The following is a 72,089-nucleotide window of genomic DNA, read 5'->3' as shown; positions in this document are numbered from 1 at the left end:
AGAGAGAGGACGGGATGCTGGAAGCTGGGCGACGGAACGGACCCCGAGCGGGGGTCCCCGGCCCAAGGTTTTCGGTGAGGAGAGGAGACGGAGACAGAGGAGTGTGGAGCGTCTGGTCGACCACCATGGGTGGTCCCAGGAGGCGGGTCGAGGAGTTCGGAGGGGATTGAATGCCAGAAGACTTCAGTAATTGAGCTCCAACGGTTGTGCACGAAGTGGTTTGGACTTTGATAAGTTTGGCGCCTTTATTGTTTTTCCTTCATATATACTGTATCGTTAGTAATCGCTTAGTTATAGTAATCGTTATAAATTGTACTCATTTAATCGCATAAGGTGTACTGTCTGTTTTTTGGGCGAGGCGGGGACATCACACAGCATCCACACCAGCTGATTACCCAGTTTGGCGGGGCCGAAGGCTGCTCCCCCTAGACTAGAACGAGTTTGAGCGATGCCTGAGGTGACCCAGGGGTTACAGTTATATGGTTATATGGGTGGATAGGGGGAAGCAGGGAGAGGATAGGCAGGAAAAGTGAAGGAATGTAAGGGGAACGCACTGTGTAGTAGAAGAAGGCAGAATCATAAGAGAGGTGATAGGCAGCTGGAGGAGGTAGCAGAGTGAAACTGGGATGGGGGAAGGGAGAGGGAGGGAATTACCAGAAGCTAGAGAATTCGATGTTCATGCCAAGGGGCTGGAGACTACCCAGACGGTATATGAGGTGTTGCTCCTCCAACCTGAGTTTGGCCTCATCATGGCAGTAGAGGAGACCATGTATGGACATATCCGAATGGGAATGTGAAGCAGAGTTGAAGTGGGTGGCAACCGGGAGATTCTGTCTGTTGTGGTGGACGGAGCGGAGGTGCTCGACAAAGCAGTCCCCTAATCTGCGTCGGGTCTCGCCGATGTAGAGAAGGCTGCACCGGGAGCATTGGATGCAATAGACGACCCCAACAGACTCACAAGTGAAGTGTTGCCTCACCTGGATGGACTGTTTGGAGCCCTGAATGGTGGTAAGAGAGGAGGTGTAGGGACAGGTGTAGCACTTGCACTTACAGGGATAAGTACCAGGTGGGAGATCTGTGGGGAGGGACGTGTGGACCAGGCAGTCGCGGAGGGAACGATCCCTGCGTAAAGCGGAGAGGGGTAGAGAAGGAAATATGTGCTTAGTGGTGGGGTCCTGTTGAAGGTGGCGGAAGTTGCGGAGGATAATATGCTGGATCCGGAGGCTGGTGGGTGGTAGGTGAGGACAAGGGGAACACAGTCCCTGTTGTAGTGACGGGAGGATGGGGTAAGGGCCGAAGTGCGGGAAATGGAGGAGATGCGGGTGAGGGCATCATTGATGATGGCAGAAGGGAAACCATGATTCTTAAAGAAAGAGGACATTTGAGATGTTCTGGAATGGAAAGCCTCATCCTGGAGATGAAGGAACTGGGAATAGGGAATAGCATTTTTACATTTGGCAGGGTGGGAAGAGGTATAGTCGAGATAGTTATGGGAGCCAGTGGGTGTATAGAAGATGTTAGTGGTTAGTCTGTCTCCAGAGATGGAGACCGAGAGATTGAGAAAGGGGAGAGAAGTGTCCGAGATGGATCAAGTGAATTTGAGGGCTTGGTGAAAGTTAGAGGCAAAGTTGATGAAATTGGCGAGCTCAGCATGGGTGCAGGAAGCAGCACCAATGTAGTCAGCAATATAGGAAAGGAAAAGTTGGCGAGCAGTACTGGTATAGATTTGGAGCATAGACTGTTCTGCATAACCCACGAAGAGGCAGGCATAGCTGGGGCCCATGCGAGTGCCCATGGCTACACCCTTGGTCTGAAGAAAGTGGGAAGAGCCAAAGGAGAAGTTATTAAGTGTGAGTACCAGTTCCGCCAACCGGAGGAGTGTGGTGGTGTTGGGGAACTGGTGAGGTCTATTATCAAGAAAGTAGCAGAGGGCCTTGAGGCCTTCTTGATGGGGAATTGAAGTTCATACCAAGGGGCTGGAGACTACCCAGAGGGCAGAGGAAGGTAGATCTTTCCTCTGATTGGTTTTGCACCTAGCACCTACCAGCTTTCTCCTTCCCACCCTCCCCCACCGTCTTTATAGGGCCCCTGCCCCTGCTTCTTCAGTCCTGACGAAGGGTCTCGGCCTGAAACGTTGACTGCTCGTTTCCACGGATGCTGCCCGACCTGCTGAGTTCCTCCAGTGTGTTGTACATGTTGCTTTCACCACAGCATCTGCAGTGTACTTTGTGTTCAAGGAGGTGAAATCCCTGATTTTTCCAGTTTAATTTGTGGAACACGATCGGGTCAAACTGCCATGCTGCGGATTCTGATTAACAAAATCTTTCAACCAGCAAAATGTAAATATTTGGGATTTGCATCTCTGGCGCTCAGTTTCCTAGTTTTTTTTTTGTTTTTAATGCTTTGCTTGGCCTGTGTTATCTTTAGCCTACATATATTAAAGGTAGAATAAGTGAGTGTACAAATTTTAAGGAGGGGAGCCACTCTAGATTAGATTGAAAGTCTTGACTGGATGGGGAACACTTTGGAAGTTTTTTGTTTGGTAATGCCTGCGATCATCCTCAGTTGGGGAAGTAGATCCAGGTTTCGGGGGTTAATTGTTTTCTTTTTGTTTGTGTAGAGGAGGGGAGAGTGTTTTGGAGGATCAACATGGCACTTTATTCTTTTGTGGTTTACGAATTGGTCAGACTTTCTTTCCATTGTGCGTTATTGTGTGCAGCTTGTGCCCTCACACTGTTTTGGATTGTGGGCCCTGTGTGTCTCCTGATCTGGTTAACATGAGTGCTGCTGATGGAGGCCACCCTGTGAGGTTTATTTCTTGGAATGTGAAGGGGCTCAATGGTCCTGTTAAAAGAGCTAAAGTTTTCTCTCATCTGAAACAATTAAAAGCAGATATACTATTTCTGCAAGAGACACATTTAAGAGTGGAAGACCCTAATAGACTCTGTAAAGCATGGATTAGTCAGGTTTTTCATTCCAGATTTAATAGTAGGTCCAGGGTGGTGGCAATATTAATCACCAAAAGAAAGCAGTTTACACCATCTGATGTAATCAGTGACCCTAATGGTTGCTTTATTATAGTCTCTGGATCTCTCCTTCAGATACCTGTCATTTTGGTAAATGTTTATGCCCCTAATTGGGATGATGTCCACTTCACAAATAAGGTTTTGTCATTAATACCTAACCTGAGTACACACCAGCTAATCTTTTCAGGAGATTTGAACTGTGCTATTGGCCCACTGCTTGATGGGTCTAGCTCTAGAGGAACATCTTCTGGTATGGCAAAGGCCTTCTGGATGTTTATGAAACAAAATGGTTATATAGATCCTTGGAGATTTTTGGATCCATCAGTTAGGCAATTCTTTCTTTTCTCATGTTCACTGTTTCTTTATACACAGCTCCTTGATATCAATGATCAGACAAATTGAGTACACTGCTATAGTTATATCTGATCACTCGCCCGTGAAACTGGACCTATTTTTCATTTAAACATTAGAGAATTAAGTCTCTGTGGAGACTTAACCCCCTCTTTCTTTCCAATGCAAAATTTTGTAGTTATATATCCGCTAACATTGACACATTCTTCAAGACTAACAAAACTGAGTCGGTATCATACTCTTTACCTTGGCAAACTTTAAAAGCTTACTTGAGGGGTCAAATAATATTGTATACTTCACATGCCAATAAAGAGCGTAGGAAGGAAATGCAAGTGTTATCACAATCTATTTTGGACCTGGATAGGCAATATTCTGAGGCACCCACTGCAGAATAATATCAAAGCTGGGCTGATTTGCAAGCGATGTTTAATCTTCTATCTACAAACCTATTAGAACAATTAATTCTTAAGACACGTGGCCTCTATTATGAATATGGTGACAAGGTGAATATGGTGGCTTATGGCTCATCAGTTGAAGCGTCAAGCTGCATCATGACTTATTCCCCAGATAAGAGACACACACCAAAATTTGACAAGCAATCCAAAAGAGAGTAATAACATCTTTGCAACTTCTTATTCCTTTCTGTATACCTCAGAGTTTCCCTCAGATATAACAAATATGGAATGTCTTTATATAATTTGGAATTACCAAAGGAGGTGCAGAATTTCGATCGGGCTCTTGGGCAGGAAGAGATTAATAATGCCATTATGGCTATGCAGAGTGGTAAGTCCCCAGGTCCTGATGGTTATCCGATAGACTTTTATAGGGAATTTAAGGATAAGCTCATACTGCTCCTTCTAGAGTGTTTCAGGAATCTTTGGAGAATGGTTCCTTACCTCCTACTCTTTCACAGGCATCTATTTCACTTCTTCCTAAAAAGGACAAGGACCCGACTCAATGTGGATCATATCGCCCCAATTTACTTTTGAATGTGGATGTGAAAATTTTGGCCAAAGTGCTTGCATGCTGTTTAGAATGCCCCCTTCCCAAGATAATCTCAGGTGATCAAACAGGTTTTATTAAAAATCACCATTCTTTTTTACTATCCATCGACTGGCTGATGTGGTTTATTCACCCAGTGATTCTCCAAGTCCGGAGATTATTATCTCCTTGGATGTGGAGAAGGCATTTGATAGAGTGGAGTGGGTATATTTGTTTAGTCTTTTGAAGAAATTTGGATTTGGCAGAGCATTTGGAGCCTGGGTTAAGCTATTATATCAATCGCCTTTACCGTGTATACTGTTACGTAAACCCCGTAACCAGGTAACTTACCAGCAAAGATAGATGGATCAGCTGAGTCGGATGCTACTATTTTCAAACGTTTTATTCAACAAGGGCACAAACGTATGGTTAATACAAAACATTCAGATCATACACGTCATCAAAACTCAATCTAAAACACCGGTGTAACCATAATCAATCAGAAATAAGCTCTACAGTTGTCTAGGGGTTAATACGGAGTCCAACGGAAATATAAAGAGTCACTCAGAAGTTTGCCGGCTTTTCCTCGTTGTAGAGAGAGAGAGAGAGAGAGAGACGACTTAGAAAAGATACACACTTGCCCGTCGTCTTGGCAGAGCAAATCCTTGGAATCAGGGGAGCAGACTTCCCCGTTGTTATTTAAAAGCAGTCTTTCATTGGTTTTAGCCACAGATTCAAATTCGGAATCTAACGCACGTGGCTTCCTTCAAAATGGTGTCCCGCTCCCACGGGAATCGATCTCGTGTCTGCTGGGTGCGTCTGCTGGGTGCGTCTGAGGGTCCTCCCCTCAGACCCGCCTTTATACTTCTTCACGGGATCGCAGGTGTCAATCAAGTTGCAGGTATTGCGATCTCTCTCTCAACCAGCCCACTTTGCCTGAGGGCTTTTCACGTGGTCTCCATGAGACAATAGTCAAAGTCACCTTTATTCTGCTTCTTGGGAGAACGTGGTCTTCCGCACATCTCTCTCTCTTGGGTCAGTTGACCCCCCTTAATTAGAGTTCTTGCGATTTTCACAAAGGAGGGGGCCAACGGCATAACACAAACAAATTATTTTCGATCTGACTATTTCCCCCTAACACTTGGCACTCGCCAAGGCTGCCCATTGTCCCCTCTTCTTTTCGCAATTGCAGTTGAGCCACTATCTATCTCAACTACATTATTCCAAGCCGTTAGGAGAGGGGACATGGAACACCGTGTATCCCTGTATGCTGACGACCTCTAACTTTATGTTAGCGACCCTGTAGGTAGCAGTCCTGCTATTATGTCATTATTAGTTCAATTTGGAGCCTTCTCTGGCTATAAACCGAACCTTCAAAAAAGTAAATGCTTTCCCATGAATAATTTGGACCTACAGATCCGACAGGAATCGTTGCCTTTTCCTTTATCTCAAGATGGTTTTGTATACCTAGGAATACAAATTGCACACTCTTTTACATCTCTGTTTGAAGCTAACTACAGGCCTCAGGTTAGCCAAATGAAGGCTGATTTTGAGAGATGGCTCAGTTTACCCCTCACTATAACTGGGAGAATTCAATCAGTGAAAGTGACTATACTTCCCAGATTTCTTTATTTGTTCCAGTGCTTGTTATTTTTCAAATCAGTCGACCAACCCATAACCTCCTTTATTTGGGAAAATAAGGTCCCAAGGGTTAATAAGCTCACTCTCCAAAGAGGTCGCGATGTAGGTGGAAAGGGCCTTCCTAGCTTTATTCATTATTACTGGGCATTGAACTTTCAAAAGGTATTATTTTGGATTTACCAGCCAGATATAAACTGTGCCTGCTTGAGACACGGTCTTGCCACTCCTCGTCTCTCCCAGCTTTAGTGTATTCTTCCTTGCCATTGAAATCCTCTCAGTTCACATCTAACCCGGTCGTGCTCTCCACCCTCAAAATTTTTAATCAATTTCGCTGCCACTATAAGTTCACAACAGCTTCAGTTTTGGGTCCCATTCACAGAAACCATCTATTTCTTCACTCTCAATTCAGTTTTTAGACAATGGGGTTTGAACGGTCTTCTGCACATTAAGGATTTGTACACTCATAATATATTTGATAGTTTTGATAACCTGTACAATAAATATGCCCTTCTGCATAATCATTTTTTACATACCTGCAGATTCACCACTTGGTCAGGGAAAAATTTCCCTCTTTTCCTGATCTACCACCTGCTATGTTGTGGGAAAAACTCACTCTTAGCTTTAATAATAAAGGGCTGATCTCTGTTCTATACTCTCAGCTGATGTCTTTGGCAGTTCAAGATCGAAACAAAACTAAGACTAGGTGGGAGGATGATCTTGGTATGGATCTGGCTGAGGAATACTGGGCAAAAGCATTGAATAGGGTTCATTCCTCGTCATCATGTGCTAGACTGGAGCTCATACAATTTAAAGTTTTACACAGGGTACATTTAAGTAAAGCCAGGCTTGCTGACATATATCCCGGGACAGACGCTGGCTGTGACAAGTGTTCCTTCTCTCCGGCTGGTTTAGTGCATGCATTTTGGTCTTGCCCTTGCTTTGATTGCTATTGGGCACTGGTTTTTAAAATTATCAGTGAGATTTTGGGGGTGACACTGAGACCTTGCCCACTTTTAGCTGTATTTGGTGTGGCAGATGATGTTTAGGGTTTAAATGCAAACCAGTCAGATATCCTTACATTTACAGCACTTTTGGCCCATTGGAGAATCTTGCTGGTCTGGAAATCTGCCACTCCCCCATCTGCTGCTGCTTGGTTAGAGGACGTAATGTTTTTTTTCTGAAATTAGAAAAGATTAAATTCACTCTGATGAGGTCGGTGAAAAAGTTCTATTCGAAATGGGGACCTTTCTTGTCATATTTTGGGAGTCTTAAGGAGTTACCTACTAGTTGAGGGTATTTGATTGTACTTGAGAAGTTGCCTCTCTTTTAACACGCCTATGGTTTACCTCACAGGGTGGCTGATGAATTGTAATATGAGTGTATTTTGGATCATCTGACAGGTTGTGGATGTGTGTGGGCCTTCATCTTGAAGTAATGTGGGATATGGCTGTGAAATTTCCGTACTTGTATTTGTGGTGTTGTATTGTAAATACATTAGCTGCCATGGTATGTTTGGGGAGGGTGGGTGAGGGGAGGTTTGTTTAGTGGTAAGATGTAAAAGCAAAATGGAGGAAAATGTAATCCATTATGTATTATGTACAATAAAATGTATTCTGTTTCCTTTAATAAAAATATATTTTAAGAAAAGAAACTGCACACTAGCAATGAGACACCTCGTGGTGCCACTTGTGGACTATATACATATCTGCATATCAGGCAATTGTCTTCCAAGCTACATTGACCACACTTCCTCTGGTGGCCAGTCTTCCACAATTTCTAGTCTAGGACTATCTCAGCCTCTCACAGTCCACCATGAGCACTTCCTGAAGATGCACAGGTGGAACTCTCAAGACAGATCTATTATTTCAGCCTTCATTTGCCCACATAATAATTTCTTCACTTTCTTGTTATTCTTTCTATCGCCCTGTTTCTTCTAATTTCCATCTACAACAGTTTTGATGCTTTCTGCCATTTTGACAGTTAATGCAATGGCCACATTGCTCCGACCACTCAGGTTTGATTCTGAATCGGTGGAATTGGCATATACTACCTGTGACCACACATTCCCTTCAGATTCACCATGTTAGCAAAGTTGATATGTTCATTGGCCTCTGTGGATTGTTGTTGGTATATGAAGATAAAAGGAATATCATGACGATGGTGAGAGGTCAAGCTTTGTGAATAATATTCCCTCTAGAGTAGGGGAAATAAATGCAGAATGAAAATGAGCAGATTAATATAAGGGCCAGCATAGACCCGATGGGAATGTGTCAATCCCTTGCATTCCACCATCCCAGCAGCACTCAACAGACAATACTCTATAATATTCACCAAGTTTCATTGTATTCCAACACCATTGATTTCTCTCTGCCCTCAGCACCTTTCAGTATTCCAGACAGACTACTACCAATTCAAATTCCTCCCACAACCCCCCTATTATTTGTTTAATTCAGTATGGCCTTGATTACTTTGGTCGCCAATGATAATAGATATATCTGTTCATTCCTCCACTTCAACCAGGCCTAGTTTTTGCAAATTGCAACACCTTTCTTTACCCATTTTTTGATACAGGTTTATGTGACTACAAGTACAATTGCAGTTTCTCTGACGGTGAAGTGCTCAGGTCAGGGTGACGTACAAAGCTGAATTTTAGGCACGGCAGAAGTAATGGAAACTCTCAAATGCCAATCATGGGTGGGATATCAGGTTCATCCCAAAGCTACAGGCAGTAGAGCAGCTCACAACCACTGCCACAGGTAACTCAGAAAAAGAAGTTGCACATTAGGTTTACAAACATTAAAGCACAAGGAAGTACCATGACAATGGTTCTTGTGATAAGAATCTTAATCAAAATATCCCCATAAAATTAACTGGGGTAATTTATTACATTCCATTTGCTGTTTAAAAAATCCTCATGGAACATATTCCAAGGTAGCCTGGTACCAGGAACTCTTTCTGCTCATTCAGTTTATGTCAGCTTACAGAGAATACCTTTCCCAAACTATTTGAGCCCCTAACCCACCCATTACATGCTCCCTACAATCCCATCACTTTCCTGCACGTATGACTATGTACAGTGGCCAAGAAAACTGAAATAGAGCATTTGGGAGAAACCTGTCCTATCACAGACATAAGGGGCATGAAACGTTTAAAGAGGTAACAACAGCTGACAGAATAGACCCCAGATTACTGAAGTTCTGAGGTGATAACTTTAACTCTCAATTATCTGACTTGATAGCATTAAACATTTGCATAATTTCCACCTCCCAATTTGAGCTACTGATAAGTCCAATTTGCTCATGTAAAGCACATTTACTGGCATGTGTATGTCAGACAGATACACTAGGTTTAAAATGTCACTGTTATTTTTAATCTGTGTTGTGCATTATCCAAAGAAAAATGAATGCAGTACTTGTATGACATTCATTTCATTAACAGCTGATGACTCATCAAAAAGAGGATTTCATAAAATATTTAGGCATAATTGCATGTTAAAAAAACCCACACCAGCAAAAAAAAGCTAAATTTTTAGCATTTCCTAAAGCCACATATTTCTGGGTTGTCATGCAAACCAATTAATGACTTTTTCAATTATCAGTTTTCCCATCAATAATGCTTCACCTTGCGTTGCTGTTCAATGGAATGAATGGCATCGCCCTTGCACAATCTTCAGACCGCCGTGCAGGGTTCTGATTTTAATCTTTGTAGCTATTACATGCAAAGCTGGAGCAGAAAGATTATGGCCTGATATCTGACTTGGTATGATGAAACTACATTGCAAAAGAGATTTTAAAAAATGTAGGCCTCAATCGATTACATTTGTACTTGCTTTAACCATGTAAATTTGTCTAAAGGCAACAATACACATTGAGACTTTAGTAAATGAATTAAAGAACAAAGTACATCACAACACTAATCAATCCAGTGTTCAAATCTGTAAATAAGTAGAATACTTCAAGTGAGCTGGTGTAAACAAGCCTTCTGAAGATGGCTTCTTCCAGATCATTTTTCTGTCCTTTGATGGCACTGTAGCATACTGCAGCCCACACTATTCTGGAGGAACTCAGTAGTTCAGGCAGTATCTATGAAGAGGGATGAACTGTTGATGTTTTGGTCAGAGGCACTTCATCGGGATCTGACAGTGTCGTGGTTTTTCGTGCCTTACAAATGACCAGGAGATGCAGAAGATTCTTCAAGAAGGGTTAAACTTTAATTTGCAAATCAAAGCTGAGACAGTCATTGAGCTAGTCGCTGATTGTCTCCCGATCCTCGGACACAGCAGTTTTTAAAGCAATCTCCTGGTTTAGTTGTATTAACATATCCAATCGGTCTATAGGTGCATATCACAAGTACATCCGCCACTATTGTTTCTACCTATTGACTTATTCATGTTCTAGTCTACATCTCTTAGCTACCTCTCATTAACACACCATTGTCTCCTACATTCTTAAGATTTCAAATAGCAAGTTCAAACTACATAATCTACATCAAGGCTGACTACATAGCTTTGGTTACACAGCAAACAAGTTCAAAGCAAAACATCTCTTAGCTACCTCTCATTACCACACCATTGTTGTCTACATTCAATTGGATACATGCATAGCACATAGCAAACTTCAAAGCTGACTACCTCTCTTAGCTACCTCTCATTAGCATATATTAACACACCATTGTCTTCTACATTCCTAGCATTTCACATAGTTTTGGTTACACAGCAAATGGTACAAGTTTTATACTCCATAAGCAAATAATACAAGTTTTATACTCCATAATATTTTATACTCCAATAACAGTCAAGTAAATGTCAACTGATTATCCCTCTCCATAGATGGTGCCTGACCTGCTGAGTTCCTGCAATATTTTGTGTCTGTTACTCTGAATTTCCAACATCTACAGGATCTCGTGTGTTTTGGATGACACCATTTCTGATCACAGCGCCTTTGACGATGATGGTGTAAAACAGGTGCCACGACGTCCTCACTGGAGACTGGCTAATTCCTCTGAAAATTGAAGTCCAGGGAGGAATGCATGGGAGCACTCAATGCTCACTCCATAATATCAATGTCATAATGTCTACTGTTTACTTCAATTTTATTGACCATTTTCCCCACACAAACTAAAGAATCATTAATGCAGCAGCATTGAATTAATTGCCAAGATTTAAAGTAATTGACTTTACTTCATTAATTTCAATGCTTTACTCTGTATTCTTTTGATGTTTCAAAAATATGTTGTGATGTTTTGGTGATTATAACCAAACAAAGACGACATCAATTCACACTCTGCACTGACGTTGATTCTGTGTCCACCTGCTGTACAAGGAGGAATCAGTGGAATGTTTGACGAAACTTTTGATGCCGTTTCAAATTAAGAGAATTGACCTGGATCCTGAAATTTCCTTCTCACTGCTTAACAGCTGCCTGATTTGCTCAATATCTCCCTCAGTTGGTTTTCATTTCAGTATTCAAGCAACTATGGCATTCTCTCTTATTTTTCACCACGTGGGTGACGGAATCCATGAAAGCAATAGTTCAGATAGAAGCAAGACAATTTATCAGTCTGTTTACCATGGAGTTTCTATGGGAGGAATGCCACAGAACAGTCATGATAAGTAAGCATTTAATAGGGCAAGATCTTTTCAGTCTTCTGTTTCCCAACTGATAAAAAAAATCCAGCTTGCTATTGATGATGGGATACAATTAAATTCACTAATACTGGACTTGCAGTGGAAAAGACTGAATGCAATTTGCACAATCACAAATGGTGTATTTTCAATAAATTCACAGGAGTTTCATTTTTGAAATTGTTTCAGATATTGGATATTACAGCACTTGTATAATCCAGAGCGGTTTCCTGCAAGTGATCATAAAGGATGGGTTGAAGAGAATACTATCTGAGCTGAATTTACAGTTACAATTGAGATGTAAAGTTTTGTAAGTTTATTTCAATAACGTAATTTATTGTTATTTTTAAAAAAAATTTATTGAGTTTTCAAATGATTACAGAAAGAAGAAAAAAATTATCTACCCTCCCCCCTAACATCCCTATAGAAGAAAAGAAAAAGAAAAAAGAAAGAAGGAAAGAATGCCTGGATATCGGAAGATCCCCACATGCTCCACAGAGTTTATAATAACTTTAGTATATATATATTTATTTCTTCCCCCAAATAACCAATTATTTTATCTTCGGAGCACCTATATATTTAATCCTGTCTTTTGTAAATAAGGACGCCAAATTTTCAAAAATGTTTCATATTTATCTCTTAAATTATAAGTGATTTTTTCAAGTGGAATACAGCTGGAAATTTCATTCTTCCAACGATCTATACTTAAGTATGAATCCGATTTCCAAGTAACTGCAATAGCCTTTTTGGCTACTGCCAATGCAATTTTTATGAATTCTTTCTGATATTTATTCAATTTGGGTTTTGGTTTTATCCCTTCAATATCACCTAATAAAAATAATATTGGGTTATGTTGAAGTTGTGTTCCAATATTTTGTTCCAGTAAAACTCTTAAATTTGTCCAAAAAGGTTGAATTTTAGAACAAGATCAAGTAGAATGTAAAAAAGTACCAATTTCTTGGTTACATCGGAAACACTGATCAGATAAATTTGGGTTTAATTTATTTATTTTTGTGGTGTAATATATAATTGATGTAAAAATTATACTGCACTAATCTTAACCGGACATTTATTGTATTTGTCATACTATCAAGACATAGTCTTGACCAATTTGTTTCTTCAATTTTAATATTCAAGTCAATTTTCCATTTTTGTCTTGACTTATGGATTCCTTGTATAATTGCCTGTTTTTGAATCAAACTATACATACAAGAAATAAATTTTTTAGTTTTTCCTTTTTGAATTAAAGTTTCTATTTCATTAGATTTCGACAATAACATGGTTTGACCCAATTTTTCTCTTAAATAAGCCCTTAATTAAAAGTAACAAAAAAGTGTTGTTTGATATTTTATATTTATTCTTTAATTGATCAAATGACATTAATATACCTCCTTCAAAACAATCTCCTATATATCTAATCCCTTTTTGAAACCAATTATATAAAAGTTGATTATCCATTGTAAAAGGAATAAGTCTATTTTGAATTAAAGATCTCTTTGCTAATAAAGATTTCTTTATCTCATCATTAACATTTATCTTATTCCATAAATCAATCAAATGTTTTAATATAGGAGATTCTTTCTTTTCCCGTATCCATTTAGATTCCCATTTATATATAAAATCTTCTGGTGTATTTTCTCCTATTTTATCTACGTAATTCTATTCTAATCCATGCCGGTTTATCTTTATCAAAAAAAATGCAATAAATCTAAGTTGATTTGCTTTATAATAATTCTTAAAATTTGGAAGTTGTAACCCTCCTAGATCAAATTTCCATGTCAATTTTTCCAGCAATATTCTTGACATCTTACCTTTCCAAAGAAACTTCCTCACATATTTATTTAACTCTTGAAAAAAACTTCTGGGGTAGATGTATTGGTAGTGATTGGAATAAGTATTGTAATCTAGGGAATATATTCATTTTTACGGTATTTACCTACTAATGTTATTGGTACTATCATCCATTTATCAAGATCTTCTTGAATTTTTTTCAATAATGGTAAATAGTTTAATTTATACAAGTTCTTTATATCATTATCAACTTATACCTAAATATTTTATACCATTTATCGGCCATCTAAATTGAGTTATTAATTGACATTGACTATAATCTCCTTTAGTAAGATGTAAAATTTCACTTTTATTCCAATTTATTTTGTAGCCTGATATTTTCCCATATTCTTCTAATCTAGAGGATAATTTACACAACGAGTACAATGGGTTTGTTAAATAAAGCAGAACATCATCAGCAAATAAATTAATCTTGTATTCCTCCTGGTTAACTCTGAAACCCTTAATATCTGGGTCCATTCTAATTAATTCAGCTAATGGTTCTATCGCCAACACAAATAAAGCAGGTGATAATGGACAACCTTGCCTAGTTAACCTTGTTAACTGAAATGGTGTTGAAATTTGACCATTTGTCACTACTTTAGCTTTGGGATTAGTATTTAAGGTTTTAATCCATTTTATAAAGGATACTCCTAATCCATATTTTTCCAATACCTTAAATAAAAAATCCCATTCCAATCTATCAAATGCTTTTTCTGCATCTAAAGCAACTGCCACACTCATTTCTTCCCTCTTTTGAGCCAAATGAATTACCGGGTATACTAAATAACCAAGTTACATTATCTGCCGATTGTCTTTTTTTAAATAATTCCTGTTTGATCCATATGTATTAATTTTGGTAAGTATTTAGATAATCTGTTAGATAAGATTTTTGCTATTATTTTATAGTCAGTGTTTAACAAAGAAATAGGTCTATATGATGTTGGCTTTAAAAGATCTCCATCTTTTTTTGGCAATACTATTAAAATAGCTGTCGTAAAAGATTCTGGAAGTTTATGCATTCTTTCTGCTTGGTGTATTTACTCCATAAAAGGAGGAATTAATAAATCTTTAAATTTTTTATAAAATTCAGGTGGAAAACCATCTCCTCCTGGGGATTTATTACTTTGAAATGATCCTAGAGCTTCTTCGACCTCTTTTAATGTAAAAGGCATATCTAATCCCTTCTGTTCTTCCAAAATTGAATTCGGAAGAGTTAATTGTGATAAAAAAAAACCTTTCTATCTTGACATTATCATTTTGTGATTCTGATTTATACAGTCCAGAATAAAAATTCTTAAAAGTTTCATTAATTTCTAAAGGTTTATAAGTAATTTTATTTACTCTTGTTCGAATTGCATTTATCGTTTTAGAAGTCTGGGTGTTTTTAACTGCCAAGCAACCTTATGTAATCTTTCACCTAGTTCATAATAGCTCTGTTTAGTTCTCATAATTGCTTTTTCTGTTCGATATGTCTGAAGTGTATTATATTGTAACTTCTTGATAACAAGTTGTCTTCGTTTTTCTTCTGTCATATATCTTTGAGATTCTTTTTCTAATTTTGTAATCTCTTTTTCAATTGATCTATTTCTATCATATATTCCTTCTTAATTTTAGAAGTATAACTTATTATCTGACCTCTCAAATATGCCTTCATTGCTTCCCACAATATAAATTCATCAACTGAATGTAAATTTGTATAAAAAAAAACTGAATCTGCTTTTTCATAAAATCACAAAAATCTTGATGTTTTAGTAATATTGAATTGTCTTCATCTATAAATTGATTCCTCTTTATCTATCATTATCATTATCAAAGGAGAATGATCTGACAATATTCTTGCTTTATATTCCATATTTTTCACTCTGTCTTGAATATTTGTTGTTAATAGGAAAAAATCTATCCTTGAATAAGTTTAATATCTATTTGAATAAAATGAATAATCTCTTACTTTTGGGTTAATTCTCCATATATCAATCAAATTTAAATCTTTCATCAATGATAAAGTTAATTTTGCTACTTTTGATTTTGTGACAACCTTTGTTGATCTATTTGAAACTGGATCTAGACAAAAGTTAAAATCACCACCTATTAATATTTTGTCATGTGCGTTAGCCAAATTCAAAAAGACCTCTTGTATAAATTTTACATCATTTTCATTTGGTGCATAAATATTCATAAGAGTCCATAGTTCTGAAAAAATTTGACAATGTATAATTACATATCTCCCCGCTGAATCAATTAATACGTTTTGTATTTTAATTGGTAAATTTTTATTAACCAAAATTGCAACTCCTCTCGCCTTTGAGTTAAATGAAGCTGCAATAACATTTCCAACCCAATCTCTTTCTAATTTCTGATGTTCTTTCTCTATTAAGTGTGTTTCTTGTAAAAAAGCTACATCTATTTTCATTTTTTTTTTAATGTGTGTTAAGATTCTTTTTCTTTTCACTGGTCCATTAAGCCCATTAACATTAAAACATTAAAAATTTAGTAAATTAGTCATTATTTTAAATTGGGTTACTCCAATCTATAATAATCCCTAATCTGTCAACTTTCGTGGTACCTTGGGAAATCTTTTTAAAATTCTCCATGTTGCTATGTGTGACCCACCGATCATCCAGGCAAAAAAAGATAGAAGAAAAATAGGTTATAAAAAAAACAAAATACCCCCCTACTAATGTGGATAAAAAAGAACACAACATTACCCCCCTCTGTTGTACAGGTCATGGCAATCACCATGATTACACACGTGAATCCCGTAGCAATCAATCCAAAGCTCCACCAGCTCCCCCGTGACATATAAAAGTATATATATGAGAAGAAAAAAAAGAAAATATACTACTTGCAATTAATATTTCACAAATTTTGCCTTTCTCCCCCTGTATCATCCTTAAAAGTCCATCAATTCCATTCACTGTCTCTGTCTTCATCTTTAATCCATTACGCTTGGAAATCTCCATGTGTAGTTAGCGAATACTTGGGAGTTTTTGTGCAAACTCCTCCTCTTCTCAATAATCGGTAAAAAAATCTTTTTTCCATCCTCCAAAAAAATTTATCAGCGTTGCTGGGTGATGCATTATGAATTTATAACCCTTTTTCCCATAAAGCTTTTTTCACTGGGTTAAATTCCTTCTTTCTCTTCAAAAGATTATAACTTGTATCAGGATAGAAAAGAACTGCTTTCCCTTCTATCATCAATGGCCCTTTTCTCTTTCTGGCACATTGGGCAGCCGCCTTCAGGATCTTTTCTTTATCTTGGTATCTTAAGCATTTTATCAAAATTGATCGTGGATTTTGATCAGCTTGAGGTCTTGATCTTAAGGCTCTATGAGCCCTTTCGATCTCAATTGGAGTTTCTCCTTCCATTTCCAAGTTTTCAGGGATCCATTTTTGAAATAACTTTATTGGATCTTCTCCTTCTATATTTTCTTTATGTCCAACAATCTTAATATTGTTTCGTCTGCTAAATTTTTCAAGCTTATCCACATTTTCCAACAATTATTTTCTTTCTGATGTCCATGCAGAGATATTATCTTCCATTTTATTCATTCTTTCAACCATGTCTTCCGTTGTAACTTCCAAGTCTATAATTCTCTTTTCCATTTTTTCCTGTCTTTATCATTTTATCAAACAATCTCCATATTTGTTATTTTTTTATTTCTTTTAATGCATTTAATTTTTCTAATTTATGCATTATATGCATCAAAGTTTTTTCTATAGTTCCAGAAGAATTTTTACCTCCATCTTCGTCTGATTTTTCCAGAGAATCTGAATCTGCCTCAGATTCACTTTCACTTCCAGTTTCGATCATAACTGGGATTTGTAGTTCAGGTTGCTCACATTTGCGCAGTTCTTGTTGGTCTTTTTCTTTAGAAATGGTCGATGTTGCCGCAGTTTCCTGTTCTGTATCACTGGAAGTAAAATCTACCTGAGTCCGCAATTCTCTGGCAGCAATGGGCCTTGATTCTGTTCCAATTTGTGTTGTCTTCACGGTAGTAGTTTTCTTCGTCTTCTGTTTATGAGACATAGTTTGAAACAATCCGGAGTAGTTTATAAGTAACTTTTAGAAAGTATTTACTAACTTTTCTTCACTTAAACATTAATTACCTGATTTTTTTTTAAACGGGAGAGCTGTGTTCCCGTGTCTCGATCCTACGTCATCACGTGACGTCCCCCCTTTATTCTGTTATCTTGCAATATTTTGCATTATTCCTTACTTTTTCCATGGTAATTTACTAACAAGTTTTAATAAAGTACTGAGAATAATTCCGACTTGCTGTGCTGTATGGGTAAGTGTTCATCTGAAACTCACAGAACCTGCAGAAGGGACAGTTTATCAACAACTGTTTGACAATTTTAAATGAAAGCTAAGTGAAGACAGCTTCATTGATCTCAGATCTTGCCGTGAGCTTTAGAGCAAATTCTCTGACAATGTTTGTTTTAATTATTTGTAGGATTTCTTGATGGTAAGTGAAACTGAACCAGTTGATAAGCTCTGAACACAGGCTGTGAAAATCTTCCCAATAGTTGACATCAGAGGTTGGTAAGGTGGTTGGGGTGGCACTTGATATTTCAACCTAGGAATTATAACATCTCAATTGATACAGACATTTATGCACCGCACCCAAGTATCAGCTATCATTTTGCCTGTGCTGTTACATTTTAAACAAGTAATTGGCTGAGTAATGCAAGGGGCTTCTGATTATTGCCCAGCAGCCCAACCAGCTGTGCCTTCTGGAAGCCAATGTTTATCAGGTACATCCTTTATGTACAACTCTGAAGGCAGATATAGCTTAATTTTAACGTTATTTCATAGAGTCACACTCTGTTAATCTTGCACTGGTTTTCCAAATGGTACTGATTGGAAACTCCCTCCCAACCCCCTTCAGTAATAAATAAGATATTTCCAGGAACACATACAGGAGAAGTGAACATTGTTGAGTTGATTTACAGCACGATTTGGTGCTTGATGTGATGTCATCAAATTATTAAGCATGGTGTGCTATAAACTCACTGGGTCGATACTTTTACAGTTCAGTTAATCAGTTTCAAAGGCAACTTTCACCACTCTGTCTGCATTCTCTGTAAGATCCTTCAGTGCAGCACTCAGCATCTTGTACGTCATGAGAAATGATGAGCCTGCTCCAAAAATGGAGCCAATGACAGGGACAAAGTCGAGAGCGAATTCCAGGGCTGAAACAGTAACAACAGCAGCCCCCCAACCTAACCTCACAATTACATCTGGGGTTATTTCCCCCAGCAATGGAGCTTTCACTGTCACCTTCAGCTCTTCCACAGGTTTTCCTGCTCTGTTGGCCAGTCTTTGAAGAGAAGCATCATCCAGACCCAGGCATTTCCGGAAGTAGACAATGGCTCCAATCAATATTCCGATATCACAAGCGAGAGAGAAGCCGGGAACTGGGACCGCTCCCAATCCCCCAGAGAGTGCTGCAAATATCCAGATATGTTTTTTCAGAATTGCACATTTCCTCTGAACTATCTCCACACTTAGATTTGGAAGGGCCAGGACAAAGATCCTTTTCTTTACATTATTTAGATCACCTTCGAGTCCTTCATTTAACCGAATGAAATCAAAATGATCCGGCTCTAAACTGGATATCAGGAACACAGTGGGATTCGGAAACCCTGCTTCTGTCAACTTCCTGACGGTGTCACTCTGAATCTTTTCCAGCTCTTCGTCTTCATTAATAACCCCCCTCTCTTTCCTCATGGAATAAAGATCGATGTCAATCCTAGAGCGGACAAAATAGAACTTTTTCCCCAGCCGATTAATCTCTTTGGCAAGTTTAACATCATTTTCTTTGAATCGCAAAGCAGAGATTATGATAAAGAAATCATATCTTTTGAAATTCATTTTTCTGAGATATTTAGCTGCTGGAAATGGTGTGGTTCCGATCCCTGGCAGGTCCCAATAGCGAACATTGGGCAGTGTGGGATGTGAGTACCCAGTTGGCTCCATTGTTGTTTCTGTGGTCCCAGATTTAGCTGCTCCCGGATCAGTGCTCAGAAGTCCTCTCATGGCATTGATGAAGGTGGATTTTCCTGTACCTGTTTCTCCCGTCACTGCGATATTAAGCTCTGTTTTGTCCAGATCAGTTATTTTCTTCTCTATCAGTGGTTTAACTTTTTCCACCCCACCTGTTTCAAAATCAGATTTCAGTTTGCTCAGTTCTTCCTGTGTGAAGAATGAGGAGGTCTCAGTCTCTGCCACCTGTTCACTGAAAGAAAGTATGTTCCATTAAAGTTCTCATCTGAAACAACTTCTATTTGTATTGCATTTCACATCATTAACAGAATGTCTGCATGTCAATCCTTCCTGGTAATTATTGAAACACATTTTGCTCTTACAATTTGCTACTGAATAACTATCTATACGGAGTTTGTTATTGTAATTTGCATAAGGATAAGTATCGGTTAATATGCTTCGACTTTGCTTAATCACCACAGATTTAACTAATGGAGCATGTAGATCTCGACCTGTTTGTCCACAGAGCAGCATCTCCCAAGCTAAAACATCATTTGAGAGTGGCAAAGAGAACCAGACTCTTTCAGTAGGGACCAAGAAGAATGCATACTCATCGTGATGACCCAAGAACCATCAGTTCAAAGAGAATCAGCAGCAAAACCACCTCTCCCTCTACACCAAAAGAAAGGCAACATGATCATCAACGCACCCTCCAAACCCCCTATCTCACACCAAATGCAACAAGAACATTGGTTCTGCTCCCCACTCCATATTGACAAGTACAGTACTCTGCAAAGGTCTCAAGAGTGTGTGTGTGTGTGTGTATATATATATATATATATATATATATATATACATAAAACAAAAAACAAACTACAAAAACTCTAAATAAAATAGAGATGCAGGATCAGGTGATTGTCACAAGGATTGAGAATCACAAAGGCTGTGACATCCCATCTGAATTGTAGGAAAATTATTCATAGAAAAGCGAAAGATTCAGCTTTTGTGATTTATGTTGGTACCAGTAATATTAGAAGAACAAGAGAAGAGTTCCCACTAAGGAAATTTAAGAAGCTAGGGTTTAAATTAAAATGCAGAAACTAACATAACAATCTCTGGATTTCTTCCTGAGCAATGTGGAATTTGCACAGGGTTAATGAGATCAGAAAGCTAAATGAGTTGTCAAAGTTTGGTGTAGGAGAATTGGTTTTGAATTTGTGGAATATTAGCACCAGTGTTGGGAGAAATGGAGCTGTTCCAATGAGACAGGCTCCACCTGAAGAGTGCTGGGACCAGAATCCTGGCAAATCACATAACAAGGGCTTTAAAATAAATTGTAGGGAGTGGATTGAACAGGTCGGAAAAGTCAGGATAACATTAAAGAGAAGGAGAATCCAGGAGAGGTTACAGAAGTCTTCAAATTAATGAAGGTTTAAAAAGGGTCAAGAAATTATCTTTGGAAATATGGAGACAAAATTGAAAAGAGTGATGAATACTGAACTGAATCTGTTTTATCTCAATGCATAATGTAGATATAATAACGTAGGTGATCTCACAGCACAGTTACAGATTGCCAGGTTTGATGATGTGGGCATCACTGGGTCATGGTTGATGGACGATCACAGCTGGGAGATAACGTCCAAGGATGTACATTGTATTAAAAGGACAGGCAGCTGGGCAGAGATGTTGGGATGGCTTTGTTCATTTTAAAAAAATAGTCACTAAAAAGAAAAGGCATATGACTAGAAGATGCAATCTAAGAAGGTTTAAAAAAGACCCTGATGGGAGCTTTATATCGGCCTCTAAATAGTAGTAAGGATGTGGGTTACAAATTTCAAAGGGAAATAGAAAAGGGAAGTTATGTTGGCCATGGAAGATTACAATATGCAGATTTATTGGAAAATGAGTTTGGTACTCAATTCTAGGGGAAAGAGTTTATACAATGCCTATATGATGGCTTTTTTCAACAGCTTCTGGTTGAGATCATGAGGGAATATACTGGACTGCGTGTTGTATATTCAGATTTTATTAAGGTGTCCAACGTAAAGGAACCTTTAGGAGACAGTCATCACACTAGTATAGAACACACCCTGCAGTTTGAGAGGTAGAAGATAAAATTGGATGTATCAGTGCAATAAAGGGAATTACAGAAGCAAGACAGGAAAGTGGGCTGAAGTTCACTGGAAGGTAACACTAACAAGGATAACAGAAGAGTAATGGTTGGATGTTTTGAGAATAATTACTCCATTAGACATAGGAGCAGAATTAGGCCATTTGGGTCATCGAGTCTGCTCCGCTATTTCGTCACGGCTGATCCATTTCCCCCTCAAAACCATTTTCCTGCCGTCTCCCCAACACCTACATACCCTGACTAATCAAGAACTTATCAACCTTAACATGAAATGTACTGAATGACCTGCCCTCCACAGCAGCCGGTGGCAATGAATTCCAGAGATTCGCTACCATTTGGTTTAAAAAATTCATCTTCATCTATGCTCGAAATGAAGACCCTGTATTTGGAGGGTTTGCCCTGCAACCCTAGACTCTCCCATCATAGGAAACATCCTCTACAGATCTAACGCATTTAGGCTTTTCGACATTCAATAGGTTTTGGTGAGATTCCCCCGTCATTCTACTAAATTCCAGCAAGTGAAGGTCCACAGCCACTAACTGCTCCATATACGATAATCCCTTCATTTCTGGAATCATTGGGTTCCTCCAATGTCAGCACATCCTTTCTTAAGGGGCCCAAAACTGCTCACAATAATCCAAGAGAGGCCTCACCAGTGCCTTCTAAAGCCTCAGTATTATGTTGTTTTTATATTCTTGTCCACTCAAAATGAATATTAATGGACTTCCGGGTTGAGCATGGAGTGAGTAGGTGTGTGCAAGTGTGGCTCCCTATTTTTATTGAAAATCTACCTGTTTATCTTTGTCGTATGCTCGAGATAACTGAATATTTAACATTGTGAACAACCCGGGACGTTGCTGGACATCGGCATAGCAAATAAAATGCACCTTCGAAGTAAATCTGGAGAAAAGTATAGCGAAGCCTCGAGCAAGAAAGCTGATATTACGGTAATGGCGCCATTGCACGCTGCTGGACCTGGACCTGTGCTACTCGATGACCCGGAGAAGCTTTGTTTAGTTCTTACTGACACGACACAAGCGGTGCATTCTGCCCTAAAGAGAGAACTTGAAGATGCTTTGTCACCATGAATGCTACCATGGAACAAATTATATCTTACTACGAGTCGCACGGCGAACGCATTCGTGAAATTGAAGATGGGCTGAATGATTATAGTGACCGAATGGCGAGCGCCGAAGCCGCCATTGCAACGCTGCAGAGCGAAAACGCGTTTCTGAAGGGAAAGCTAGATGACCTCGAAAATCGGTCGCGGAGATCCAATTTGAGAGTGGTCTGCATTCCTGAAAATCTGGAAGGTTCAGACCCTGTTAAATTTATGACTGAGTTTTTTTGACAAAGTGCTGGGGACAAATTTCTTCCCAAGTACTCTCATGCTCACCGAGTCGGGCCTAAACTATCTGATGTCTCTGAAGCCAAGCAAACGAGACCAAGAACGTTCCTGGTTCTCTTTCACTTCTTTCAAGATAAGCAACGCTTCATCAGTAGACGGAAGCAGGAACTGTATTTACGCGGGCATCAAGTGTTTTTATTCATGAAGATTTTAGTGTGGAGCTGGGGAAAAAACAAGCAGCATTCAAGGTGGTGAAATCCCTGCTTTACGGGAAAGGGGTCAGGTTCGGCCTCTTGTATCCTGCCCAGCTCCAGGTCATCTGAGAAGGTAAAAAGCATTATTTCGATACACCAGATTTGGCCAAAGCATTTTACCATTCGCGCTGGGGAGAAGAACGAGAAGAGTAATGACGTTGTTTTTAGATTATTCATGCAGCATTGAATGCCAAGGCAAAATGTTAATTTTCGCAATTTACTTCTTTGTTCATTTTTTCCAGTTTAATTTGTGGAACGTGATTGGGTCGAATTGCTATGCTGCAGAATCTGATTAACAAAAATTTTCAACCAGCAAAATGTAAATATTTGGGATTTGCATCTCTGGCATTCAGTTTCCTAGTTTTTTTTTTGTTTTTAATGCTTTCCTTGACCTGTGCTATTGTTAGCCTATATGTATTAAAGGTAGAATAAGTGTTGGTATAAATTTTAAGGAGCGAAGCCACCCTAGATCAGATTGAAACTTTGGTTGTTTGGGGAACACTTTGGAAGTTTTTTGTTTGGTAATGCCTGCAATCATCCTCAGATGGGGAGGTAGATCTAGGTTTCGGGGGTTAATTGTTTTTTTTCTTTGTGTAGAGGCGTGGGGGGGGGGCAGTGTTTTGAGGGATTACCATGGCACTTTATTCTTTTGTGGGTTACAGATTAGCCAGACTTTCTTTCCATTGTGCGTTATTGTGTGCAGCTTGTGCCCTCGCACTGCTTTGGATTGTGGGCCCTGTGTGTCTCCTGATCTGGTTAACATGAGTGCTGCTGATGGAGGCCACCCTGTGAGGTTTATTTCTTGGAATGTAAAGGGGCTCAATGGTCCTGTTAAAAGAGCTAAAGTTTTCTCTCATCTGAAACAATTAAAAGCAGATATACTATTTCTACAAGAGACACATTTAAGAGTGGAAGACCCTAATAGACTCTGTAAAGCATGGATTAGAGAGGTTTTTCATTCCAGATTTAATAGTAGGTCCAGGGGGTGGCGATATTAATCACCAAAAGAAAGCAGTTTACACCATCTGATGTAATCAGTGACCCTAATGGTCGCCTTATTATAGTTTCTGTATCTCTCTTTCAGATACCTGTCATGTTGGTTGGTTGGTTGGTTGGTTGGTTGGTTGGTTGGTTGGTTGGTTGGTTGGTTGGTTGGTTGGTAGGTAGGTAGGTAGGTAGGTAGGTAGGTAGGTAGGTAGGTAGGTAGATAGGTAGATAGATAGATAGATAGATAGATAGATAGATAGATAGATAGATAGATAGATAGATAGATAGATACTTTATTCATCCCCATGGGGAAATTTGACTTTTTTTCCAATGTCCCATACACTTGTTGTAGCAAAACTAATTACATACAATACTTAACTCAGTAAAAAAAATGATACGCATCTAAATCACTATCTCAAAAAGCATTAATAATAGCTTTTAAAAAGTTCTTAAGTCCTGGCGGTTGAATTGTAAAGCCTAATGGCATTGGGGAGTATTGACCTCTTCATCCTGTCTGAGGAGCATTGCATCGATAGTAACCTGTCGCTGAAACTGCTTCTCTGTCTCTGGATGGTGCTATGTAGAGGATGTTCAGAGTTATCCATAATTGACCGTAGCCTGCTCAGCGCCCTTCGCTCAGCTACCGATGTTAAACTCTCCAGTACTTTGCCCACGACAGAGCCCGCCTTCCTTACCAGCTTATTAAGACGTGAGGCGTCCCTCTTCTTGATGCTGCCTCCCCAACACGCCACCACAAAGAAGAGGGCGCTCTCCACAACTGACCTATAGAACATCTTCAGCATCTCACTACAGACATTGAATGACGCCAACCTTCTAAGGAAGTACAGTCGACTTTATGCCCCTAATTGGGGTGACGTCCACTTTGCAAATAAGGTTTTGTCATTAATACCTAACCTGAGTACACACCAGCTAATCTTTTCAGGAGATCTGAACTGTGCTATTGACCCACTGCTTGATAGGTCTTGTCATGGTCCGGTCCGTGGACTCCAGACTCCGGGTCTTCTGGCTGTCCCTTGTTTCACTTGGGCTTAATCATAGGCACCTGATTCTCATCTTGGGGACGGGAATACAAGTGGCTCTGGGTTCGAGTGTAGGTACGGGTTTGTCTTTTCAGTATCCTGTCCTCGCCTCTGTGGGTTTCGGCTTGTCAGTATCCTGTTTTCACCTCTGTGCGCAACCCACACCTGAAGCCTTGCCTGCAACCTTGCCTGTATCGCTGACAAATTCAGCCGCCGGAGTGAGACCGGAGCCTTGCCACGCCAACAGAAGGTCTCTTTCTTTTCTTTTTCCATCTTTTTATTATCATTATTAATAACAAAATAAAATTGATACATAGATAATGAGATTACACGCATACATATTTCAACTAACTATAAAAGATTACAAGAGCAATGATTACAGTATAAGTGAGTATTCCCACATCGTAAATGATACAATATACAAATAGACAAGGCAAACCTAGGTGTATCATAATATAAAATAAAAAAGAAAAAGAAAAAAAGAAAAAAATCATTATGCAAAAAACTAATCAAAAATCTAGTAACTAATAGAAGAGAAAAAAAAACAAAAAAGAGAAGAAAAAATAAAAAAGAGAAAAAAAAGGCTGTTTATAATATCTCACAAAAATACAAAATCATCAGTGTCGTCAACTCCGATCCTCTTGACATATATGCAATCAAAACTGGAAAATCAAATAGGCCTGGAACAGGGTCCTATTACATCATATGAAAATATTGAATAAATGGTCTCCATATCTTTTCAAATTTAGTAGAAGTGTCAAATGCACCACTTCTAATTTTTTCTAACTTTAAACATAACATAGTTTGAGAAAGCCAATGAAATACAGTAGGAGGATTAATTTCCTTCCAATTCAACAAAATAGATCTTCTAGCCATTAGTGTAAGAAATGCAATCATTCGACAAGCAGAAGATAAATGAAATGAGTCCATCATTGGTAAACCAAAAATTGCGGTAATAGGATGGGGTTGTAAATCAATGTTCAATACCACAGAGATAATATCAAAAATATCTTTCCAATATTTTTTCAAAAGCGGACACGACCAGAACATATGAGTTAGAGACGCTATTTCAGATTGACATCGATCACAAATAGGATGTATATAGGAATAAAAATGAGCCAATTTATCCTTGGACATATGAGCCCTGTGTACAACCTTAAATTGTATTAATGAATGTTTAGCACATATAGATAATGTATTAACTAATTGAAGAATTTTATCCCAATTCTCAATAGGAATAATAATGTTGAACTCTCTTTCCCAATCATTTTTTGTCTTATAAAAGGGCTCTGAACGTATCTTCATAATTATATTATAAAGTTTTGATATAAGCCCTTTCTGAAAGGGGTTTAATTCAAATAAATTCTCCAAAATGCCTGAAGACACAAAGTTTGGAAAAGTAGGAAGTACAATATTTTAAAAATTCCTAATCTGTAAATATCTAAAAAAATGAAATCTAGGCAAATTATATTTATTAGATGACTACTCAAAAGACATAAAACAATTATCCAAAAATAAGTCAGAAAATCGTAGTAATCCTTTAAGTCTTCCAAGCCAAATAAGCTTGGTCTATAATTGAAGGGTGGAAAAAACAATTGGATACAATAGGAATATTTAAAACAAACTGAGTCAACCCAAAAAATTTCCGAAATTGAAAACATATATGTAAAGTATGTTTAACTATTGGGTTGTCAATTCATTTTGGCAATTTAGAAAGAGCAAAAGGGAGAGAAGTCCCCAAAATAGAACCCAGTGCAAAACCTGGTACCAATTTAATTTCCAGGCTCACCCAATGAGGGCTAAAAGATCCATCCCAATCTTTCAACCAACATATCAAATATCGGATATTAACTGCCCAATAATAAAATCTAAAATTAGGCAATGCTAATCCACCTTCCTTCTTTGCCTTCTGTAAGTATATTTTACCTAACCTAGGATTTTTATTCTGCCAAATATATGAGGAAATTTTTGAATCAACATTAGTAAAAAAAACTTTTGGAATAAAAATTGGTACCGCTTGAAAAATATATAAAAACTTAGGTAAAATAACCATCTTAATAGTGTTAATTCGACCTATCAGAGATAGAGATAATGGTGACCACTTAGTAAACAAGCATTTAATCTGATCAATTAAGGGTACAAAATTAACCTTAAATAAGTCTTTGTGGTTTTTTGTGATTTTAATCCCTAAGTAAATAAAAGAATCATTAACTAATTTAAAGGGTAAGTTTCCATAAATTGGGACCTGTCTATTTAAAGGAAACAATTCACTCTTATTAAGATTTAACTTACACCCAGAAAAATCACTAAATTGAGCCAACAATGATAAAAATACAGGAATAGATTTCTCAGGATTGGAAATAAATAACAATAAATCATCTGCATACAAAGATAACATGAATATCTGTCCCACGATTAATACCAAGAATATCCTGTGATTCTTTGATAGCAATTGCCAAGGGTTCTAAAGCAATATCAAATAATAATGGACTAAGAGGACAGCCCTGTCTAGTGCCCCAAAATAAACGAAAAAAGAGAGATCTTTGATTATTAGTAAACACCGAGGCTACTGGGGTATGATAAATCAGTTTAATCCAGGAAATGAATGTCGGACTAAAATTAAACTTCTCCAACACATTAAATAAGTATGGCCATTCAACTCTATCAAATGCTTTCTCCGCATCTAATGAAATAACACATTCTGAAATATTATGTGAAGGAGTATACACAATATTCAATAACCTCCTAACATTAAAAAAAGAATAACAATTTTTAATAAAACCGGTTTGATCCTCTGAAATAATTTGGGGTAATACCTTCTCCAATCTGGATGCAAGTAACTTGGAAAAAATCTTTGGTCTATAGAATGCACAATCAGTAGGGTCTTTATCTTTCTTCAATATTAAAGAAATAGAAGCTCTATAAAAAGATTGTGGCAAATTGCCCAATCTAATTGCTTCTTCAAAAACCTTATATAACCAAGGAGAGAGAGTAGCGGAAAAACATTTAAAAAATTCTGCTGTATACCCATCCGGACCAGGTGCTTTCCCTGAATTCATGGAAGAAATAACCCCTTTGATTTCTGCATCAGTCATAGGAGTTTCCAATATTGAAAGATCATCTGGTGATAATCATGGGAAATTCAATTTCCCAAGAAAATCACACATGGCACTGCAATCCTGAGGAAATTCAGAATGATACAGGGACGTATAAAATCTTGAAATGATCTATTTATCTCATCATGGTTAATTGTCAAATCCCCATTTTGCTGACGGATCTTAGTAATTTGACGTGTACAATGTCCTGTGTATGTTACTAAAAAGGGCTTCTTTGGTTTGTTACGAGTAGGAATGTTTCTTTGTCTGTTAAATGTTTCTCTCGCCGTTGTTTCACTTTAGAATGGCAGATATGGTAATTGTATTCATTTGTTAATCAATGGGGAATGTTATTGTGTTTTGTGAGGCTGGGAACTTGGGGGAGGGGTTGCGCAGGCTTGGGGGTGAGGAGAGTCGGGAGGGAGACACCGAGGAAGGAGGACGTGCGCTCGGAAGACCACCGGGGAGTCAGAGGTGGAAGACGTGGAAGTCGGGAGGGCAAGCGACGAGGAGTCGAATGGTTCGCTGGTTGAGCTCCAACGAGTGCACTAAACTGACTGAACTTTGATAAGTTGGCACCTTTTGTTTTTTTCTTGTGTATATATATATATATATCTATAGTATTGCCTAATACTCTTTTAATTTTAGTAAACTCTTTAAAGTGTATTTCATACCGGTATTTGTTGTGGGTTTGATACTGTTGGCGGGCGCGAGGCATAAACGCGATTCTCACAGCACCTGCGTGTACGGGAGGTGGGGTTGGTGTGTGGCTGGATCTCCTTTTCCCCTAGACATATACCAGCCTGTTGGGTAAGTGTTACATTTGTGGGGTGCTCGCCCGGGATTGGATTGTCAGGGGCTGTGGAATCGCGCAGGCAGCAGAGTGGAGATGGACAGGGATAAGATTGTTCGCTGGTGCGAATTTTAAGGTGTACCGGTACAGTACGCATGCGTAGTGAGCGGAGTGGATTTTCGAGTTTCGGGAGACGCGGTAGTGCGGGGGTTAAGTTTGGTGAACGGTATGGGGCAGGTAGAATTGGTAGCTAGACGGTGTGGTAAAGAGGTGGTGTCTAGCTGGATGTTGGTTAGTACGAGTGCTGACGTCAGGACGTTGGAACTGCTGGCGACGGTCAGTGTACCAGGGAAGAGGGGCTGTGGGGGCTCCACCCCTTCTCCGAGGATGAGGCTGAGGAGACATCGGAGGAGGAGCTAGAGCTAGAGGAAAACCCCAGAGAGGTGGCAGGCACTAGCAAAGGGAGGAGGGAGGGGGGAGTCGTGACTAGGCCCCGCTCCCCAGGTAGGGTGGAAGCCTCTGAGCTGGCAGCCGCACTTAACTCCCTGGTGGGAGTGGCCGAGAGGCCACGGCTGAAGCTGGGGGTGTTCTCCGGAGCCAATCCGACTCCAGACGGGGAGGTGGACTATGAGACCTGGATCGAGCATGCGTCCTTGATGTTAGAGGAGTGGCCAGGCTCGGAGGAGGAGAAGAGGCAGCGATTGGTGGGAAGTTTGAGGGGTTTAGCAGCCAAAACAGTCCGGGAGTTGAAAGCTGAGAAGTCTGGGGCCTCAGTGGAGGAATGTATAGAAGTTTTGGAGGGACCGTTTGGGTTGTCAGGGGAACCCTGGCTGCTTTTAGCAGAGTTCCAACGCCTGGAACAATGGAGAGGGGAAAAGCTCTCCGAGTACATATTTAGGATGGAGGGGATGCTCTCGGGGCTGCGGCGCCGGGGGGTAGTGAAGGCGCCTGACGTGGCTAGCGTGAGGATGAGTCAGTCATTCAGTGGCTCTCTGGAGGAGGACAAGGTGGCATGGACTATCCGGCAGGCTTATAGAAAGGGCCCTCCTCCATTGTTTGGGCCACTGATTAGAGACGTGTGGGAGGAAGAGAGAGCGTTGGGGCGAAAAAGGGGCGCGGACCTATGGGAGCGATCCTCAGCGATACAGGAAGTGGTGGCTGGGTGGAGGAATGACAACCCACCGGGGGGTAGAGAACCCCCTCTGGAGGGGAGGGACAGGGGAGGTACCCACTCTCAGGGGCGACCAGTGCAGTGGGTTGGGAGCGGGAGTCGTCCTGGGAGAGGAGGGGCGGCAGGCAGCGTGTGCTTTAACTGTGGGAAAGAGGGGCATTTCAGGCGGGACTGTGGGTGGCCGAGGGTGTGCTATAGCTGTGGAGAGGAGGGACACTTTAGGTGGGATTGTGAGAGACAAGGAGTTCCGCGGAGGACAAGCCCCCCTGCGACTAAGAAGGGAGAGGTGTCGGGAAACTTAGGAGAGGCTCAGTGAGGGAACGGACTGGAGCCTCTGGAGGAACACGTTCCCAGAGATCAGCCAAGGGACCACCGGGTGCCCACGCCTCTATTCCAGATGGGCTGGTAGGACCCCGTGCCAGTGTGGGTCTACGGATAGAGGGAGTTTACGCAAAAGCCATTCTGGATACGGGATCTCAGGTGACCTTATTGTACCGGTCTTTCTACAACCAATATCTAAAGCATTTGCCTGTAACCCCATTTGACGCCCTGCAGATTTGGGGTGTGAGTGAGGGTGACTACCCGTACGATGGGTACCTATCGGTGAGATTGGAGTTCTCGGAGGGCGATGTGGGAGTGTCCGAAGCTATTGAGACGTTGGTGTTGGTGTGTCCTGACCCGGTGGAAACCGGTGGTGCTGCCCTCCTGGTGGGGACTAATTCCCCCGTTGTGCGACGGCTCCTGGGAGCTTGTAAGGAGAAAGCGGGGGAAGACTTTCTGGAGACCCTCTTGGTGCATCCAGTGTTTCGAGCAGTGTTCGAAGAAGGGGTTGCCTCACTAGGACTGGACCCAGAGTGTAAACGCGGGACGGTGTGGTGTACGCAGGCGAGGCCCAAGGTGATCCGACCAGGGGAGGTAGCACTAGTGATGGGGACCCCCAGATTCCCAGGAGTGCCGACGGGCGAAGCCCTGTTAGTAGACGCCCCGGACGATCTTGAAGTGGAGACACGATTTCCGGCGGGGGCGCTGGTGAGGCCCGAAGTACAGAGACCAGGGGTGGTACATGCGAGGCGTATAGCTATAAGTGTCAGGAACACCACGGCAAGAGAAATCACCTTTAAGAGGGGAATGCCGCTGGCACATCTGTTCCCGGTGACGGTAATGTCTAGTGCACCAGTGAGGACCCCTAACGGGGAGGGATCGGAGCATCGTAGGGAGCTGACCGCTGAAGTCTTTAACTTCAGGGATTCCCCTGTGTCGCCGGAGTGGAAACACAGGCTAGTGGAGAAGATGCTGAAGATGGAAGCTGTTTTTTCTCGCGGCGAGTTTGATGTTGGCTGCTCCAAAAGCACTCGCCACACCATCCGGGTGACGGAGGACACCCCGTTCAGAGAGAGATCCCGACGGCTGGCTCCGGCAGATGTTGAGGACGTGCGGCAGCACTTGTGCAGGTTGAAGGAGGCCGGAATCATAGCTGAGTCCCAAAGTCCTTATGCGTCCCCAATAGTGGTGGCACGGAAGAAGAATGGGCGAGTGCGCATGTGTGTTGACTACAGGACGTTGAATCGGTGAACTGTCCCTGATCAATATACTGTCCCAAGAGTCGAGGATGCGCTGGCCTGCCTGAGTGGTGCGAAGTGGTTCAGTGTGCTGGATTTAAGGAGTGGGTATTACCAGATCCCGATGAGTGCGGGCGATAAAGAGAAGACCGCTTTTATCTGCCCGCTGGGGTTCTTTCAGTTCGAACGAATGCCCCAACGCATATCAGGAGCCCCAGCCACCTTCCAGAGGCTCATGGAGAGAACTGTGGGGGATATGTATCTGTTAGAGGTGCTGGTGTACCTGGACGATTTGATAGTGTTTGGATCGACTTTGGAGGAACATGAGGAGAGGCTGTTGATGGTGTTGGGCCGGCTTAATGAAGGAGGGTTGAAGCTTTCCCTGGACAAATGCCAGTTCTGCAAGTCGTCGGTTAGCTACGTTGGCCATATCATTTTGCGAGAGGGAGTGGCTACTGATCCAACCAAGATAGAGGCCATGACCACCTGGACGAGACCACAGAAAGTGGGCGCTCTGCGCTCATTTTTGGGGTTCTGTGGGTATTACCGGCGATTTGTGAAAGGATACGCCAAAGTGTGTCACCCGTTGACTCAGCTGTTGTGTGACTATCCACCGGTGGGAAAGAAAAGGACGGGGGACCAGAGGCAGGACGCTGGAGGATACTGGAACCCGGCGGAACCTTTTGGCTCGAGATGGGATGATCAATGTGAAGAGGCGTTCCGATCTTTGAAAAGGGCACTGACCCAGGCCCCGGTGTTGGCTTTTGCCGATCCCCAGAAGCCATATGTGCTGCACACGGATGCCAGCCGAGAGGGTCTCGGGGCTGTTCTGTACCAGGAGCATAGCAAAGCATTGAGGCCGGTAGCCTTTGTCAGCCGAAGCTTGTCGCCATCGGAGAGAAACTATCCCACTCACAAGTTGGAGTTCCTGGCGCTGAAGTGGGCGGTGGTGGACAAGTTGGGCGATTACCTGTACGGAGCCAAGTTTGAGGTGTGAACGGATAACAATCCTCTCACTTAAATTTTGACTTCGGCGAAGCTGGATGCCACAGGACATCGGTGGCTGGCGGCCTTGTCGGTATATGATTTCAGCCTGAGGTACCGGCCCGGAAGCAAGAATGTCGATGCGGATGCTTTGTCTCATCGGGAGCCGGGGGAACAGGAGAGGGACGAGGAGTGGGAGAGTGTCCCTGCCCCTGGAGTGAAGGCGATGTGTCAGTTTGCTATCACCGTGAAGGCCGAGGGAAGAGGGAGGCTGGAACGAGCCGTGGACCATTTGGGGGGTTTTGACGATGCTATACCCCTAGCTTACTGTGACCTGACCGCTCTGCGGACTAAACAGTTGCCGGAACTGAGTCAGGGGGAAGTGGCAGCTGCTCAGCAAAATGACCCGGGCATTGGCACAGTGTGGAGAGCGGTCGAGAGGGGGGATGGGGCGTTGGCTGAGAAGGCGAAACACCCATTCGTGCCCCTGTTGTTGAAGGAGTGGTCTCGGTTGAAGTTAAAGAACCAAATCTTGTACCGGGTAACAGCGCCTCCGGACCAACCCCACTGTTGGCAACTGGTCCTGCCGGAGGAGTATCGGCAGGCTGTACTCCAGGCCCTACATGATGATTCTGGACACTTGGGGGTGGAAAAGACCTATGGATTACTCAAAGACCGGTTCTACTGGCCCCGGATGAGGGGGGGAAGTCGAAGAATACTGTAGGGGCTGCAGTCGTTGCATCCGGAGGAAGACCCTGCCCGCGTCCACGGCTCCACTGTCGCACTTGCAGAGTGCGGGACCTCTGGACCTGGTACGTATGGATTTTCTGTCGATTGAACCTGACACCAGCAACACCGCGAATGTCTTAGTCATCACCGATCATTACACTCGCTATGCTCAGGCATTTCCCACTAAGGATCAGAAGGCGACGACAGTGGCGAAGGTGTTATGGGAGAAGTATTTTGTTCATTACGGCCTTCCCAGGCGAATCCATAGCGATCAGCGGTGGGACTTTGAGAGCCGCCTTATCCATGAATTACTGACTATGCTTGGGGTTGAGAAACTCAGGACTACCCCTTATCACCCACAGGGAGATCCGCAGCCAGAGAGGTTCAACCGGACCCTGTTGGATATGCTTGGGACGCTGGAGATTGGGCAGAAAAGCAGGTGGAGTCGTCATATTGGACAATTGGTTCACTGTTACAATTGTACTCGCAATGATGCTACAGGATATTCGCCCTATTATCTGATGTTCGGGCGGGAAGCGAGGTTGCCCATTGACGTGTTTTGGGGGTGAAGTGGGTGAATTACCCGGGAAGTCCCATCTAAAGTATGTGTCCGACATGAAGAGGGAGTTACAGCGGGCGTACGAGTTGGCCGAGGCGGCGACTACCAAACAAAATCAGAGGAATAAGATGCGGTATGATCGAAAGGTGAAGTTTGTTCAATTATTGCCGGGCGACCGGGTCCTTTTACGGAATTTGGGACTCCCTGGTAAGCACAAGTTGGCAGACCAATGGGCGGCCAGCCCCTATGTAATAGAGAGCCAGATGCTGAACCTGCCAGTTTACCGGGTGAAACCTGAGGATGGGAAAGGGCCTATCAAGGTACTCCATCGGAATCACCTGCTGCCGCTGGGTCAAGCGGTGCAGGTGGATACGGAGCCAGAGTGGGAGGTTACGCCCAGTACAAGGACTCTGCGAGGGTGCAGAGAAAGGGAAGAGACTGCTGCTGAAGAGTGGGGATGGGTCCCTCACCCGGAAATGGCTACTGATTCGGAAGAGGACGACTCAGATGAGTGGCCCCTGTTCCCATTCGCTGGTGCTCCAGTACCAGGAGAGGAGGCTCCTGGCCCTTCCCATACTGAATTGGGTGAGAGGAGGGAAGGTCTTGAGGGTCAGATGGAGAGGCTGCCAACATTGGTGGGAGAGAGGGTGGAGCCCGAGCGTGAGCCGGAGAGATCTCAGGTGAGGGAGGACCCCCGTGAGGAAGGGGGTGAGGGTCGGTCAGGAAGACCTGGGGTGTCGGAGACAGTGGGTTCGCAGGTGAAGAGGGAGCTCAGTGGGGCAGAAGGGGTATGGAGATCTCAGAGGATTAGGCACCCCCCAGAGCGGTTGACATATGTGGTACCAGGAGAACCGAGTGTGATCTCTACTGCTCTGGGTAGTTATGTCACTGCTTTCTGCACCTGGGTTGGGTTTTGTGTGTTGCAAGAAGCTTTGGGGAACTCTAGTACTGCCATGAGGGCATGACATTTGCTGGTGGGGAGAGAATGTACAATGTCCTGTGTATGTTACTAAAAAGGGCTTCTTTGGTTTGTTACGAGTAGGAATGTTTCTTTGTCTGTTAAATGTTTCTCTCGCCGTTGTTTCGCTTTAGAATGGCTGATATGGTAATTGTATTCATTTGTTAATCAATGGGGAATGTTATTGTGTTTTGTGAGGCTGGGAACTTGGGGGAGGGGTTGCGTGGGCTTGGGGGTGAGGGGAGTCGGGAGGGAGACACCGAGGAAGGAGGACGTGTGCTCGGAAGACCACCGGGGAGTCTGAGGTGGAAGACGTGGAAGTCGGGAGGGCAAGCGATGAGGAGTCGAATGGTTCGCTGGTTGAGCTCCAACGAGTGCACTAAACTGACTGAACTTTGATAAGTTGGCACCTTTTGTTTTTTTCTTGTATATATATATATATGTATATATCTATAGTATTGCCTAATACTCTTAATTTTAGTAAACTCTTTAAAGTGTATTTCATACCGGTATTTGTTGTGGGTTTGATACTGTTGGCGGGCGCGAGGCATAAACGCGATTCTCACAGCACCTGCGTGTACGGGAGGTGGGTTGGTGTGTGGCTGGATCTCCTTTTCCCCCTAGACATATACCAGCCTGTTGGGTAAGTGTTACAGACGTTTAACCAAAGCATTCTTCAATTGACTTGCTAGCACTTTACCCAATTTATCACTATGCATATAAAAATCAGATCTGGACTTACATCTTCGATTGAAAATCAACTGATGAAGTAATAAACTATATTCTGTTTGAAGTTCAACCCTTTGTTTGTAAAGCTCCTTACTAGGAGTAATCAAATATTTCTTATCAATCTCTTTAATTTTATCAACCAATAAAAGAGTTTCCTTCTTTATGCGTTTTCTCAGACCAACAGAGTAAGAAATAATCTGTCCACGTATATATGCTTTAAAAGTGTCCCAAAGTGTTCTGTAAGAAATATCTTCTGTGGAGTTGGTTGAGAAGAAGAAATCGATCTGTTCATTCATAAATTTAATAAAGTCCGGATCTTGCAATAAGGTAGAATCAAACCGCCATTGTCTAGCATTATGAACTGTGTCCGTAAATTTAATAGAAAGTTTTAATGGAGCATGGTCAGAAATAGCTATACTATCATAATAACAACCATTTACCGAAGGAATCAAACAAGAGTCAATACAAAAATAATCAATTCTCGAATAAAAATGATAAACATGTGAGAAAAGAAAACTCTTTGTCCTTAGGATGCCGAAATCTCCAAATATCAAAAATTCCATTATCAGTCAAAAAAGAGTTGATACAAGTGGCCGACTTATTGGGTACAGTCTGAGTAGATATAGATTTGTCCATCAAAGGATTTAAACAACAATTAAAATCACCACCCATTATTAACTTATATTCATTTAGATTAGGTAAAGAAGTAAATAAAGACTTTAAAAAATCAGGACAATCCACATTTGGAGCATAGACATTAACCATAGCAACCTTTTTATTAAAAAGTAAACCCGTAATTAACAAAAATCTACCATTCGGATCCGAAAAGATATCATGTTGGACAAATGTAATAGAGGAGTCAATAAAAACTGAAACTCCCTTTACTTTGGCATTCAAATTCGAATGATATTGTTGACCCCGCTAAAACCAAAAAAAGCGATAGTTATCTCCTTCCTCACATGAGTTTCTTGTACAAAAATGATGTGAGCATTAAGTCTTTGGAATACTTTGAAAATCTTCTTTCGTTTAATTGGATGGTTTAAACCATTAGTATTCCAAGAAACAAAATTAATGGTCTGAGCCACAGTTCTAAAATCAACCCTTTGGTATAAAAAGGGTTAACCAAATTACAAACTCATGCCCCCGGAAGAACAACAAAAATAAAAAAGCAGACCCGGAAGTGACGACATCGCGGACAAATTTGTAGTTCAGTATCAGCCCAAATGAAAAAACTGATAGAAAAAATATAGAATTAGAAAAAAGACCACCCCCCCTCCCACTCAAGAAAGAGAAAAAAAACCAGAGCCAAAAAAAGGCCGGGAAAAAGCAAAAATGAAACTAACCCTACCCCCATATCAGCGGAAGACCACTCCATATATAAAGGATATATAAAAAAAACACCCAAACTTTAAAAATTATGATCACTATACTAGAACCAAACTTCTGAATATAATTGGTAGTAGAATAAAAAGAAGAAAATATAATCACTGAAAACTTATAAATCAGGTTAAAACCCAAACAAACCAAAAAAATATTTAACCTGTGACAAGCGATGCATTGTAGGAAGAAGACAAGAGAAAAAAAGCGCCATCTTAAAAAACACCAAAAATGTTTTATCAAAAAACCACCATCTTAGTAAAAAAGTATTCACCTTCGAAGGATTAAAAATACACCTTCAAAGGAACAGAAAATAGTCAGTGATACAGTATAATGGTTAAAGTGTGTAAAACAAAACGATTAATGTCGAAAGAACACTTTAACTTGAGTATAAAGCGTAGAGTAAACCTACACTAATAACCAGAAACAAAATCTGGTTTGGAAGATCAAAAACCATCTTACACAATCGAAATCACTCATTCATTCAGCCTGAGAGCCCGTAGCAGTAGGGAAGTTCTCATTCAGAAAACTACGCTTCAAATGTAGAAAGAAAAATCCGGCGAGGAGCGTTCGGAGGGGAGATTCTGAGCTTCGCAGGGTATAAGAGCGCTGGTTTTAAATTTTTCTCACAACATTCAGACATCAGCGGTTTAAAAAGAAGCCGTGCCCTCATTACCTCAGGACTAAAATCTTCTACTAAGCGGAAATTGTGATCTTGAAATTTAATCATTCCTACACGTCGAGCCACACGAATAAGTTGCTCTTTAACATGTGCATAATGGAACCGGACAATTACAACCGAAGGTTTAGCTGAAGCACTCGGTGATCGACGCATAATTCTATGAGCGCGATCAAGTAATGGCGGACTGTCTGGAAAAACAGACGGGAACGCATCCTTGGGTCGTCTTTTTCGATACCTTCTGGGAGACCAAGTATACATAGGTTCTGTCTTCTGGACCGATTCTCAAAGTCGACACTCTTGACTTTAAGTGTTTCCACCAGTTTAGTAGTCGAAAGTAAGTCCTGTTGCAATTTTTCAATTATCAAATCTCATTTCCGAGCGTCTTCTTACAGAGATGCGATAAGAACTTGCTGCTGGTTAATTACTGAATCCGTCTTATCCATATCATCCTGAAAAGCCTTTATATCTTGTTTAAAAATTTGTTGTTCAAATTTTTTTAATCCACTCCAATAACAATTCATAAGTTAATTCAGTGCGTTGCGGATGAGCTTGCTTCTTTCCATTACCATTCGGGTTCCGCCCAGGTTCTCGTCCTTTAGATCTAAGAGCCATTTCTGAGTACATATCTTCAAAAATTCACAATAAACTCTTAACGACAAGTCCAAAAAAATAGCAAGAATATTTTGGTGTAGGTAAAAATAAGTTGAATAAGGGTGATCAAAGGTTAAAAAAAGTAAAGGTTATGGAGCGAATCTACAACAGTACTCACTCCATAAGCGTCTCCCGCTGACCTCTGGAACGGTCTCTTTGTGTCACCATGTGTAGTGTCTGTGTATGAGTTCTGGCCCTATGTCCTGCCTCCAAGGAGGGGTCCTGACTCTGTGTAAGCCCCGGCCCTGTTGTCAAGGATGGGTGCCGGCTCTGTGTTCAGTGTTCCCGTGCTCGAGTCCAAGGCTCAGTAGGCAGGCTGTTTGCCGCTGTTATGGTCCAGTCCGGAGCCCGCATTCCGGGTCTTGATCCGGTCCACAGACTCCGGGTCTTGTAGCCGTCCCTCCTTTCACCCTTAAGCTCAAATAGGATCAACTTGGCTTAAGGAGGTGCACCTGATGCCTATCGGCTGGCAGGTGTATATAAGGGGTTCTGGGACTGACTAGTTGGGGGGGGTTGTCCTGTTTTCTCCTGTTCCTCTGTCTTGTACGCACTGGTCCCGTTGTTCCGTCCGGTTCGCCTTGTTCATGCTGTCCACCTGTCTATCCCATTTCGACCTGGTCGTCTTGTTTCTGCTGTTTTCCCGGGTTAGTTCTGTTTGTCCCATTCGCCCCAGCTTGGAGTACCCACCATTAATCATTTAGTTCTGCAAGTCCATTCTTGTAGTCACCCTGGACCGAGCTCACTTCCGATCCCTTGCCTCCTTCAGGTAAGCAGGCCCGACTGTTGTTACCCGGCAGGGGACTTTGACCCTTTCCTACCCCTCTCTTCCGACGGGTTGTGCCCTGCGACCTGCCCAGGCTCGTGTTCCTGCCTGGGAGGCCAGGCCCTGCCCAGGAATTATGCGGCCCGCCCAGGGGGCTATCCTCCCAGCATTCCTTGTCCCATAGACCCATCCTTTAGCCTAGCCAAGGTCCTGCCTTCGCCATGAACTCTCTGAACCCCAGGATTAGCTTTGCATGCCACGGTCTCCCCATCTTGTTCTATCCTTTAGTTGTTCCTGTCCTGCCCCTAGTACTTCAGTGCCTGCGTCCTGCATTTGGGTCCAGTCTCCATGTCCCCTTGTGACATGCCGCAACTCGAATGGACTGCGGTTGTTTTGTCATCTCGTATCCAGCTCAGAGGCAGGCCGTTTGCCGCTCCGAGTGGACTGTTGTTTGTTGTCTGGTATCCAGCTCAATAGGCAGGCTGTTTGCTGCTACTCGAATGGACTGTCGTTGTTTGTCGTTCTGTATCCAAATCCAGTCCAAGTCTTAGGCTCTGAGTCAAGTCTAGTCCATGTCCAAGGCTCTGAGGACGTTCCAGTCCGTGTCCAAGTCCAAGCCTAGGCCCTCAGTTATGGTCTCGTCCAGGGCTAGTGTCCATGTCCAGCTATGCCTCTCCCCAGTTCTGCTTTGCTCTCCCTCGACCTCGGCTCTGCGTTCTTGCACTCCCTCGATCAAGACCAAATCTGAGCTTCATGTCCTCTTCCAAGTCTGTACTTTATCTCAAGATGGTTTGTATATCTAGGAATACCAGTTACACGCTCTTTTACATCTCTGTTTGAAGCTAACTACAGGCCTCAGTTTAGCCAAATGAAGGCTGATTTTGAGAGATGGCGCAGTTTACCCCTCACTATAACTGGGAGAATTCAATCAGTGAAAGTGACTATACTTCCCAGATTTCATTATTTGTTCCAGTGCTTGCCAATTTTCTTATCCAAGTTATTTTTCAAATCAGTCGACCAAGCCATAACCTCCTTCATTTGGGAAAATAAGGTCCCAACGGTTAATAAGCTCACTCTCCAAAGAGGTTGCAATGTAGGTGGAATGGGCCTTCCTAGCTTTATTCATTATCACTGGGCATCGAACATTCAAAAGGTGTTATTTCGGCTTCCCCGGCCAGATATAAACTGGTGCCTGCTTGAGACACGGTCTTGCCACTCCTCGTCTCTCCCAGCTTTAGTGTATTCTTCCTTGCCATTGAAATCCTCTCAGTTCACATCTAACCCGGTCGTGCTCTCCACCCTCAATTTTTAATCAATTTCGCTGCCACTAAGTTCACAACAGCTTCAGTTTTGCGTCCCATTCATAGAAACCATCTATTTCTTCCCTCCACACTCGATTCAGTTTCTAGACAATGGGGTTTGAATGGTCTTATGCATATTAAGGATTTGTTCAACTGGTAATATATTTGATAGTTTTGAAAACCTGTGCAGTAAATATGCCCTTCTGCATAATTTTTTTTAAAATAAATACCTGCAGATTCACCACTTTATCAAGGAAAAATTTCCCTCTTTTCCTGATCTACCACCTGCTATGTCGTGGGGAAAACTCACTCTTAGCATTAATAATAAAGGGCTGATCTCTGTACTATACTCTCAGCTGATGTCTTTGGGAGTTCAAGATTTAAACAAAACTAAGTCTAGGTGGGAGGATGACCTTGGTATGGATCTGGCTGAGGAATACTGGGCAAAAACATTGAATAAGGTTCATTCCTTGTCATCATGTACTAGACTGGAGCTCATACAACTTAAAGTTTTACACAGGGTACATTAAGTAAAGCCAGGCTTGCTGACATATATCCCGGGACAGACACTGACTGTGACATCTTTCTTGTCATATTTTGGGAGTTTTAAGGAATTACCTACTAGTTTAGGGCAGTTGATTGCACTTGGGAAGTTGCCCCCCTTTTAACACACATCTGGTTTACTTCACAGGGTGGTTGATTAATTGTAATGAGTGTAGTCTGGATCATCTGACATGTGGATGTGTGTGGGCCTTCGTCCTGAAGAGGTGTGGGGGTATGGCTGTGAAATGTCCATACTTGTATTTGTGAAGAGTTGTATTGAAAATACATTAACTGCCATGGTATGTTCGGGGAGGGCGGATGAGAGCAAGATATAAAAGCAAAATGGAGGAAAATTTAATCCATTATGTATTCTGTGTTACGTATACGTGACAGTGGTACCCTTGTCATGTGATTGGGGTTGAAGTTATACTGGACTTGAGGTAATGGTCTTGTGATGGTGGAGTGACATCATTTTCCCGCCAGCAGAGGTCATGTGACAGGTGTTTTGTTTTGTTTTGTGTTTTTTTTTAAAAACAGTGTATAAAAGGAAGACCCCACCCTGTGGGGAGGGGCAATTCGTGGCTGGATTTGCCATGTTGACTTCATGCCACTGCGTGATTCAATGTGATGACGCAGTTTAGTTGGAAAATGAAGTTTTATCTAATGCCTAAAGTTTAAAAGGTCATTGCCAGCAGTTTCTTTACTGTGGAGAGTGAAGATAAAAGTTCGGGAGTTAAAGATTGAGGAGAATTGAATTTCGACGGTGGAATGGGTTCGACCTTGTGTGATCCTCATTCGGAAGGATTTCGTTGACTGTTCTCGTGTTAATCTCTGCGGGAAAGCAGAAGATTGAGAATAGTGTGAAAGAAGAGGTCAGTGCCTTTAAACCGTTACGTTTCATAAAATTCTTCGTGGGAAGAGTTCGATGCCGGGGATCGAAGGACAACGACGTGGAAGAGAATATAAATCGCCTTAAAAAGTCTCTCCTTTTAAATGGACTGAGCATTTTGAACTTTTGGCAATATCGCTTTAAACAACTGTTTTTGCAACATCGCTTTAAGAACTGTTTGAGCTGCATCGCTTTAAGAGCTGTTAAGCTGCCGCACAGCAGCTGTTTTCCGGTTGCGTTAGTGTTTGTTTACTTTTGGGGGGTTTGTTTTCAGTATTTAATAAATGTGTTTTTTGTTATTAAAACCCTTGCCTAACTCACATATATTTATTGTTGCCTGAATACGTAACATCTGTATTGTGTCATTTCTTCAATAAAAATATATTCAAAAAATATTAGCATTGAATTTTCCTTGCTCATCCCCGACTCAGCCTTCAAATGAACCTTAGAGAATCCTGCATGAGGGATCCCAAGTCCCTTTGTACTTCAATTTTTAAAATTTCCTCCCCATTTAGAAAATAGTCTACCTTCTAACAAAGTGCCGGACCATATAACACCCAACTCTGTACTCCTTTTGCCACTTCTTTGCCCATTCTCCTAATCTGTCAATATCTTTCCATAGCCTCCCCACTTCCGCATGACTACCTGTCCCTCCACCTATCTTCGTATCACCTGCCACAAAGCATCATCCCAGTCATTGATATTGTTACGTGGAACCAGCAATAATGGATGTGGAAGGGTGTTAGGGAATTATTGCAAATTAACAGAATTTATTAACACCCAAGCAGAAACATGGAAAATTAAACAAGCGACTAACTTAAAATGATGTTAACAGCGCTATGCGTCTATAGCTCCCAAACGGTTAAATTTAGAAACAATTCTTAGCAGAGTCTTACTGGAGCGCAGTCTCAGAATGTAAGTTCAGAAAGTTCCAAGCGATTCACGGGGGAATTGACAGGAGAGACTTTTAGAATTGGAGCGTAGCGAACTGACGATCTTGAAGACGGAGATTCAAAATACTGCGAACAAGCAAGTCTCGCCGAGATACAACAAAACGGCCACCGTACCTTTCCCAAGGCGACCCAACAGATACATAGTACTCAAGACGTACAATAAGGCTGGATGAACTCAGCAAGTCAGGCAGCATCCGTTGAAAGAAGCAGTCAACGTTTTGGGCCGAGACCCTTTGTCAGGACTGAAGGAGGAGGGGGCAGGGGCCCTATAAAGGTGGGAGGGGAGGGTGGAATGTGCCAGGTGAAAAAACAGAGGAAAGATCAAGGGCTGGGGGAGGGGAAACGGATCTGGAATCCCTGCGATACGAGATGGCGGCGGAGAAACGTTCCCAAAAACGAGACGTGGTTGTGGTACAGTGTCTGGGTTAGGACATGATCAAAGAGTCGAAGACAGGCGGAGATCACAGAAGGTGAGCCGTGAGAAAGGGTCTCACTGAACTCCTGTCGAAGAGAAGATTTAAACTTCTTCAGCGTAGTCATACCTTGAAGAGACTTCGCAGCGGAGTAACAAATAGTAAATGCAAAGTACACTGCAGATGCTGTGGTCAAATCAAGACGTACAAAAAGACTGGATGAACTCAGCAGGTCAGGCAGCATCCATTGAAAGAAGCAGTCAACGTTTCGGGCCTAGACCCTTCGTCAGGACTAAAGGAGGAGGGGGCAGGGGCCCTATAAAGAAGGTATCACGGTACCACAGCCACGTCTCAGTTTTGGGAACGTGTTTTCTGGTTGGCTGCCAGTGGTGTTCCATTGTTGTCAATGTTGAGGAAGCAGGGATTCTGCAGGTGGTTTGGACAGATCGGGAAATAGGAAAAGAAATGGCTGAAGGAATACAGTGCCAGTGAAGTGTATGGTCAGGCATTTTGGTAGAAGGAATAAAAATATAGACCATTTTCTAATGTGGTAAGGAAGAAAGGCAAATGCAACGTTCGAGAGGACTAGAATATTAGAGGAAGGACATGATGCTGAGGCTTTGTCAGGGATTGGACAGATTGCACTTGGAGTATGTGAGCATTTTTGGACCTCACATCTATAAAAGGATATGCTGGTATTGTACAGGGACCAGAGTATATTCACAGAAATTAAGAGTTAATGTATAAGTGGTTGATAGCTCCAGGCCTATATTCATCGGAGTTAGATGAATGGGGAGGGTGGAAATCTTATTGAAACCTGTTGACACCCCAAAAGCCTGCTACTATCTGAGGTAGAAGTCATATTCATGCAGGATTACCCCTCACTTTCCTGTCATGAATCAAGCTCCAGCAGCAAGAAGTTGGACTGGTGCACCATGTCCTAACCAAAACAGTCAAAATTTTCACCAATACCACACAGAAGATGACGTGAATGACACTCACAAGATCTAATGATGCGGCTTGTTTATGCTATTCTACAATAAATGACCACCAAAGAGAATAGACCAGGGCTTTGGTGTGAGATAACATTTCCTCATGTATCTTCACCTCCGTCATGCACCATGCTTGCGAGGAAAGGTAACGTTGCCAGGTCTATGAAATCATGAGCCAACCCCTAGATGGGATCAGATTGATCCTGAATGCAACTTTTCACGAAGGCAGGTCTTAGGTACATGCTCAAGGATGTTAGGAACTTGTAGTAACTGCTGTTCTTGATGTCGATACCCACATCTCAAAAAAGGGATTTGATCTATCCTGTTCTAAAGAGAAAGCTGTGCACTGTACGGCTTCTGCTCTGGCAGGTTTTGTTCATGCAGGAGAGCTGAAAGAAACAATGCGTAATTTCCGACCTACCTGGAGCTTGACCCTCCCATTCCCGATCTCGGTCTCTCGTTGGCTGGCCTGTATAACAATCCAGTGATGACAGGGTTTAATCAGATGCTCAGGGAGCCTTTTTGTCTTGCGTGATGTTTCTACTTCTAGAGGAGATGACACAATGAGGTGTGTTTTTTTATACCAGACATATCCAAGACTCTGAGGCAAATCACCATTCGAAACATTTGATTTAATGTATGTAAGCTACTAGAAAATACACAATTGTATTTACTCACCTGGCCTTGGTCAACCTGAAGTAAGAGATTGAAGTAACAGATTGTGCAGGCAGTCGTGCTTCCTTGTCAATGATCTTAGAAAGAAGGACCTATCATGAAGCTATCATGAAGAGAGCAGAAGGTGAAGGGAAATGCGCAAAATTACTGAACTCAATCATCATAAATCAGTCACCACCATGGAGCGACGTGACAAGAAACCCTTGTGCTGCAAAGTGCCACCTTACTGTCTCAATGGAAAGCCCGTGGCAGTCACTTTGGGGAAAAAGAGCATTTTGCACTCACACTCCCAGCAATTCAGACATATTATTTCTATAGACAGCAGATGTCGGTGAAATTGCAAACATTGAAATTAAATAAAAAGCTGACTTGTTGAGTACCTTTTCTGTCTTCACAGAAAGGAATAAGATACTAAAGATATAGTTAAATACTAAATGAAATCAAGAGGATGAGATTTTTCAGTGTTGTATCCATAAAGCGTTGAAGAGTGAGAATACAGTGAGACAATGTTACGCCGTGGAGTGAATTATAACTGGCTGCATTATCATCAGGTATGTAGGTGGGTGGGTGACCACTGCACAGGATTGAAATAAGCTGCAGAATGTTATAAGCTCAGCCAGCTCCATCACTGGCACCAGCCTCCCCAACATCCATGACATCTTCAAAGAGCGACGCCTCAAAAAGGCAGCATCCATCAACACCCAGGACATGCCCACTGCTCATTGCTATCATCAGGGAGGAAGGACAGAAGCCTGAAGACACACTCAACAACTTCTTTAGTTTGGCGATTCCAATGCTTATCCAGATAAGAGCCATCCTTCTGGAATCAGAGAGACCAGGTAACTGTGTTTTAGCTCCTAATATTGAGAAAAATACCTGAAATGGCAGTAGCAGCCGTGTATTAATTGAGCTATGTAACCTATATACTCTTTACATATATTTACTAGATATCATCTATAATTAACTGAAGTGTATTAATTGAACTATATTCTATGTACTAATTAGCAGAAATGTGCTTAGCTGAAATGTACTCCATATATTATACACTAGAATGGCTTATGAAGAGATAACGGTGGCAGACAGGATGATACGAACAGGCAATGGAATGTGAGGGAGGCTGACTGAGAAACAACCGTGGCCAGGAATGAGGCCCAAGATGTGAACTGGAAAGAAATAATGGTGGCGAATCGAGAGCTAGTCAAGAGCGATTGATTACCGTAGATTCCGGATTTTAAGCCGTTACTTTTTTCCCCACATTTTGAACAGCTTTGAACTCTGCGGCCTTTAATACGGAGCGGCTAATACATTATTTTTTTCATGCCGCCAAAAACATTTTGCCTCGTAACAGTAGACCAATAAAATTGATGAGTAGTTCAGAGGTCCAATGAAATTGTACGATAAATCAAGCGCACTTTTACAATTAAATTATTGTAAATCAGTCATTTGTACTCACCCTCATCAACATGGAAAACACTCGAAGAAAAGCATTGTGCTGCCTTTATGGCAGTTATTTAGTTTATAATATTTTCGCTTAGTAATTCATTTTCTAGTTAAAGTTAGAACTGTTTTAACTATATTTGTTTTCTGTACTACATCACGGGATGCTATGACGTCACACCCGGTTTTGCCGCGTCTTGTGGGATACCGGTTTGCGATAAACGGGAAGGAGGGGGGGAGTGGCGGAGCAGCGGCATTGGATCTGAGCGATCGCTGCTTTTAAGTTAAAGGCGATCAATAACTTTTCCTGGTAGGCTGCAGTATATATATTTTTTACCAGTCGTTAGGAGATATTGGAATGTTGTTCAGTAAAAAAGTATATGCAACGTATATTTAAAAGTAGCCGCGTTACAGGCACGGTTCGAAAAAAAGCATTTGCAATATGTATTTGTTTATGTTACCATATGGATTTAATTAAAAGTTAAAAAATCCTCACGTGTAATATCTTTCTGTGTAAATATCTCATATTACAACGTGGGACACCTGCGGCCGAAAATCCGGTGCGGCCTAAAATCCGGTGCGGCCTTTACAAGTAAAAAATTGATTTTATTTCTAAAATTAGAGCCAGCGGCTTTTAATCAGGTGCGCTCTGTAGTCCGGAATCTACGGTAGTTAGTGTATGGATGATATGTAGCTAAAGAATGTTAAGGCCGAAATGTAACTGAGATAAGAAATGGCTATCAAAAACGCTGTGCGCCAGGGCTCTGGGAGCAGTCAGTGACAAGCTCATTGATTGCTTCAGCATTTGTTTGCAAATAAAGGCTTAACTTCGAAGAATCGTCTGCATCTCCTGATCATTTCAAGAAACCACGACAAAATTAGCAACTGCGGCAGTACTGGGAAGAGACTCGCGGAGAGGAAACGGCAGATCAGGGACACTTCCTGGACCCCCGGGGACCCTCACAGGGCTAACAGAATTAAGGGTGCACCCAAACAAAGGTAAGCGCTTTTTGCGACAATTTGGACTAAGAATTCTGCTGGTTTTGGGTTGGTCTCGGGGACTCAGAAGTGTGAAACCACTACTGAAGGGGCTCTCCGGTTCAAAGAATCTGGCAGAATTGGGGGTTAACAGGAGGCTCAGAGTATTGATCAAGAACACTGCAGTGAGGTTAAGTACAAATAAGCTAATAAGCAGTTAAGTGAAGAAAAATTCCACGTGGTGTTGGTAAGTCCCTGTGGATACCGCTTCGTATGAAACTCAGGTCTGAACGGGCAGGGAAAAGAGAAAAAGAAAAAAGTTCTGTGGATACCGCTCTAGGTAGAGGTCTGCACAGGCAGAACGGAATAGGAAACAAGGACAGTCCGATAAATAGTTTAAAGTGCTGGTAGATAGACGATAGACTAGGCATAGAATTAGAGTAAATAATATTATCCAGTAAACGAATTGTGTACCTCTGAAACACCTTAAGAAAAGAGAGCAATATGGCAGATAAAGGGACAGTAGTAGAGATTCTGAGCAAAAAATTCCCGGTAAGTCAAGATAAGATTGCAAAAACTTCAGAAAAGTGGGAAAAAAGAACCAAGAATCTGGTCACAAAGTGGCCAAGAGAAGGAACGTTTGATGTAGGTTTGTGTGAGGAGATGGAAGCGCTAATTAAAAATTACTAACCAAATGATAAATCTAAGAGAGCAAAAAAGACGAGAAATGGAAGTGCTAAAACTCTTCAGAACGGAGGGAGAGAGGCTGAGGAAGATAGGTAGAATATTGATTACAAGTGAGGAAGACACTAAGGTGCTGGAGAAACAGCCTGTTAAGGAGAGAGGGAGGTACAGTGAGAAGACGGCTTCAGCTCCATACGCGGATGTGAGACCAGCAGAAAGGCCCCCTCCCTATTATGAGGGAGGAACCTAAGCAGTGCCCCATGATATCAGGTACAGTAAGTATGCAGGGGGAAGTAGAGGTTTGGGATCCCGCGGAGGAAAGAAGAAAGCACGAGAAGGAAAAAGCGGCGATATGGAATGAGATAGAGGCAGAAAAGATAAGGATGGAACAGGAGAAAAGAGAAATGGCAAGAGAGCTTGAAAGGTTAAAGAACTTGAGAGAGAAAGAATTATGAGGAGTATCTGTTATACCGTAAAGATGGACAGACTAGAAGGGAACGGGACCCATTGAGGAGGCAAGAGCTGAGGGATTCGGAAGAAAGTTGGGGGAAGGTAGGAGACGAGAGCTTTGAGGAAGCACGAGGAAGAACGGTGAGGCAAATATCGGAGATGGAAGAGGGGACCAGAGGAGAGAAGGCGCAAGGGAGAAGGAATACCCTGCAGAGGTACGAGTGGCAGCCAGTAGAAATAGGGCCAGCAATAGATGAGGAATCAGGTGAGGAAGGAAATTCGATTACATGGGATGGGGAGAAAGAAATGCTGCCGCTGCTAGTAAAAGGATCAGGACAGGTACAGTATATCCCTTGGGGATCCCAGGACCTGGAAGGGCTAAAAAATACTCTGCCTAGTCTGCACGAGGGGGCAGGGCAGTGGATTAGAGCCTTTGAGGAAGAAACGACGGGACGATTGTTGGCCATGAGAGATTTGAAGGCACTGCTGATAAGATTGATGGGAACTTCCAAGCTACAAGAGTTGATGGAAATGGCTGGCTTACAGAATGTGAACAACTGATGGGGCCAGGTTTGACCCGGTGAGGCAGAGGGTATGGCAGGCCCTCAGGAAGCTTTATCCATTCAGTGGACCCCAAGGTCTTAAAGGGGGAACCACTGGGAGACACTGAAAACCCAGCAGCCTATGTGGAAAACCAGTTGAAAAGGTAGAGACTGGAGACTGAGCAAGAGGTGGAGAATAGCTTGTTTATGAACTCACTGTTCTGACATAGCATTCTGGATGCAATGCCTCCGCAAGTTAAGTCCAAACTGGAGGAAGTGGTTGGGCTGACGTCAATGACCCCACAAGAATTCAGAGACCACTTAGTCCATGCGGTGGAGAAATATCGGAAAGACAAACGAAAGTTGGCTGAACAGCAAGAAGAGGTGCAAAGAAAGTTAATACAAATGAAGCTCAAATAACTCAAAAAAGAAAAAGAGAAAAGCAAAAAGATGCTGCCAGCAACCATCAGTTTGAATACAGCCATTGAAATGAATGAAGCACCACTATATGGAGGAACCGATCATACTGTAAGACAAGGGCTGGAAAACCCCATGCCAATAATCGTCTTTGGAGGAGCATTCCCACAAATGCCCTATCAGGAACAGACTAAATTCAAACAGCCCAGACAGGACTGGAAGTCCCAAGGAGGGGGACAGAGGAGCTATGGGCAGAGGGGACCAGTGAGGAAACAGGGGGAAAGAGTGGTAGAGAGATTGTGCTGGGGATGTAATCAGCCAGGTCACATGAGAAGAGATTGGCCGTTTACACCATGGCCTGTCACACACCAGCAGGAACCAATAAGAAGGGAACTGAAGTTTAGCCAAGGACTAGACCCCACAGGCCCGAGCAGACCTGTGAACCCCTATGCGAGGTATTAGGGGTGCCCCAAGAACTCGAGTGGGAAGGGACACTACCCAATGACAAGGGAGGCAAAGGAGAAACCTATTGTTCAGGTTATGTTAGAAGGGCAACTGACACCAATGATGATAGATACTGGAGCCACATACACTTGTGTACAGCCACAGTATGCCCTTCACCTTCCCATGTCAGGAAAGTTTAAGACGGTAGGGTTCGCGGGGAAAACACAGTTGACACAGTGCACTGCTCCAGTGCATTTGAGAATGGGGAATAAAGGAATTGTTTTACCAGTACTAGTATCTAAAGGAACTCTGCCTCATTGAAACTGGAATTAAAATTAGAATGTACTAGGAATGGGCTGAGCATGGAGAGAACAGATGCTCAGCTAGTAGTGCGGGAGGCTAAGAAAGCCAGTGTTTTTTGGATAGGGGACATAGAAGATCAGATCTGGGAAAACTGGTAAAAGTGGAAACAGGGCGTGCAGGCCAAATTACCTGAGGCTGTAGCACCCAAATCTGAGTTGCATTGTACAGTAATTTTTGACGAGACTCAGAATAAGGAGGTGGAGGAGAGATGGAATATGAGGACAGATATCAGACAGCACCTGAAAGGAGAAGCTATAGTAATTGGGAAGCAGGGGGCGGCCCTGCAAGTCAGGTGGAATACCTTTTTGGAGAAATGGTACAGGATACCGGAAGCTGTACCCCACATAACCCTGCTGGTAAATGAGGGTTACCAGTCTAAAGACCTAGGACCCCTAGTAAAGCAGGTAAGTACTGTAACGGTTTGGAGGAAGGTTATGCCTGAGGTATGGATATCAGGAGACAACAACTACGTTAAGATAGTGGTAGACATAGACATGACAGGAACTATGAAGGAGGTTGAAGTAACTCCTCAGCCACACATGCCATTGTTGGGGAAGGTAGAGGGCCAGCAGAAAGATAAAAGGTCGGACAAGTTGCCATCTATTCTGTGGTCACAACATGACACGGACATAGGGAAGATAAAAACAGCCAGTCCAGTGGAAGTTAAAGAAAGGAGCAGTTCCACCTAGGAGACCACAATATCCCTTAAGACCGGAAGCAGAAGAAGGAATAGCACTGACAATACAGGGACTGTTTGAGGCAGGAGTACTTAAGAGGGTAGACAGCCCCTGGAATACTCTGCTGTTGCCTGTCCCAAAGGCGGACAAGTCTAAATGGAGACTAGTACATGATTTACGAGCGGTAAATGAGGTAGTGGAGGATTTGGCAGCAGAAGTCCCAAATCCACACACACTGCTGACCAATATTCCGCCAGAAGCGAGTTACTTTTCAGTGATTGATCTGTTCAGCTTTCTTCAGCATTCCCTTAGTCCATATATGTCAAACTCAAGGCCCGCGGGCCAAATCCAGCCCGCGGTGGAATTATCTTTGGCCCGCAAGATAATATCTAATTACTATTAAAGCTGGCCCCAGTAATCGAAGCGCCTAAGGCGTATGATATGGCTAATGCTGAGTTTATTCAGGTACCAGGTTTTCAGGGGTTTTAGTGTTTATTCGGTTTCCCTGGTTTATTTCCTGAATATCATTAATGAATAAAAAATTTTTCTATTAGAGCTGGTCCGCCAGTATATTGCATGCACCACTAATACTACAAATCCCACAATGCACTGCCAGTGCATTGCTCGCGCTTGCCTTACTCTCTCATCAGCATCCTTATGGCGCTAGTCACGTGTGGTCAACGTTCAGCTATCCCTCACCCCAAAAATGGCTGAACGAAAGGTGGACTTTGAAAACAGGGGTTTTCAAGGCAGGTGGGAGGCAGAGTATATGTTCGCAGATATAAAGGGCAAACCTGTTTGTTTTGTGTGCGGAGACGGTGTGGCTGTAATTAAAGAATATAACGTAAGACAACACTATGAAACGAAACACCACGACAAATACAAGCATCTGGACAAGAAACAGACGCGCCAGAAGGTAGAAGAGTTGAAAAGAAGTCTGGCGTCACAGCAGGCTATGTTCACAAAAGCCAAAACACAAAGTGAGGCTGCTGTAAAGGCTAGTTTTATTGTGGCAGCAGAGATCGCTAAATCAGCCCGGCCCTTTACCGAGGGAGAATTTGTTAAAAACTGCATGATGAAAGTTTGCGACGACATGTGCCCAGATAAAAGGCAAGCATTTTCAAATGTGAGCCTGAGCAGAAACACCGTTGCTGACCGGGTACGTGAGCTTGCCACCAATCTACAACAACAGCTGGTGGGGAAGGGAAGAGATTTCATCGCATATTCCCTTGCTGTGGATGAGAGCAGGGACACTTCTGATACTGCCCAATTGTCAATTTTCATTCGTGGAGTGGACTCAAGTCTGTGTGTAACAGAGGAACTTTTGGGATTAAGATCAATGCATGGCACAACTACTGGAAAAGATCTCTTTGAAGAGGTATCCAGATGTGTAAATATAATGAGGCTGCCTTGGGATAAACTTGTGGGACTGATGACAGATGGAGCGCCCGCGATGTGCGGTCAAAAGAGTGGATGGTGGGCAGGATCCGGGAGAAGATGCGGGAGGAAAACGGCGCAGGTGAGCTGACAGCTTATCACTGCATCATACACCAGGAATCGTTGTGTGGCAAAGCCTTGAAAATGGAACATATAATGAGCACCATAACATGAGCAGTTAACTTCATAAGAGCCAAAGGTTTGAATCACGCGAGTTCAAGTCGTTTCTGGAGGAGTTGGGTTCAGAATATAATGATTTGCCCTATCACACAGAGGTGCGATGGTTAAGCCAAGGAAAAGTGCTGAAAAGATGTTTCGAGTTGCGTGAGGAGATCTGTCAGTTCATGGAAAGCACAGGGAAAGACACAACAGAGCTCCGGGATAAAAAGCTGCTTTGTGAAATGGCGTTTCTGTGTGAAATCACGAGCCATCTCAATGCGCTCAACCTGCAGCTTCAGGGGCGGGATCGTGTGATCACAGACATGTACGCTGCAGTGAGGGCTTTTAAAACCAAGCTGCGCCTGTGGGAGACGCAGATGCAGCAAGAAAACTTAAGCCATTTTCCGTGTTGCCAAACTATGAAAGAGCAGGTTTCTACCGCAGTGTTCCCACGTGCAAAGTTTGCTGAAAAACTTAGCATACTTGGTGCCGACTTCACACGGCGATTTGCCATCTTTGAAGCCCAAAAAAGCAGGTTTGAACTGCTCAGTAATCCATTTGCAGCTGACGTGGAAAGCGCACCAACCAACATACAAATGGAGCTGATTGAACTCCAATGTAGTGACACACTCAAGGCAAAGTATGACTCGGTGGGCGCTGCACAGTTTCTACGTTTCATTCCCGACACAATGCCCCAGCTGCGTACCCAAGCTGCTCAAATGCTCTCTATGTTTGGCAGCACATATCTGTGTGAACAACTGTTCTTTGATGAAGATAAACAAAACATCACACAGGAGTCGTCTTTCTGATGAACACCTTCACTCAATTCTGAGGATTTCCTCAGCTCAGAGCCTGACTCCAAACATTGATGAACTTGCATCCAAGATGAGATGCCAAGTATCTGGCTTAGACTAGTATGAATCACAGAGTGTTGGCCTGTGGAAAAATGTTTTCATTAGAAATTACTCCAGAAAAGCTGCAGATAAAGCCATAAGAAATAAATGCAACTGATTTTTTATTTATTTAATGTTCAATGTTGTTTTTGTAGGCAATAACATAAGCTTTGTTAGTTCCAGGTTAATATGTGTAATAAATTCATTTCAATAAGTTTTGAAATAAACGCTGAACCAGTCCGGCCCTCGACTTGTACTGATTTTTTAATTTTGGCCCACTGTGTATTTGAGTTTGACACCCCTGCCTTAGTCGAACAGTGTCAGTATCTATTTGCATTTACATACAGAGGCAGCCCGTACACTTACACAAGAATGCCACAAGGATTTAAGCATTCGCCTCATGTTTTTAACCAAGCATTGAAGGCAGATTTGGATGGCATCCTGCTGGAAGGTACACTGATACAGTATATGGATGATTTGTTGATTTACTCTGAAAGTGAGGAGCAGTGTGAACAGGATACTATGACACTTTTAGAGAAACTGGTGTATGGAGTACATAAAGTATCTAAGAAAAAGCTGCAATTTTGCAAGCAGCAGGTGGAATACTTAGGGAGGATGGTATCTAAAGGTGTGAAGGCAATAGCGCCGAGTCAGATTGAGGCGATAACGAAGGCTCCAAAGCTCCAGACAGTAGGGCAGATGCAGATGATGACGTTTCTGGGAATGATAGGATATAGCTCAGATTGGATTGGAGAATATGCCAAGATTATAGCTTCCCTAAGGAAGATACTGAAGGAAACAGGCTATGCTAATTTGAGAACTAGCCTGCAGTGGAATGAGGAGGCGAAGATAGCCTTCAACACTTAAACAGGAATTGCAGTCAGCCCCGGCATTGGCCTTGCCCGATTATGAAAAGACTTTCCATCTGTACGTATCCAATGGACGGGAAGGCTATGCCGCAGCGGTTCTAACACGAGACAGGCACTGGAAGAGCGAAGCAGCCGATAGCATACTACAGTACAAAATTGGACGAGGTGGCCCAGGAGTATCCACCTTGTTATCAGGGATTGGCAGTGCTGTACTATGCATACGAGAAGGCATCATCTGTAACTATGGGTTATCTGGTGATTCTGTTCACACACCACAAAGTAGCAGAATTGCTGGATAGAGGGAAATTTGTGCTGACACCAGCCAGGATAGCAGCGTATCAGATGCTGTTGACATTTCTGGATATAACCATACAAAGACGTACCACTAGCAACGTAGCCGATTATGTCCCTTTGAGCTGCGAAGGAGAACCCCATGATTGTGTAGGGAAAACGATGGCATTTGCCAAGCTAAGAGGAGATTTACGGTCAGAGCTACTAGAGGATACGGTTAAAAAGGTTTTGTTTGTAGATGGTTCTTGCTATAGGGATTATGATGGAAATCATGCAGGATTCTCAGTAGTACAGCAGGATCAGTCAAGCTTCAAGACCATCAGAGTGGAAGCTTGTCCACAACCGTGCTCCGCCCAGTTAGCAGAACTCAAGGCCTTGACAGCAGCGTGTGAAATGATGGAAGCTGACAAGGTAGACACCTACATTGATTCAGCATATGCTCATGGGGTACGTCTTTTGTTTGGGGCAGTGTGGAAACAGAGGTTTTAAGAAGAGTAATGGAGATCCCATACAGCATTGTCAGCAGATTTCAGACCTAATAAAAGCAATGATGAAACCCCAAGCACTGGCTATAGTGAAATGCCAGACACATAAGTGAATGATGTGATAACAAAAGGAAACCAAACTGCAGACAAAGCGGCCAGGAAAGCGTCTGGGTGTACATTGTCTGTTATTGCTCCCCAGGTAAGCCTAGAGCCAGAACCTATGATAGAAGGCCTGATTGAAATACAAGGTAAGGCAACTTTGGCAGAACAAATAATGTGGAGATGAAGGGGGGCCAAGCAAAACCCAGAAGGCCTGTGGAGCACAGAAGATGGCTTACTGGTGGCACCCACCCCTCTGCTGACTATTGATTTCAGAGGCACACGGAGTGGATCACTGTGTGGGGGGGGGGGGGGGGGAGAAGTGATAAGGAAAATAGAGGATGGTTTTTGGTCCCTTTATTTACAAGCGTCAGTAGACCATGTTTTGTCACAATGTGAGCTATGTGCACAAAATAATGTTCAGAAAGGAATTACAACCCCAATAGGTCACATACCCATACCTGAAGGACCATTTAAACACCTGGTGATCGATTATGTGGATATGATAAAGACAGTAAGAGGGAAAAGATGCATGCTGGTAGTAATTGACAGATTTAGCAGGTGGGTAGAGGCAATGCCCTCGAAAAATCAAGGGGCAGGAATGGTGGTGAAATTTCTGACAAACGAAGTGATCCCAAGATTTGGGATACTTACAGAGATTAGCTCAGACAATGGGTCAGCTTTCATCCAAAAAGTGGTCAAGTTAGTACTACAGGCACTGAGAATAAAACAAAGATTTGGATGTGTGTACCACCCAGTCACAGGGCATGGTGGAAAGAATTAATGACACCCTGAAAGCCAAACTGAACAAAATTTGTGCAGAGACTAGACTTAACTGGGTTGATGCACTGCCATTAGCATTAAAGAGTTACTGCATGCAAACTAATTGAGTAACGTGTTTGACACCACATGAAATGCTAACTGGGAGACCCATGCCAGTGCCCCAATGGAGATGACTGCATAAAGGTCTGAGCTTGGAATAATTGGAATTAGAATTAAAACAGTACATGCGGCAGCTAACTATGATACACAAGTCTATCTGTACACAGGTAAAACAGAAAGAGCCGGAGACCATCCAAGGGGAAGGGTCAATCCAGCCAGGAGACCAGATCTACGTGCGAGCGTTTCACAGGAAGTGGAACGAACCGAGAAGGGAAGGACCTTTCACGGTAATCAAGGCGTCACCCACTGCGGTTCAAGTGGAGGGACGCTCCACTTGGTATCATCTCAACCACTGCACTAGGGCAGTTCCGCAGGTACAGTCAGAGGCAGAACCTGAGGTAAGTGGTGAGGAGGAGCAGATTGCAGAGGCCAGCCGGGAGGAACAGGAAGCCGACACTGCAGCACAGGAATTTGACCAGGTGGTAAGGGAAGTCTTTGGTAATTCTGATGACTCTGAGAATGAGGCTATGGATAGTAGTACTCCTTCAGATAGTGGGGACGGTTTGGATGCAACCAGTCCTGCCCCGCAGGATGACACACCCACCTACTCTAGAGCAGATTTGGAAACCATCAACGTGGCAGATATGGCATGGGAATGATGTAACCCAGGAAAACTTGGAGCACACAGTAAGAGAAGTAACACACACATCGTTTTGCCATGACAAGACAACACATGGTACCAATGGGCAATGTATACAGCAAGCACGATGGAAAGACAGAATTGCTGCCTGTGCTCAAGGGCAAACCCTGCGCAGCATGTAGTCCCCATGCCTTATAATTCTTCCACTTGTGCGCGGTGGTGAAGGGAGCACCGGGAGCGATGCGAGCTATGATGTCCCGGTCCAGTTAGGACTTGTTACATGAGAATTTGTGTTAACACAGATCTGTTATCGAAACTGTCTGAACAATGCACCAATGTGCCCATATTGGTGTATGTTATTTCAGGCATCCTTGCAGTTTAATCAAAACAAACTTGCCTATCACTGTAATTATAGCAGACCCTGGGCTATAAATAAAAGGAGCCAAACACCTACGCAGGCACAACTTGTAATGCAGGACCATCTGAGTTATGAGTGCTTCATGCAGGTGGGCACTCACCCGGTTGGCCACTTCCAAGGCAACTGCACTTAGACGTGGGATGTAACCGGACACTCAGACCATCCCATTAGCAGACACCTGGTGGCTGTGTGGGCAGGAAGGAGGTCTGAGATCTACGCTCCCCCTCAATTGGGCAGGAACATGTATGCGTGTCATGCTGCTTCAGGAAGTTATACTGTCCCCTGAAGTACAGTCCAACACTGACATCCCTGAGCAGCAGACACTGTTATGGCAGAAGAGAAAATATGAACCTGACCCGATGATTTGGATTGATGGTATAGGATAGCTGAGAGGTATACCTAACGAATTCAAGGCATGAAATGAGATTGCTGCAGGCTAGGAAGCACTCATACCTGTGATAGGGGTAAGCAAAAATGTTGAATGGATAAATTATATATACACAACAACAACCAACAGAGGTTCATCAACTACACTGATGCACTGGAGGCGTTAGGGCAACAGCTGGATGGTGTGGCAAAACAGACAGGTACTGGATTGCAAACACAAGGAAATCTACAGATGCTGGAAATTCAAACACATGCAAAATGCTGGTGGAACACAGCAGGCCTGGCAGCATCTATTGTGAGAAGCGCTGTTAACGTTTTGGGCCAAGACCCTTCGTCAGGACTAATCGAAAGGAAAGATAGTAAGAGATTTGAAAGTAGTGGGGGGAGGGGGAAATGCCAAATGATAGAAGACCAGAGGGGGTGGGATGAAGCTAAGTGCTTGAAAGGTGATTGGTGAGAGATACAGAGCTGGAGAAGGGAGAGGATCATGGGATGGGAGGCCTCAGGAGAAAGGAGAGGGGGGAGCACCAGAGGGAGATGGAGAACAGGCAAACAACTAATGTGTCAGAAGTGGAGTAAGAAGGGGAGGAGGGGCATTAACGGAAGTTACAGAAGTCAATGTTCATGCCATCAGGTTGGAGGCTACCCAGCCGGTATGAGGTGTTGTTCCTCCAACCTGAGTTTGGATTCATCTTGACAATAGAGGAGGCCATGGATAGACATATCAGAATGGGAATGGCCTCCTAGGTCTATCCATGGCCTCCTCTATTGTCAAAATGAATCCAAACTCAGGTTGGAGGAACAACACCTCATACCGGCTGGGTAGCCTCCAACCTGATGGCATGAACATTGACTTCTCTAACTTCTGTTAATGCCCCTCCTCCCCTTCTTACCCCACTTCTGACACATTAATTGTTTGCCTGTTCTCCATCTCCCTCTGGTGCTACCCCCCTTCTTTCTCCTGAGGCCTCCCATCCCATGATCCTTTCCCTTCTCCAGCTCTGTATCACTTTTGCCAATCACCTTTCCAGCTCTTAGCTTCATCCCACCCCCTCCGGTCTTCTCCTATCATTTGGCATTTCCCCCTCCCCCCACTACTTTCAAATCTCTTACTATCTTTCCTTTCGGAAAGTGCTGACGAAGGGTCTCGGTCTGAAACGTCGACATCGCTTCTCCCTATAAATGCTGCCTAGCCTGCTGTGTTCCACCAGCATTTTGTGTAGGTACTGGATTGGCTTTTGGCAGAAAAAGGGTGTGTGTGTAATGTTTGGAGAAAAATGCTGCACTTTTATACCAAACTATACTAGCCCGGAGGGGTCTTTCACCAGAGCAATGGATAAACTAAAGAATTTGCAGAAGGAGGTCAAACAGAATGCAGGATTTGGACATCAGTGGGTTGACTGGTTAGAAATGTCGTGGTTACTTGAAATGACCTGGAGACACAGACAATTCTTCAAGAAAATTAGACCTTTATTTGCAAACAAAGGCTGAGGCAATCAATGAACTTGTCACCGAAAGCCCACCGAGCTCCGGTGTACAGCATTCTTTATAGTAATTTCTTATCTCAGTTACATTTCGGTTTTATCAGCATACCCAATCAATTTTTAGTTGCATATCATCTATATATGAATTAATTAATCGCTCTTGCCTAGCCTGCAGTGCGTCACCATTATATTTCACCCTTTCGCATTGGGGCCTTATTCGTGGCCAAGATTATGTTTTCCAGACAACCTCCCTCGCATTACATTCCTGCTCGCAGCATCCTGTCCGCCACCGTTATCTCGTACTAAACAAAGGCTGAGTGCAACTGTAAGTGCCATAATATGCAGCTGAGTACAAAGTATCTAGTGAAAACAACACATAACAAAATGTGCCTAGTAAAATAATACATATTAATATTCGGTACCTAGAAGTGATTAGTGGTTAGGTTTCAGGTGTATATAGTGGTTAGGTTTCAGGTGTATATAGTGGTTAGGTTTCAGGTGTATATAGTGGTTAGGTTTCAGGTGTATATAGTGGTTAGGTTTCAGGTGTATATAGTGGTTAGGTTTCAGGTGTATATAGTGGTTAGGTTTCAGGTGTATATAGTGGTTAGGTTTCAGGTGTATATAGTGGTTAGGTTTCAGGTGTATATAGTGGTTAGGTTTCAGGTGTATATAGTGGTTAGGTTTCAGGTGTATATAGTGGTTAGGTTTCAGGTGTATATAGTGGTTAGGTTTCAGGTGTATATAGTGGTTAGGTTTCAGGTGTATATAGTGGTTAGGTTTCAGGTGTATATAGTGGTTAGGTTTCAGGTGTATATAGTGGTTAGGTTTCAGGTGTATATAGTGGTTAGGTTTCAGGTGTATATAGTGGTTAGGTTTCAGGTACATTTCTCAATAAAAGCAGATTAGGGGGATGGGGAGCGTGGCTGACTAGAATAGCGATAACTGCAGGTATTGTGCTGATGAGCTGTGCGATTATTCTGTGCTGTTTTCTTCCATGTCTCAAGACTTTGATAGTGCATGCAACAGCAAAACGATTCCCGATGCTTCTGGAAATTGTTGAATCTGACCCCAACACAAGGAAAAAAAACCAAGGATGTACTGCTACAGTCTGCGCAACGCTTCAACTGAATCGGAGAGTGCTAATGATGTGGCCACTAGTCTGTAAAGGTGGCTGAGTCTTTTTCCCTGTCTCAGCTACGGAGGGAAAGGTTTTTGGCTTAGCAGCCTAGGGCAACAGAGGGAGATCACTGAGTTCCGAGTACGGAAATTGTAGTTGACCCAAGTTTGAGATTAAATACTGAACTCTGTTTTGGCTTTTATACACGGATTCTAAGTCTTCTTTCTGCCCAGAAAAATACCTGAAATGGCAGTAGCAGCCGTGTATTAATTGAGCTATGTAACCTATATACTCTTTACATATATTTACTAGATATCATCTATAATTAACCGAAGTGTATTAATTGAACTATATTCTATGTACTAATTAGCAGAAATGTGCTTAGCTGAAATGTACTCCATATATTATACACTAGAATGGCTTATGAAGAGATAACGGTGGCAGACAGGATGGTATGAACAGGCAATGTAATGTGAGGGAGGCTAGGGGAGGCTGACTGAGAAACAACCGTGGCCAGGAATGAGGCCCAAGATGTGAATTGGAAAGAAATAATGGTGATGAATCGAGAGCTAGTCAAGAGCGATTGATTAGTTAATGTATAGAAGATATGCAGCGAAAGAATGATTTGGTATGCTGATAAGGCCGAAATATAACAGATAAGAAATGGCTATAAAACGCTGTGCGCCAGGGCTCCGGGGGCAGTCGGTGACAAGCTCACTGATTGCTTCAGCTTTTGTTTGCAAATAAAGGCTTAACTTCTCGAGTAATCGTCTGCGTCTCCTGATCATTTTAAGAAACCACGACACTAACTATCTTTTGCAGGGCCGACCCCACCGTCCCCACTTCAGTCTCTTTCTATCTAAAGATCGTGCTTTTCACAACACACACACACACAATAAGTTTTACATCTTATCACTTTCCACTTTAAATATGTCCCCGAAATCTCTTATTTTGTTTCTCTTTAAATAACTTCAAAATAACAACGCCGCCCTTGAAATCTCAGCAACGCTCAGAGAGGTCTCCAGCATCTTCCTCGGAAACTTTCCTCAGGAAGGCACGGGACGGCCAATATGAACTGTGTTCTAACTCTCCATGGACGCCTGGTCCATATGGAAACTTGAAAGACGAGCCCGAGAACCGCTGAGCCTCACCTTCTCAAAGACTGAGGGAGACAGGATTTTGTTAGTCTCTCTGTACCTTGTGTTAAACGGCTTGTGATGACATCTCATTCAGTGCTGGGAAAGTGAACTAAACGAAAGCTGGAACTTGTTTCTGGGCGGTTTGCAACAAGATCTTGTATTGAAATACCTCGGGTTGTTTCAATTGTGATTTGCGTCACGCAGCTGTCTCGTTTCCTGGAAACACCCTAACCTTTTTGATGTAACAGACTTCAATAAGTTGTGTTTTGTACAACTTGTTTTAACTAATATAGACACATATGTACTTAATGTAATTCAGCTTTTCATACTTCATGTACTGCATTGTACTTCTGCTGCTAAATTAACAAATTTCACGATATATGCCTGTGATATTAAACCTGATTCTGATTGTCAATTTAAGGCAGTTCGCTGCTGTTGTTACGCGCTCAGCTTCAACTTCACTTGAAAACCCGCAGATCCCCGATGTAAAATCCCTACATACAAGTAAAAGAGGTAGAAAATTGCACAGAAGTAATACCTGTTCAGGAGTTCTCTCAAATTGTTTGCGCTTTATGTTGGTTTTACGGTTGTTTACACCGAGATCCTGCTTGCAAACTCGTAGGATATACTCCCCACAATTTTCCCAATCGAATACTATTAACATTTAACGGTAATAAATAGACTCAGTTTGTCATTCAATTTCCTGTCTTTACCTGAACTGGGTCTTTGATCAAGGAGGCTCCGTCAGTGAAAGTCCGCTTTGTCCGCAGACGGTTGAGAATTCTGTGCTTTCGTTCTCATTCCCACTGTGTACGTCTCATGGATTGGACAGATTGATGTTGTGTTATCCAATAAGAAATAAAGACATACACGAGATTACTTGTTGCTGGGTGACTATTCACTCCGCCGGTTCAGTGTGTGATGAGTGCAGACGGTGCACTCGGATACCGTGTACCTACAGAACGATCCCATTAACTACCCTAGTTAAATTCCTGCAATGTACTCTTTCACAGCTGCCAATCATTCCAGTACACACCGACCAGTATACATTCCTCAATCCTTCAGCCAGCCAGCTACAATGAAGATAATTTACCGCAGCCAACTAACTGAAAGAGTCATCGTGTCTTTAGGATGTGATACGACATATCAGCTTCCGGGAAACTCTCGAGGATCACGGAGAGAATATTCAAACTATGTCAGGATCGAAGCCTGGTTACAGGGATTTGCAGATAAATCAATCGAGCATCATTATATCGATATAGGATTTCATCAGGTCCTAGTGGCAGGTAAAACCAGTTTGAAAAGTATTATAAATGACCTTCCTTCCACTAAAAGTCAGAACTAAATCAGAAGTTGGATGTTTGTTCAAGACTGAACAATATTCAATCCCATTCGCAAAACAAACCAATCTTTGCCTGCAGATAGCGAGATGACGCGGAGTGGCACAATGGCAGAGCGGGAGGTGCTGCTGTCCTGTATTGGAGTTGAAATTGTTTGCTGTGTAACCAAAACTATGTAGTCAGCTTTGAAATTTGCTATGCATGTATCCAAAATGAAATCTTAAGAATGTAGAAGACAATGCTGAGTTAATGAGGTAGCTAAGAGATGTAGATTATGTAGTTTGAACTTGCTATGCATGTACCCAATTTATTAGGAGAATGAAATCTTAAGAATGTAGAAGACAATGGTATGTTAATGAGAGGTAGCTAAGAGATGTAGATTAGAACATGATTAAGTCAATGGGTAGAAACAATAGTGGCGGATGTACGTGTGATACGCAACTATAGACCGATTGCATATGCTAATGCAACTAAACCAGGAGATTGCTATAAAACAAATGATCGGGATCGGTGGGCAATCAGCGACTAGCTCAATGACTGTCTCAGCTTTGATTTGCAAATTAAAGTTTAATACTTCTTGAAGAATCTTCTGCGTCTCCTGGTCGTTTGTGGGGCACGAGAAACCACGACACCTGTCGTCCTGACCTTCGATGATGTCTGTGCGTGGAATGTGCATGTTTTCTCGACACCGTGTCGGTATTTTTAGCGTATTCCGGTCCCCCCTCCTATATCAAAGACATGCGGTTTGGTGGGCGAATGGATCACTCGAAATTGACCCCAGTTTAGTTGGATAGGCAACACGAGGATTTGAATAGCACGCAAGAGACTTCTATAAATATAATGAGAGACAAACTTCTATAGAAGCACAGTGGGGAGTATCCTAACTGGTCAGGTTACATTTTAATCCACATTCCAGCAACACGTCATCATGGCGACTGGGGGAGAAACAGATTGGAACATGGTTATACAACTGACACGGTATTTACAAAGCCATCCCACTCCCTCATCCTGGCCTCTGAGCCCATCTCCATAATGCTAATCCCAGCATTCCGACCACTGCTGGACACGGAGAAACCAATCAAGTAGTCCATCACTGTGTGGCCTAATGAGGCAATCGCTATGCTTCAGGACTATTTTGATCGGATGAACCGGCACATGTTACAGAATTGCCAGAAACAGGACACAGACCTCCAGTAATATAACTCATCTATCACTGGCTACAGTAGTAAATGTGTAGACAATGGTGGTGACTAAAGTATGGTTATCTTACTGTCCAACCAAAAGCCCTGGCTGATCCCTGAGCAGAGCTTCCTATTAAAAGCCAAGGACACTACCTTCAATTTTCAGATTCAGATTCAGTTTATTGTCATTTAGAAACCATAAATGCAATGCATTTAATAAAACAACATTCCTCCAGAATGATATCACAAAAGCATATGACAAAACAGACTACACCAGAAAATCCACATAATGTTTGGCAATCCCCAGAGTCCGGGGAGGCTGCTGCGTATTAATATTGTGCTACCGTCTTCGCGTTCCCTGGAAAGGAGCTCCAAATCCACCAGACAAACAAGACCAAAAACTAAAGCTACAAGACCTGCACAAAACCACATAGTTACAACAGTGCAAATAATAGTATAATTGATTTAAAAACAGACCATGGGCACAGTAAAAAATAGTCCAAAGATGTTAAAAGACTATAAATTCAAAAGAAATCACCACACAGTTTCCACATGTCCCCAGGGTCCCGATAGACTCCCCATCCCATGCCAGTGGGAGAAGGGAATACCCTCACTATGGACTTCCACGGCGCCACCCAACTCAGCCTCGCAGATGCAGCACATAATGAAAGCTCCGTCGAACCCAGCCTCGCAGAAGCAGCACACATCGAAAGCGACCTGACCGCAGCGGACTCCGAGCCTCCGACCATCCCCTTCTCTGAGCACCATCCTCTGCCGAGCGTATTAAGACGGCCCAGCCAACGCGACCCTAAGGATTGGGGGCCTGTTCTTCCCAGCAGAGTCCCGGATCGCACAGCAGCAGCAACAAAGAAGGTCTTCCTGGAGATCTCAAGATGTTCCTCCATACTCCCACATCTGTTTTCAATCGATTATGATTGCGCACGGCACCCACTTCACAAATAACAGATAATCAGTTCCAGAGTGGCCACTGCAAGCTGTGTCGCGCCGCCATCTTGGATCATATTTTAATGATAAAGTGGATCCTAGAGACTGGAGAAACCTCATTTTAGGCATCAGGAGGGCCAAGATCACCTCACCTCATAAAAGATCAAGAAAATCTGTCCAATAACGATCCCTGTCATATGTAGCTGGGCAGCAAGGGTATTATGTAAGGATAAACCTGGTCAACTATACCCCCATCCCAGTCACACCTCCCTCTCAGACACTAAACAAATTTAATGCATGCTTTGAGACCTGCAACGTAACACCAGCCACAAAGTCTGCCCCTCTCCCAGGTGAGCAGTAATTGTAGCAATAGCAACAATAGCCCAAGATCTTAAGGCACAAACTAACGGAGATGGGAGTAGACTCTCACATGGTGGATTGGATAGTGGACTACTTGACAGATAGACCTCAGTATGTGCGGTTGGGAGACTGTAGGTCTGACACGGTGGTCAGCAGCACAGGGGCGCCGCAGGGAACCGTACTCTCTCCGGTCCTGTTCACCCTGTACACATCAGACTTCCAATATAACTCGGAGACTTGCCATGTGCAGAAGTTCGCTGATGACACGGCCATAGTGGGGTGTGTCAGGAATGGACAGGAGGAGGAGTATAGGAAACTGATACAGGACTTTGTGATATGGTGCAACTCAAACTACCTGCGTCTCAATATCACCAAGACCAAGGAGATGGTGGTGGACTTTAGGAGATCTAGGCCTCATATGGAGCCAGTGATCATTAATGAAGAATGTGTGGAGCAGGTTAAGACCTACAAGTATCTGGGAGTACAGTTGGACGAGAAGCTAGACTGGACTGCCAACACAGATGCCTTGTGCAGGAAGGCACAGAGGCAACTGTACTTCCTAAGAAGGTTGGCATCATTCAATGTCTGTAGTGAGATGCTGAAGATGTTCTATAGGTCAGTTGTGGAGAGCGCCCTCTTCTTTGTGGTGGCGTGTTGGGGAGGAAGCATTAAGAAGAGGGACGCCTCACGTCTTAATAAGCTGGTAAGGAAGGCGGGCTCTGTCGTGGGCAAAGTACTGGAGAGTTTAACATCGGTAGCTGAGCGAAGGGCACTGAGTAGGCTACGGTCAATTATGGAAAACTCTGAACATCCTCTACATAGCACCATCCAGAGACAGAGAAGCAGTTTCAGCGACAGGTTACTATCGATGCAATGCTCCTCAGACAGGATGAAGAGGTCAATACTCCCCAATGCCATTAGGCTTTACAATTCTACCGCCAGGACTTAAGAACTTTTTAAAAGCTATTATTAATGCTTTTTGAGATAGTGATTTAGATGCATATCATATTTTTTACTGAGTTAAGTATTGTATGTAATTAGTTTTGCTACAACAAGTGTATGGGACATTGGAAAAAAAAGTTGAATTTCCCATGGGGATGAATAAAGTATCTATCTATCTATGAGAAAGACTCTGCAGAGTCAACATCTGTAAAACAGCCAAGCCAGACAATATCCCAGGTTGAGTTCTCAAGGAGTGTGCACACAGCTCACTGATGTCTTCAGGGACATCTTCAACACATCACTCATCCAAGTTACAGTCCCTATGTGTTTTGAATCAGTCACCATCATCACTGTATCAAGGAACTCCACACATTCACAACAAAATAACTGCTGCCCAGTAGCACCAACACCAATCATCATGAAGAGCTTTGAATAGCTGGTAATCAAATGCCATTCCTGCCACAATGGACATTCAACAACAGGCTTACTGACAGAACCCTCTATGAGAGTGTTGGGTTCTGTCAGGTTACAGTGGGACTAAAGTGCAGACCAATTAATGCTCTTTTACCAGGATTTATTTGGGAGCACAAAGGCAACAGTCTTTCAAAAACAGGAGGCAGGCACAAATCCAAAATGGCAGGCAGACATCTTACCCAGGAAAGGCAGTCCAGCAAGGGCAGACGATCCAGAGCACACAGGCAAAATCAGTTGGCAACAGTCACAATGTCAGGCTAGAACAACACAGGTCAGAGCTGGGACAAACTGGCAGAGAATGCAAGTCAAGGCAGGGTTTAAATGGACAGGGTAATGAGTGAAAATAGAAACAGGTGGGTGCAGGTGAGGAGACAAGCAGGTAATTCGAGAAAGTCCAATAAGGAAAGGGGCTGGGCCAAACCCCACATGGCCAGGTGAAAGAAGGCAGAAATTAAAGACTGTTGTGGTCCAGAGCTGCCAGCAGAGGCCCTTTGACCCAGTGTTCAGACCGGATCCTTAACAGAGAGATGGCTTAGCATCTGTCATGTACCTGGTCCTGACACACCTAGCAGACAACAACACTTATGTCAGAATGCAGTTTCTGGATTTCAGTTCTACATTCAACACTATTGTCCCACAGACCTTGGTGAACAAACTGCTACTCCTACTCCTCTGTCTAAATACACCACTGTGCAACTGGGTGTTGGACTTCCAAACCAACAGACCTCAGATAGTCAGGATGCACAACTGCACCTTTCTCCCCATCATCCTCAAAATGGGATCCTCCCCAGGGCTGTGTATTGAGCCTATTAACTTTATACTCTGCTCACATGTGACTGCATGGCCAAAGTCATTATAGTAATCACATTGTCAAGTTCACTGATGACATGACAGTGCTGGGGCTCATCATCAACAACAATGAGATGGATGAGATGGCCTTCAGAGAGGGGAGCTGGAAGAGCTCAAATCCTGGTGCCAGGTTTTCTTTTTCAATCTTTTTATTACTATCAAAATAGTGGATATACATAGTATTGCTACACAATTTTTGGAATTACATTGTTAATAGATAATGTATATAATTACATATTCAGTTAGTACAAAGGTAATAAACCTCCCAACGACGTTCAGATACAAATGTAGAGTTCACAAGAAAAGGATTAACATATCCAAAAAGATTAAAAAAGAAGAAAAAACAAAAAAAATATACCCCCCAAAAAAACTATACTAACCAATACTAACCTAACAGAAAAAAAAAACTAAGAAAAGAACATGGGCTGTTTACAGCATCAAAGAAAACAGGACCATTAGTGTCACCAGCTCTGAACCTCCCTACATACATTAACACAAGAATAGGTTTGGAAAGAGGTCAAATCACATCATATGTAAGTGTTGAATAAAAGGCCTCCAAGTCTGATCAAATTTAATAGAAGGGTTGTATATAACACTTCTGATTTTTTTCTCTAAGTTTCAACATAACATAGCTTGAGAGAACCAATGAAATGTGGTGGGAGGATTAATCTCCTTCCAATTCAGCAAAATCCATCTTTTAGCCATTAATGTGCGAAATGCAATCATCCGACACGCTGAAGAGGTTAAATGGTGTGGCTCTATCATTGGTAAACCAAAAATTGCCGTAATAGGATGAGGTTGTAAATCAATATTCAAAACAGTTGAGATAATATCAAAGGTATCTTCCCAATATTTTTTCAGAGCGGAACATGACTATATATGAGTTAAAGAAGCAGTGTCAGAGTGACATCTGTCACATACCGGATTTACATGAGAATAATAACAAGTAATTTATCCTTAGACATGTGGGTGCAATGAACTATTTTGAACTGTATCAACGAACATTAAGCACATATAGAGGATGAGTTAACTAATTGAAAATAAAAATCCCATTTTTCGATAGGTAAGGTAAGCTTGTTCCCTTTCCCAATCGTTTTTAATTTTATTAGATGCATCTGAATGATTTTTCATAATTATGTTGTAGATAGATGCTATTGCACCTTTCTGAGAAGGATTTAAATCTAAGATTTTTTCCAAACTATCCATAGAGTGTAAGTTTGGGAAAGTAGGAAGAATGGTATTTAAGAAGCTTCTAACCTGTAAATATCTAAAGAAATGAGATCTAGGTAAATAATATTTGTTAGATAATTGCTCAAATGACATCAAATAATTATCCAAAAATAAATCACAAAGTCGTGAAATACCTTTAGTTTTCCAAATCAAATAGGCTTGATCCATAATAGAGGGATAGAAAAGGAATAGTTAGATATAATAGGACTTGCTAGAATAAATTGATTTAACCCAAAAAAATTCTGAAATTGAAACCATATTCGTAACGTATATTTAACTATTTGGTTATCTAATTGTTTATGCAATTTAGAAAGAGCAAAGGGAAGTGAAATCTCTAGAATAGAACCCAGTGAAAACCCTTGTACCGAGTTACATTTGAGATTTACCCAGTGAGGGCTTAAAGTTATATCCAAGTCCCATAACCAAAATTTCAAATAGCGAATATTAATTGCCCAATTATAAAATCTAAAATTCAGCAGCGCCAGACCACCCTCCTTTTTAGACTTCTGTAAGTATTTTTTACCTAGCCTCAGATTTTTATTCTGCCAAATATAAGAAGAGGTTTTAGAATCAACACTATGAAAAAAGATTTTGGAATAAAAATTGGTACTGCTTGAAATGAATATAAAAATTTAGGTAATATAATCATCTTGATACCATTGATCTAGCCTATCAATGACAAAAACATTGGCGACCAATTAGCAAATAACTGTTTACTCTCATCAATTAAAGGTAGAAAGTTGGCCTTAAATAAATCTTTATGTTTTTTTTGGTAATTTTGATCCCTAAATATATAAAATAGTCGGTAACCAATTTAAAAGTTAAATGTTCATATATTGGGACGTGCGTATTTAGAGGAAATAGTTTACTCTTATTAAGGTTCAGTTTGTAACCCAAAAAATTACTAAACTGAGCTAACAAAGATAAAACTGCGAGAATGGATTCCTCAGGATTAGAGATATACAATAATAAATCATCTGCATATAATGATAGTTTATGTATCGCATTCCCGTGGGTAATACCAAAAATATTAGATGATTCCTGAATAGCAATTGCTGAAGGTTCCTGAGCAATATCAAATAGTAATGGGCTAAGAGAACAATCTTACCTGGTGCCCCAAAATAAACGAAAAAAGGGAGATCTTTGACTATTAGTGTTAACTGAAGCTACTGGGGTATGATATATCAATTTAACCCAAGTTATAAATGTCAAACTAAAATTAAATTTCTTAAATACAATAAATAAATATGGCCATTCAACTCTGTCAAATGCTTTCTCAGCATCTAATGAAATGACCCATTCTGGAGTATTCCATGAAGGAGTGTAAACAATATTCTTTAACCTCATAATGTTAAAAGATGAGTACAGCATATTAATAAATCCAGTTTGATCCACAGAAATAATTTGAGGTAACACCTTCTCCAACCTCCAACCTCGTTGCCAATATCTTAGAAAAAATCTTGGAAGCTACGTTCAACAAAGATATGATGCACACTCAGTGGGATCTTTATTCATTTTTAATATTAAGGAAATAGAAGCCCTATAAAATCATTGTGGTAATTTACCTAATCTAATTGCTTCTTTAAAAGCTCTATCTAGCCAAGGAGAGAGAATAGAAGAAAAACATTTTTAAAATTCTACTGGATAACCATCTGGACCTGATGCTTTACCAGAATTCATTGAATGAATAACGCCTTTTATTTCTTCATCTGTAATAGGAGTTTCTAATATTAAATGATAATTTCAGAAAATTCAATTTCCTTAAGAAGTCATACATAGTATTAGGATCATTGGGAAAATCAGAATGATATAAAGAGGTATAAAAATCATGAAAAACTTTGTTTATTTCATCATGATTAACTGCCAAATTATTATCTTCTTTATGAATCTTAATGATTTGGTGTTTCACTGAGGCAGTTTTCAATTGATTAGCTAATAATTTACCCTATTTATCACTATGTATGTGAAACTCACTTCTGGTTTTCATTAATTGGTTTTCAATCGAGGATGTAAGTAATAAATTACATTCCATTTGAAGCTTGACTCTCTATTTATAAAGCTACTTACTAGGAGCAATGGAATATTTCTTATCAATTTCTTTAATCTTATCAACTAATAATAATGTTTCATTCTTAATACGTTTCCTCATACCAACACAATAAGAAATAACCTGACCTCGGATATATGCCTTAAAAGTGTCCCAAAGTGTCCCATGGAAATCTCTTCTGTAAAATTAGTTGAAAATAAGAAATCAATCTATTCTTTCATAAACTCAACAAAATCCGAGCCTTGAAGCAAATTGGAGTTAAATCATCATTGTCTAATACTAGGAACTGTATCCATCAATTTGATAGAAAGTTTCATTGGAGCATGATCGGAAGTGGCAATAATGTCATAGTTACACTCAATCACAGATGGGATGAGACGAGAATCGATAAAAAAAGTAATCAATTCTAGAGTAAGAATAATACACATTTGAAAAAAATGAAAACACTTTGTCCTTGGGGTGTAGAAATCTCCAAATATCCAAAATTCCACAATCGTTCATGAAGGAATTGATAAGAGTAGCCGACTTGTTTAGTAAGGCTTGAGTAGATATGGATCTATCCATCGAAGGGTTCAAACAACAATTAAAATCACTACCCATTATCAGCATATATTCATTTAGATCAGGGAAAGCAGTAAATAAATTCTTTAAAAATTCAGGATAATCCACATTTGGAGCGTAAACATTAGCCATAAGAACTTTTTTATTAAAAAGTAACCCAGCAATAAACAAGAATCTGCCATTCCAATCAGAAACAGTATCATGATGAACAAATGTAATTGAGGGATCAAGAAAAATTGAAATACCTCTTAATTTAGCATGCAAATTCAAGTGAAACTGATGACCCTACAAAAACCTGAAAAAACGCTGATTATCCTCTTTCCTCACATGAGTTTCTTGTATAAAAATAATATGAGCATTTAGTCTTTGGAATACTTTAAAAGTCTTCTTCTGTATAAGTGGATGATTTAAACCATTTGTGTTCCAAGAGACAAAATTAATAATCTGAACCATAATTACATAAAATCAACCCTTTGGTATGTAAAGAGTTAAGCATATTGCAAACTCATTAACCCAGAAGAGGAACTAAAGCTCAAGGAGGAACTGGAGGTGATGATGCCACAGACATCTTTGTAGTTCTAAATCAGCCCAAATAAGAAAACTGAAAAAATAGAAAGAGCCCCCACCCTCTATCCACAAAGCCCCCAGACTGAGCCTAAAGAAGGCCAGAAAAAGAATTAACACTAAATCTATCCCTGTTTCTCCAGAAGGTGACTCCAAAAATATATGTTAAAATAAAGACCACCCAAAATCCAAAAAAAGGATTATAATATAACAATCTTCAAAAGTAATTTCTGACAACGAGAAGAAAAAGTAAACATCAGAGTATATTATAAATCGAAAACAAA

The 72,089-nt window shown here is 41.9% G+C and overlaps 1 protein-coding gene across 1 annotated transcript; it reads right to left on the bottom strand.

Annotated features, from left to right (window-relative positions):
- Positions 1-17,797: 17,797 nt before the first annotated feature.
- On the bottom strand, positions 17,798-44,878 carry LOC140734086 (interferon-inducible GTPase 5-like). Its single transcript, XM_073057670.1, has 2 exons — positions 44,764-44,878; positions 17,798-19,694 (listed from the first exon to the last, which is right to left on the bottom strand). Exons 1-2 carry the CDS (start codon positions 44,781-44,783, stop codon positions 18,494-18,496), a joined length of 1,221 nt encoding a protein of 406 aa, XP_072913771.1. The 5' UTR covers positions 44,784-44,878; the 3' UTR covers positions 17,798-18,493.
- Positions 44,879-72,089: the final 27,211 nt, after the last annotated feature.

The sequence above is a fragment of the Hemitrygon akajei genome, chromosome 10 (assembly GCF_048418815.1).
Source record: "Hemitrygon akajei chromosome 10, sHemAka1.3, whole genome shotgun sequence".
Taxonomy (NCBI): Eukaryota; Metazoa; Chordata; class Chondrichthyes; order Myliobatiformes; family Dasyatidae; genus Hemitrygon; species Hemitrygon akajei.
Note: the sequence above shows the minus strand (reverse complement) of the source record. Positions and strands in the feature narration are given on the sequence as shown.

Bases quoted from the DNA above. Each gene is read 5' to 3' on its own strand.
- LOC140734086 (XM_073057670.1), bottom strand. From the start codon at position 44,783: ATGGGAGGGTCAAGCTCCAG. The intron at 19,695-44,763 runs GTAGGTCGGAAA...ACTTTCTTTCAG, and splicing joins ATGGGAGGGTCAAGCTCCAG to TGAACAGGTGGCAGAGACTG.